Source organism: Lactuca serriola, chromosome 3 (assembly GCF_051521515.1).
Source record: "Lactuca serriola cultivar US96UC23 chromosome 3, Lser_US96UC23_V15, whole genome shotgun sequence".
In the NCBI taxonomy this organism is placed as follows: Eukaryota; Viridiplantae; Streptophyta; class Magnoliopsida; order Asterales; family Asteraceae; genus Lactuca; species Lactuca serriola.
In genome coordinates, this window is record NC_136410.1 from 45,483,731 (window position 1) to 45,555,819 (window position 72,089).

General features: G+C 36.2%; 5 protein-coding genes across 7 annotated transcripts; all 5 read right to left on the bottom strand.

Annotated features, from left to right (window-relative positions):
• Nucleotides 1–5,834: 5,834 nt before the first annotated feature.
• Nucleotides 5,835–8,977, bottom strand: LOC145092114 (ABC transporter F family member 4-like). Its single transcript, XM_079030013.1, has 3 exons — nt 8,617–8,977; nt 6,196–8,398; nt 5,835–6,105 (listed from the first exon to the last, which is right to left on the bottom strand). Exon 2 carries the CDS (start codon nt 8,373–8,375, stop codon nt 6,204–6,206), a length of 2,172 nt encoding a protein of 723 aa, XP_078886139.1. The 5' UTR covers nt 8,376–8,398; nt 8,617–8,977; the 3' UTR covers nt 5,835–6,105; nt 6,196–6,203.
• Nucleotides 8,978–13,330: 4,353 nt separating this feature from the next.
• On the bottom strand, nt 13,331–16,784 carry LOC145092115 (uncharacterized). Of its 3 annotated transcripts, none has more exons than XM_079030016.1 (13): nt 16,506–16,784; nt 16,016–16,221; nt 15,853–15,933; nt 15,677–15,759; nt 15,486–15,601; nt 15,289–15,399; nt 15,070–15,155; nt 14,830–14,989; nt 14,686–14,763; nt 14,532–14,582; nt 13,863–14,000; nt 13,614–13,689; nt 13,331–13,505 (listed from the first exon to the last, which is right to left on the bottom strand). In XM_079030016.1, the coding sequence occupies exons 2-13, from the start codon at nt 16,180–16,182 to the stop codon at nt 13,474–13,476; spliced, it is 1,179 nt and encodes a 392-aa protein (XP_078886142.1). In that variant the 5' UTR covers nt 16,183–16,221; nt 16,506–16,784; the 3' UTR covers nt 13,331–13,473. The 3 variants fall into 3 exon arrangements, with proteins under 3 accessions (XP_078886142.1, XP_078886143.1, XP_078886141.1); XM_079030017.1 differs by having other exon boundaries at nt 13,331–13,502; nt 16,573–16,783; XM_079030015.1 differs by having other exon boundaries at nt 16,573–16,783.
• Nucleotides 16,785–19,925: 3,141 nt separating this feature from the next.
• On the bottom strand, nt 19,926–21,053 carry LOC145095195 (uncharacterized). The gene has a single exon (XM_079033118.1). The coding sequence runs from the start codon at nt 21,051–21,053 to the stop codon at nt 19,926–19,928; it is 1,128 nt and encodes a 375-aa protein (XP_078889244.1).
• Nucleotides 21,054–21,833: 780 nt separating this feature from the next.
• On the bottom strand, nt 21,834–22,826 carry LOC145095196 (uncharacterized). The gene has a single exon (XM_079033119.1). The coding sequence runs from the start codon at nt 22,824–22,826 to the stop codon at nt 21,834–21,836; it is 993 nt and encodes a 330-aa protein (XP_078889245.1).
• A 20,155-nt stretch (nt 22,827–42,981) lies between these two features.
• Nucleotides 42,982–46,690, bottom strand: LOC145092116 (glutaredoxin-like protein). The gene is made up of 6 exons (XM_079030018.1): nt 45,353–46,690; nt 44,493–44,548; nt 44,162–44,392; nt 43,793–44,087; nt 43,465–43,661; nt 42,982–43,387 (listed from the first exon to the last, which is right to left on the bottom strand). The coding sequence occupies exons 1-6, from the start codon at nt 46,472–46,474 to the stop codon at nt 43,234–43,236; spliced, it is 2,055 nt and encodes a 684-aa protein (XP_078886144.1). The 5' UTR covers nt 46,475–46,690; the 3' UTR covers nt 42,982–43,233.
• Nucleotides 46,691–72,089: the final 25,399 nt, after the last annotated feature.

Consider the following 72,089-nt stretch of genomic DNA (forward strand, 5'->3'; position numbering starts at 1 on the left):
TGGAATGCATAAAAAATAAGAAATTTAAATGTTTTAAACAAGTTTAGTTTAAAACTTATTTAAATTCACAATTAAGAATTCATAAGTATCCACAACTACTTCGTATGTATTGTTTTTTTTTGGGTTTTATGATATCTGTCTAGGCTATAGAGCCCCAAAGTAGGTTTATTTAAGTTTGTTTTTTATATAGAGCATGGTGCAACAACACTTACAACAATAACAATTCAGATTCAACCAGAGGGGCAACAACATTTACATGTCGAGTTGTACATCATGTTTGTCCTGTGTTTCTGTTAGGTTGCTATCAGGTGGTGCAAAGTATATTAAGATGAGATTCACTGGAATATATTAAACACTTTTTCAAGGGTATAAATGTCAGTTCAACTGTTTCAAGGAGCTGGTTGTTTATCAATACAACAAACCTCATAGATGTAATGTGGATAGTTATTCACCTGATGCATTTTTCCATATAGTGGATTGTTGTTTAAGTGAAAAAAATTGTTGCTATCAAGGGTTTGATCCGATTTCCGAAAGTTCAATGCTATTTCATGAGAAAAAGTTTGGGGTTGTCAAGTGTTTGGTTTCACCATAAATCAAGTTAAATTAAAAAAAAAAGTGTTGATGGTTTGAGTATAAAGAAAATCTCAACTATTTTGTATGCTAACTTCAGTTGGCAAGTTTCACTATTTTCATTAAGTTTGCAAGTTCATGGAGTAAATCTTGCTAGTATGTACTGGATTGAAACTTATTACTTCATTCAATTATTTAATACTTATATTGTAACTCATTTGCTTGATTTTCCTTCATACAGATTTGAGAGCTATAGCATATCAGCACATAATGACAACCTCAATGACTGAAGTTTGTTTGAAGCGACTCTGGTGATGTTGCGTTGATGAAGTGACTGCATTCTCATCCACATTGAAAGAGGTTTGAAGATGCCAAACAAAAGCAGATGGTTGAAGTCTTCATTGTTGATTTTTTTTTTCATATGGATGATATCAGTGTTGATTTTTATTATCGATTAAAGGATTATATTCGTAGTGATTTTTATGTTTGATTTAAGATTTATATATCGGTTTTATTTTTACTTGAGCAAAGATTCAGTTTTGGAAAATACACAGGTTGACATTTATCTTAATTTAAATCACTGAGGTTTACATATATATTTTGGATTAAAAATAATTGTTATATTAAGTTAACTTTATAGTTTACATGGAAAAGTAAATTTGGAAATCTCCATGGGATGTTGATTTTATGGAAGGTATATTAATCCAAAAGTGCGATATTTGTGTATAAATACTATTAAAAAGATTCAAATTTGTAGAATATAAGTTAAAGAAAAGGATACGAAGTATTCTTATATTACTTTGAAAAGATTCAAATGTATGAGAAAGTTTTCAATTAAAATTTTTATGTATGAGGAAGTTTTCAAACGATTTATAATAGTAGAAACCAACTATGAAAGTGGGTATGCAGTTATCTTTTAAATTTACGAATGTACCATTTTAATGTAATGGAAATGTTTAATAATTAAAAAATATAAGAATGATGTGTAAAATTATACTTGGTTCTCGCATTTTCACAAAATATTTGCATTTTCGCATGAGCCCTCCCATATATATATATATATATATACACACACACACACATAAGGGACCTTACATTATACATATTTAAAAATAATGAATACATATTTATAAATAGACAATACACCAACACACCCCCTCAGTTTGAACATGGGGTTTACAAATGTTTAAACTATCCCGAAAGTCTACAAATAAGTGTGTAGGAAGGCCCTTATTAAATATTTCTGCAAATTGGTGCACATGTCCAATAGCAACATGTTCCCTAACAAAAAGTAAATCTATTTCTACATGTTTGGTACGTTGATGTTATACAAGATTAGAGGATAAATACATAGCACTCACATTATCGCAAAACACAACAGTTGCTTTAGATAATAGATAAGATAACTCAAGTAGAAGGTTGCGAAGCCATGCAACCTCAACAACGACATTGGCCACCCTGCGATACTCAGCCTCTGAGGAGCGCGAAACAATATGTTACCGTTTATATGTGTGTTTGGCCCTTACCTTGACAAAAATCAAGTTCTATTACTTGTGAATACGCTGTAATGTAATTGTACATAAAATCTTAGGCACCATGAATCCAAAAAAAAATAATAATAAATATAAAAAATAAAAGAATGAATCGGTAACAAAGATAGAAAAATATACATGAAAGTGATCTTTACTTCTTACATAAGGAACAAAAGATGAATAACAGCCTCATCATACCTGAAAGGTATCTTCACTTCTTAGAGGGTGTTTGGATAGGGAAAAAAAAGGTGTTTATTGCTTATTCCCACAATAATAAACTAAGTTTAAGTATTTGGATATGAATCCTTAAAAATCAGCTTATTGTAATAGGGATAAGCTAAATAAACTGATTTTAATAAGCATTCTCTTCCTTGCTTATTGCTTATTGTTTGTTGCTTATTTTAATAAGCTAATAAGCTATAAACTAATTTATCCAAACACCCCCTTACATAAGGAACAAAAGATTAATAACAACCTCATCACGTTCAGCTACATATATTTCTCTTCGTAATTGTTATTTCTCTGGTTGGGAGTTGAACATATCATGTAGAAGTTCATTTTCCTATTTTACAAATTAAAAAAATAATTTCAATAAATAAGATAAAAATTAATAATCAATAGATGGACATATATAGGGTAAACTGTAAAGAACACCCCACCCTCAGGTGTACCACGAAACGGGAACCAAGCAACCGCCTCACAAACTTAAGCTGCATGAGATGCAAAAGGGTAAACAATCAAATACTATTTTAAAATATTATTCAGATGAAAGAAAAACACCCATATTTCTTGAGGTAATGTGTTGACTTTCAATCTTTGTTTACCACTACTTACATAACTTTCCGGGATATATGGCCATCCTAAAAGTTATACAAATATCGTTTGGTAAATACGTTAAACAAATCATGTTATGATAGAGTTACTTTCTATGAATATCCAATTGTTTGATTTGTTTATGCATGTAATAATTTTGTATGCATTAATGCGTTGATTGTGGACGTTAGTTTGTCCCGTCGCTGACTTGGATATCTGTTTTTAAAATATTTTATAAAATTTTAGAAGATTTGCGTGAGATTAATCACTTAGGAGATGATAACACTGAGTACATAGTTTAAACGGTTCATGTTCTAACTTCTAAATCTATATCTATATATTCGGCTCAAATATATTAATATATATAAATAAATATAAACTTTTAAGTTTTTGATGAAATTTTGATTATTCAAATGCAGAAATCAGATAGAATTCATCTATCTCTGTTTTCTTTGACAAAACCTAATCTCTGATCAACTATGTGGACTAAACATTAGTTTTCTTTCTTTGAAACTATGGTAATGTTTTTTGTTGGCTTATTGAATGATATACTATACTTGCTCATTGTTTAACTTTAAGTCGTCTTCATATTTAGAGGGACATGTTACTATTTAAGCTCTTGTGTTTGTCATTTATGTAGTTGTGTATTTGAGCTCCACCTTTTAATGTTTGAATTCTATTATGCGATCTTCATAGCAAGAAACTAATAGCCATATCCAACAACTTTAACAATTGTTTTTCTTACTTTGGTAAAAAAATGTTTCTCCATAAGAAATTTTGTCTAAAGGTAGGCTTAACCTGTTGCAAATTGATTGTGTATCTTACAACAAAATATGGTTTATGCAGAAAAGTTAAATAGAGGCCTTTCTGTTGTGGACAGCTACAAGCTTCTAAAAGGAGAATAATAACTAACAGAAGATGAAGTTTTTCTTGCATGTGCCCTTGGTTGGTGCATTGAATGGGTAATTACATATAAACACCAAAAACTATTAATTTGTGCCTATGCATGGATTTTCTTTTCCAAATAACTATTAAGGGGTTGTTTTTTTTTTTTCCAGCTAAGTTATATATGGGTAAAGTGATTGAATGGGTAACGATGTCTCTTTCGATAAACGGATAAAGTGAAAAGGTATGAATGAGAATAAATGACCATTTTACCCATACATTCTATTTTTTCCGCAATTTTCATCAATTGCAAGGTGAGAACGGTTGGTAGAGATGTCAAGATTAAGTGGTTAATGCATTAAGCTCATTAAGTAAAAAAGAATCAACTTAGTCATGTTAGATGATAGCATTCGTTGTATCTTGTGATTGCAGCTTCAAGCATATTTTCTTGTACTTGATGACATTAAGGATGAATCCCGTACACAGTGTTCGTTTAGATTACCCAAAGTTGGTATGATTGCTGTAAATTTCTTGGCAACCATATTTTCCAGAATCTTAAAGAAACATTTCAGATCAAAGACTTGTTATGTGGATCTACTCGATCTGTTCAGTGTGGTTTGTTTATGTTACATACTCATTTTATTAAGAAGTTAATTTGATTTTTTTAGTTCATATAAGGTTTCTTACCCCTTGTTTTGAACAGGTGGAATTCCAAACAACATCTGGACAGATGATTGATTTGAATTTGATTACTACACCTGTTGGAGAGAAAGATCTGTCCAAATATTATTAATCAAATAAAATTAACCTTAAATTTTATAAAAGACTAAATTTTATAAAAGACTAATCAAATAAAACTAAAAACTCTTTAAATAAGGATAATGTAAAAAATATAGTTATGCTTTTTTAATGAAAAAACAACATTCACATTGTTTTCTGCGAAGTCTTTACTACTACTTACAATTAATAAAGAATGACATTACTAGATCTTATATAGTATTAGAAAAAAAAAAAGTTTTATATGTAACTGATACGAAATTTTATTTTTCTAGATTTATATTAACTAGTAAGAAATATTTTACATTTAAATGTTACTAAATTTCCAACATCTCATATATTTTTATATAAAAAAATAAAAATACACATAAAAAATCAAAAAATATAAATAATGTAAACAGGCGGTAAAATGATATTGCAGATAAAGATGAGTTGGCATTTCAAGCTTACTATAAAAGAAAAAACAATTTAAGGTTTCGTAGAGATGTTTGAAGTTTGAAGAAAAAATGGTAAAACCTCTTGTAAAAAAAAGTTTACAGGTAGCTTACCTTTACCATTAGGTAAGAAGAAAGCAGAAACTTGGTTACTATTTAGTGACATTAGAATATAGACCAAAAGTTTACCTTATCCACCAAGCCTGAAACTTTCTTATTGGATCTTAAACGCAACCGTTTGTTTTTTGTAAAGTTGAAAACAAAATCATCTACTTCATAAACAAGACAGAAACCAGAAAAGTTAATATTGTTAGATGAATGATTTTTCAAATACTTTTTAGTATCATATATATACATAAAACGCTTGCTAAAAAGAAAATATGAAAACACTACCTACCTTGATAAGCAATCATATAAAGTCAAACATCTGTGCATCATAGGTGTTGAGAAAACTCTGGTCGCCTAGAAAAACAACAAGAATACATATCATTAGAGAAAAGGGAAAGGGAAAGGTAACTTATGTATGATAATCTTCTATAAATAGATAAAAGGAATAACATAGCTCCAGTCTAAGAACACTTTGCTCACCATGTCTTTAAAAAGCTCTTCTCATGGTTCCACTACCATAACACCAAGGTTTAAGTAGGCACAAATTTTCCTCATTTGAATAAATCATCCATGTTTTTACCCACAATTGAACAACACTCAATAAACAAAATACATATTCCTCGTCAAAGGTGTCAATTTAATATCTAACAAACATCCTCAAACAAGAAATCACACAATCATAAAACCCAAAAGATTGGTATTTACTCGAAAGTCATTTTGCATAATCCAATGTTGACATTGCATGCTAAAAGTATTATAAATGCCTTAAAAAGGAATTAACATTGTGGGCATGTTGACCTTATTAAGCTATAAAGCATACACAAAAGCACAATAGAACAAATGTAATCATGTCCTACGTGTTCAACACAAGCAACACTTAGGTATCAGTATCATATAAAAACATTTCGCAAATACTTAAAAAAAAGTTTCAAAAAAATGCATATTTAATAGAGGCCTCAAAATCTCCATATGGAAGTGCAAATTCCCTGCAGATGAACATCAAAAACCATCAGAGACTCAAGTAAAAGCAATTACAATGATTAAAACATAAGGTAGAAAGAAGATTAGATACATACCACATCAATCATTCGTCAACCTCAGCTCTAATCTCCTTCTGAAGCTCCTCTTTATACTCCTCAAAACTCCCCTCAAACTTGTCCACAACCCCATTATCCACAACCCAAATCTCACTCTTCTCTTCATCATCACAAACCCTAGAAATCAACCTCGAGTCATGACTCACAAGAACAACCCCACCACTAAACTCATCAAGCGCATCCGCAAGTGCATCAATACTCTGCATATCCAAATGATTTGTAGGCTCATCAAGCAACAAAATATGCGGTTTTGACATTGAAATCGATGTAAAAACAACACGCGCTTTTTGTCCCCCTGACAATTTAGCAATTGGAGTCAAATGATTATGACTTGGCAACCCAAATTTACCAAGTTTAGCACGAACTGCTTCTTGCTTGCTAAACCCCTCTTGTTCTGGATGTAACCGAAGTAGATATTGAACCGGGGTTTCACCCATGGTCAACAAGTCAACAAAATGTTGCGAGTATCTCCCGATTCTTAGCTTCTGACTTCTCCTCACTTCACCTTCAGTCGGATTCAAATCACCTGCGAGTAAGTTTAGTAAAGTTGACTTTCCAGCACCATTGGGCCCCACGATCGCGACACGTGTCCCCATATCAATCCCAACATCCACATCAGATAATCGAAAATCATCTCTTTCCGGATAACTAAAACTAACATCAATTAGTTGTAACAATGGTGGAGTTAACTCGGTGGGTTCAGGAAAATGAAACTCGACTGTGTAATCTCTCCATTTTTGTGGGGCTTCTGGGATCTCTTCATCTTCATCCACTTTCCCTTTTGATTTCTTTTTCGCTTCTTTTACTGCAAATTTCGCCTTCTCTTTGACTTTCTCTTGTTGCTTTTGGTTCCCGGCTCTTTTAGCAGCTTTGACTTGTTTGTCATAAGTTTCAAATTTTTTATTCATTTCTTTGCGACGTTGTTCATACCCACTTTCAAAATCATCAAAGTTTCCACGATACATGTGGAGTTTTAAGTCATGGAGATGGATTATTTCATTACAGACAGTGTTTAAGAAGTCTCTATCGTGTGAAACAACAACTAAAGTTTTCTTCCATCTGCATAAGTATTCTTCCAGCCAAAGAACAGCTCTCAGGTCAAGATGATTTGTGGGTTCATCTAGTAGTAACAAAGTAGGTTGAACAAAAAGAGCACGAGCCAATGAGATTCGCATACGCCACCCACCACTGAAAGATCTTGTGGCACGAATTTGCATAGCTTTTGTGAACCCTAATCCAGCAAGAATCTTGGAAGCTTGTGCTTCAGCAGCATCTGAACCCATTATCTGTAACTTTTCGTATAATTCAGCAAGTTTTTCTCCCGCGTCATCATCGACTTCATTTCCATTTTCGCCCTCGGGTGATTCCAACAATGTATCGACTTCTTGTCTTAGCTTAACAAGCTCCTCATTTGCTGCAACTACAGCTTGAAGGGCAGTTTTGTCATCACCGACTATTTCTTGTTCGACTAAAAGAACATCTATGTTCTTGGGAACAGGAATCTTTCTCCAAGCTAGAAGCTTTAAGAGGGTTGACTTTCCCTTTCCGTTGGGTCCAACTAACCCGTATCTCTTTCCATGAGAGATTTTCACAGATGCATTTTTCATCAACTCTTTCCCTCGTGCAGAAACTGAGAAATTATCCACTGTTATGTCTTTTACATTTGCATCTGCATCATCTTGACCATCAAGAACTGAAGCCCTACTACCTATCACCACTGTGAATGCATCATGGTCATCTTTTAAAGCTTCTTGTTTGGCTTGTTCAATTACTTGGGCATGAATCATATCCTTCTTTTCTCGTTTCTTTAAATCTTTCTCGGTTATTGATACTTCAAGATTCCTGTCATTAGCCCTTTCTTTCCTGCTGGGCTTTTTGGGTCCTCCTTTTTGAACTTCTTCTCCAGATTCATACTCTGCATCATCATCTTCTTCATCATCTGAAGGAGGTAGATCAATGTCTGCATAGGACTGTAATTTTGGAGGTGCTTTGGTTTTAGGATTACGGGTGGTAGAGCTTGAGGAGGTTACTTTCTTTGCTTTATCAGGTTTCTGGTCCATGCTGGCAAGCATGGCTGACACTGATAGCTTCTCTTTCTTTCCTTCTTTGGTGCTTTGCTTACCCTTCTCTCCACCCTCATCGGTTTTTTTCTTTCCCATTGGATTAATAAACTTTCACGAATCTGTATGCAAGGTGGAAAAACTCAAATTAGAACAACCTCGAGACTACTAACTCATTTCTAATTTCTTATTCGATTCAATAACAAGCCGCCAAAAATCAGATACGGCCAAACAAAATTTTCATATACTCAAGTATAAATTCTGAAGCAGGCAAATTTTCATATGATTCTGAAGTGGACACTATTTCAAAAATTCTGAAGAAGAATCAGTTACAACTAACCTAAAAAAAACTGAGGGAACGGAATCAGTGGAGGGATGGATGCGTTGATTCGGGGACTGGAAAGCTGGAGGCGTCGAATCAGTGGATGGCTGATTGTCGGACGGTCGGAGAAAGAGGCGTCGAATCAGTGGAGGGCTGGAGGCGTCGTTGCGTCGTGCCGTCGGACCGTCGGATAGATATGGCGAGATGTATGATTGCCGGCTGAGTAAACAAGAGAAATGGAAGTATGGAATGGAACCCTAAGTGTCTAGACAAGAATTTAGATACGGCAAGAAGATCGGAAACCCTAACCAGAGAGGGGAAAGAGGGTATCCATTCCTTAATAAATACGCAAACTACACCTCGGATGTTAAATTGATATTTTTTTTTAACTCGCTTCAATTTGTAGTTCACATAATTTCTAAGTAAGAATATCTCAGAGGTCGGTTTATACCATAAAAAAAATATTATGACGTTTATTTTCTTACAGACTATTTTTTATTTATTTTTCTTTATGTATGATAATAGACGATTACATCGACCGTAATCGCAAAAAAATATATATCAGAATAAGTTTTTTAAACAAAAGAAAAGGATTTTTTTTATCTTTTTTGCCAAGTATTTCTAAATACAAATCTTTCTAAATACAAATCTTTTTTATTCTCTTACATATAAGAAACCCATTTATTGTTTTTAAGCGAGCACAAATTACCAATATTTGATTTTATAATCAGAATCGTCTCGGAACCGTCAGTTATGTAACCGGAACCGGAACCGGAACCGTTCTTGTTCCTAAAAGCAGAAACCACCAAGGATCGGTTTCGGATTTGGTTTCTATTTTTTACGAACCGTTATTTGGAACTGGTTTCAAAATATTAAAATTTAAAAATACTGAATACTTAAACGAACTGATCGTAACAACGTTGATAACTAATACATTTGTTGAGACTATCTAAGAGGATCTTAAAGGTAAAATGTTAATAAGTCATATTTGTAACTTTTTTTCAAAACTAATTGTATTATGTGAATGTGAACGCGAACACATAACCATAAAACAATTTGAACATACATCATGATAATATCCTTTGAAAATATCTAATGTTAAATAATACTAACGAAATGTTGATGGTAAAGTACATGAACTTTTGTTTATGACTTATATTTAGCAATTTGGATTATCATTTAAAACAATTATTTTTTGTCGTTTGTAACTTGTATCGTAATGAATTAGTTATATTATTTACTTTTTGTTTCAATGGCTAAAATTATTTTGTATAAACGAAATTAAAAAAAATGACGTAATTGGGTTACCTGGTCCTGGAACAGAAAGCGCCAGTTTCGGAACTGGTTCCAAAAATTTAAGAACTGCCTAGACCAGCTCCAATTCCGATTCTAACTTCACAAGAACCGCAGATTCCGGTTCCGTCTTCAGTTCCAACGAAATGAGGCGAGTACCCGCCTATACTCATCCTAAATTTATACTATCACTTAAACCGATGGGTATATGGTTTAAACGTTGTGTAAGAGGTTGAATTGGCCTCCTTCCACACCGTTGAGCTGCTTGGAACATACCCCCATCTACGTTGTGTGGCAAGATATGGAGTACTTGACACAAAGCAATGCAATTCCATTGATTCAAACGACCGTTCAACGATCAATTATTCAATATATATATATATATATATATATATATATATATATATATATATATATATATATATATATATATATATATATATATATACCACATAATTTTTTTACACACCACTACCATTTTACAATCTTTTTATATAAATTTTCAACATATTTTTATTATGGATCTGTTTGACTTGTCATCCGGTTATGATGATATATTCATCACCATGATGGACGAGTATTATACTAATGAACTACAAGAAGAAAATGAAGTCATGCATTATACAAACAAGAAGTGTGATGTTAAACAGAAATCGTACGGAAGCACGCGAATGCCTATCCAACAATCCTATCCATAACAATAATAAAGAAAATAACATAACAAAATAATATACGTGGAAAACTCCAAAACCAGAGAAAACCACAGACTTCTATAAAGACGGTTCACTATATGATAAATTGCACAAGCTTTTATAAAGACAATTCACTATATGATAAATTGTTATAATCACATAGAGTAATATCTCAAGCTCTCATAAATTACATGCACACCTTCCAAAATGTTAACTAACACTTTCAACAATCTAAAACAAGAAAAAAAAAAATAGAAAGAACTAAAACTTTAAATGTATCGGGTTGGGATGCTTTGAAACCAAGGTTTTATTCTCTTTTTATAAAGTTGGAGACATACATACTTCCATCCTTATACCAATGTGGGATGAGAAAACTTATACCTTCATTTTATTTACTTTTTTTCCTAGTTTATTTAGCTCTTTTCATCTCATTTTAGCTAGTCTTCATGTGGATTTTACTTTTTTTGTTATTTGTTCATCTTTATCGGGTACTTTCTAGTCTTTTGAGCTTATTTGCAGGATTTATCAAAGACTATTCAACACAAAAGATGGAGGGAATACGGGACCTTTGGATGCTTATGGTGTACTTGTGGGCTTGAAGTGGTGCAATTGGGCTTATTGTCAGATTTGGACGTTCTTTATATGCACACTCTCGGTTTAACATATACTACGACTTTTATTTAGATTGCTAAGGCTAAAAAGTATTTCGTCGAAAATTCACTTTTTATGATATGCGGAACCGTGTCGGTTTTGTCGCAAAACTTCAACGGGTCATAACTTCTTCATTATAAGTCAGATTTCAACGTTCTTTATATGTATATAATCCTTGTGACATATATTATACTTTGGTAAAGATTATGTATGCTAAATAATCTTCTACCAAAAAGTCATTTTTAATGCTTATTATCTCCAAATGACCAGTCCGAATTTGCGAGCGTTACATCAAGGAACAATGGATCATCTTGAAAGAGTTTAGAAGGCATATTTGGGCTGTCAAGAACCTTGCAATTAGCTTGGATCAAGATTTGAAGCATTGGAGAAAGAGACACATTTAAAGATGGACTAAATTGGCCCATTCAACACTTACACGCGTTCCACGTTTACTCTCAACCATCCGCGTGGGTAGTGTGCTTTTTGGGGCATCTTTTTCATCTGGGTTTGAAACCCATTGACTGAACTTTTGAAGAGGAAATGAGGAAGCACTCTTGCAAGAACACATATTTTTTGCTCTCTAGAAGATTTGAAGATTTGTGGTCTTTTCCATCTTTCATCTTGAACAATATTTGGTAGTTCTAGACTATCTTGTTTTTCCTTAATCTTAGCCATGCTAGGCTAGATTTATCATTGGTTGACTTGGATGTACTTGCTTTAATGATTTGGTTATTTTGAATAACTCAATGAACTCGTGTTGAATATCTATGATTATATTATTTATGAAAACTTCCTTCATATTTATATATCTTTAGTCATGAATATTGATATGTAAATGTTATTTTTGTAATTATTGGCTAAGTAATGAGTCTTCAATTTAACAAGCAACATTTAGTTTAAATGTTTGTTTTCATTTCATTTAGAATAAGAAAATATTTTCTCCATAGTAGTAATGAAAGCAACAGATTACTCTTTGGATTTGGTAACTCTTAAAACCTAATGCAATATGATTTTCACAAAATTAAATGCTTTTATTAGTGTTGTGACTTTGATTTAGGAAATGTGTTATGAGTTTCTCTAGTCATTTTAATACAAAAGAAGAGTTAAGGCAAGTTATGCTTATAAATTGTTATAGCCAAGTTAGATTTTGAACACAAATATTGCACCTTGGTATTCTCATGATTATTTAACCAAATGTTCAAGTAATGAAAGTTCAAAGCCAACAATCATTTTCTTATTGATTTTACATCAAACTTTGCTTTTGTTGTATTGTGTTTTTAAATCTTAGTGTAATTCTAGTTTTCTTTTAAACATCTCAAAAGATCAAAATCCCCAAATTTTATTGTATTCTAGTTTTACAAGTGTTTGTACAACAATATTATCAGAGTTAACCAATCTCATTACATTAATCCATTTACAACTATACAATATTTTAGTGTGTAATATTAAGAGTATTTATTTTGTTGACCTCGACAACCACCAAAAACACTGTTCATTCACTAGGCAAAACTCAATGTGTGATGTTGTCGGTGAAACTATATGTACTTCAAAGAAGAAAGAGAATGTTATAGAAATTTAAAAGGATCTTATATACTGAGATTAGTTTGACAATGTTTTGAGTAAAGAATTGAATTGATTCGTAGGGATTTTTTGCATAATCTATTAGTTTGATGATCTAAAATGTAATTGTCATATCCAATCTTTTTATATTAATAAAATAGTTCTTTTGTCCATATGACATCTTATTAAGCCTCCTAATTAATGTCATGTCTCTTGTCAACCTATTGATTATTTATTTCAAATTTCAAATTTTAGAATTTTCACTCTAATTATATTAAATTAATAATATTACAATAAAAAAATAAAATTAATACAAGTTATAAGGTGCTATAATTTCACATACGTATTTATTTGAATCAACGATTATAATTTTATATAACTAAAAAAATCTCTTAATTAATAATTTATTTAAAATAATTGATTAATAATTCCGAGTTTTTATTATAAAAGTTTAATTAATTTCGTAACCGTGGTTCCCACGGTTATAAACTAGTAATATATAATTAAATGAAAAATTATGGTATACAAACAAATACTTTAAAAAATATAATATTTGAATTAATTAAATAAATTAACTAAGACATTCAATAACAATGATGATAAAAAAAATACATTTATATCAACAGTAAAATAGAAGACTCCATACATTCATAAAAGGAGTGTCTTTCACATTCTAACATCAATCTTGAAAACACCCTTGTTCCTCCCCTGCTGCACAAAGGTAGTACGCTATTAAGAATTAATTTCCCCGAAATTAAAAAATAAGAGAAAAAAAAAAAGTTCGGTTTCATAAATTTTTTTTTCATGATAACAAGGAACCTTTAATATCACGATGCTTGTTTCGTATTTGAGTCCTTGCCTTGACAAAAATTGAGTTATGCGACTTGTGAATTCGCTGGTGAAATGTATACAAAATGTTAGCACAACCATTCAAGTGATGAGATATATATATATATATATATATATATATATATATATATATATATATATATATATATATATATATATATATATATATATATATATATATATATAATAAGAATAAACTGATAACAAAGAAAAATGGACCTGAAAGCTGTCTTCACTTCTTACATGGGGAACAAAAAGATTAACAGAAACCTCATCACGTTCAGCAACATATAAATTTCTGCCTAATTGTTTTTTCTCTGGTTTGAACTTGAACACATCATGTAGAAGTTCATTTTCCTATTTTGCAAATTAAAAAAATATATATATTTTAATAAATAAGATAGAAATGATTAATAAAGAGAAATCTCTAGGAAAGTCCTTATATTTTGACCTCACAATCGATTTAATATATATATATATATATATATTATCAAGTCCCAAAAAAATTGGCAATTGTTTGCATTTTGATTATTTTACTCGGTAAACCGGGTACCAACAGAATATAAGGATTTTTTCACAGTGACAGAAAAATAATTAATGTGTATATATATATATATATATATATATATATATATATATATATATATATATATATATATATATATAATCCTTATATTTTGATCATATCTGCGAAAAAGTCTCTTTATATTCGGTTGGTGGCTGGTTTACCGAGTAAAAGGATCAAAATGCCAACAATTGCCTTTTTTGGGACTTATAGAATAAAAAAAATATAAGGACTAATATCGATTATGAGGCCAAAATATAAGGATTTTTCTAGAAATTTCCCATTAATAAAGTATAAAGCAAAAAGGGTAAAGAAAATTCCACCCTCATGTGTACAATGAAACCAGAACCAAGCAACCGCTTCACAAAATTAAGCTGCATAAGATGATAAGATACAAAAGGGAAAAAAATTATACACTGAAGAAAATAGGAAAAAAAAAACATTTTTAGGAATATTATTTAGCTAAAACAAATATACCTGGATTTGATGAGGTAACGTGTTGACTTTTAATCTTTGTTTACCAATCTTTACAGAAATTTCCGGGATATGACCATCCTATCATTTATTAAAAAACAGATCATATTATAATTATAGAGTAACTTAAAAAGATGGAAACTTTACCTCCACAATTTTCTCAACATTTATCTCCTCCATTGCTGACGTGTCACCTTCAAACTTCTCAAGGCACCCTTGTTCAAATATTAGGGCTAATGCTTGCGTAGCTCCTTTGACAGTGGATTCATTGTCTGATTCTAGTAACTTCTTGAAGAAAGGAATCGCCCTATATACAAAACACTTTCTTAATACTAATACTGATATTGATCTGATAAAAAAATATATATATATTATTGAATTAATTACCCTCGCCAATGTTTATAACTGAGAGTCCAACTATCCATGCTACTAAGAAGGAGGGACCAACACAAAATTGCTTCACTTTGAGCTTCCTGTTTCCAACTCCAAATTTTACAATTATCCAATTTCCAAACAATGAAAGAAAGATATGACTTGTAATGAACATTTTGCCTAAGTTTCCATTAAGAGTATACAAGATCTAGTAATTTTTTATCATGAAAAAACCTTGAAATCTGGTCTTGAATGCATGAAATCCCAAATACTTTGCATAGATCTTTCTGTCTCCTCCAATTCATTTCCCCCAACAAATGTGATAATAGCCAAACTATCCAATATCTACCACAAAGTCTTGAATTAGTAACAATAAGTAAAATAGTAAATCAAAGGATTTGAAATAAATAATAAGAATACAAGGGGCATACTAGTTTTAACTTCTGTGGTTGAGATTCGGTGTTAAGAGCTTCTGAAAGAACTGGGGCTGCTTCTTTATATAGTTCACGACTCTTTTCTCCACATCCAATGGTGATAGCTAGTAATCCTGATGGTTTAAAAATATTCCAAAGTGGATAAAGGAAAATAAAAAAAAATATTTCAGTCATATAGATCAAATTACCTAGAACCTCAAGAGCCAAACAACTCTCTTTAATCGAATCCCTTTTGAAAGATTTCAAGCATTGGTAAAGTAATTCAGTGAAGCTGCAAAAACAGAAGAAACTTTTGTCTCAATTTCCTTTTAAACTAACTACAAATTATTATATAGCTTTATATATAGATAGAAGAAGTACCAACTTTTTTTCAGAAAATTGGTATTGATAGCCAAGGCTATAACTCAGGATTATTGAAGAAAGTGCAGCCTCCCTTACAGACCCCCTAAACAGTCAGATAAGTCATCAGCAATTAAGTTCATAGAACATAAACTTTTTACACTCTAATAGTTATCTTAAAAAGTAACCTTTTCTCATATAACTGTTCTAAGAAGTGGTTCAAACGCTTTGACCCTAGTTGAGCACTTGCAGTTGTGCATTCGTTGATATCTCTGTCACTGTCAAAATCTGTAGCAAAATTTCCACCTTTTCGAATCTCTGTATCTTGATAGGAATTCTGTCTTCTTCTTCCCATCTTGAATTAGAGAATTAAGCTTCGCACAACTCTCAAATCCTGTACACCATTAAAGATATGCATATGTTAACACTAGTAAGTTGTTTTAATACAGAACTTGATATTAGTTTGGTAATGTGGCAATACGTTACAACACAAAAACTAACAGAAATTGTTCTGATTACGAAGTGAAGCCCCATATATATGTATAACGAAGTCTAACTTCCAAAACATTTGCAAATCAAGAGATACTGCTACAATTACGAATACCCTAATTGAGTTGCAGCCGTAAGAGGAGAAATCTAAGATATTAACTATGAGATATTGATAAGAACGAGTTTAACCTGTTGGAAATCGACCCAATTAGGAACAATAACGATAAAAGAATGGGTGATCTTTCAATCGATGTACCTTTGAAATCAAATGCAACGGCAGCCGAGATATGGGTCTGAATTTGAGGGTTATGTTCATTATTAATTTATTATAGCAAAGATTTTTCACGAATAAGGCAATTAAAATTTTAAAATCCCTTCCGGATTCGATTTCTCAAAACAATCCGAGAGATAGGTTTAAGTTTGAGAAAGATTTTCACTTGGATTATGACCCCCAATAACATGGTAACAACTTTAGGGGTGTTTGGGAGAAAAATAACCTGCATTTTCACAAGGACTCTGCGGGTTGGGCCACTTCATTTCCCTGCAAAATGGTTGGGGTCTGCTATGTGATGGGCCGTGATCTAAGTAATTAACCCACCAAAAGAACTACTATTTATTTCTAAAATTCTTTCCAAAAAAATTCCCAAAATTTTTGTGTATTATTTAGATTTAAGATTTTCACAATAAAAACAAAAACAGTATATTTTATAGAATTTTCGCCTGTTTTTTTAGTAGGAACCCAAGATTTTTGCATGAACTCCTCCCAAAATATCATATTTCATTAGGAGTTCTTGCAAAATTGTTTATTTTCATAGGTTTTCGTCATACAACGTATGGTCTATGGATATAAAATCAATATGTTTTAAATATAAACTTTGAATCCATATCGATGTTATATAAATCTAAGTATTTGATCATATCTTGAAAGAATTATGTTTGAAGTTTTCTAAAAAGATAAAGTGAAAATATGAAATTTAGGTTTATTATATAGGGAAAAACTATTGGACCAATATTTTCGCAGGGGTCCCTAAGAAAATACAACAAAACGAGTCATTCTGTGATTTTTTTTTTGTCTAATTTCTAAAACAAGATTAACAAATTTGTCTATTTTTTTCTCCGTTAAGGCCTAGGCAATAAAGAGTTCTAAAGTTTTGGAAAGGAAGATTTTATAAAATTTATTGACTTAAATAATAAATTTTAGATTAGTTATTTTCTCCTTAATTATTTATGAAGTTTTTGATAAGTTACTTTTTATTATATACTAGGGAAGATCCCCGCTTTGCGGGGTTGGACACACTAAAGACATGAAAAAGATCTCATGTAGTTGCTATATGAAATACATTAGTCTAATACATAAATCTAACATAGTTGTTTAAGCTTTAATACAACTGATCCTGCTATGATCAATATGTTAATAACCTAAAAGATGGATAAGTGTGAGACAAATTTCATTTTTCAACGTTCTGGCCATTAAGGCAAGCTGAGTGAAGCGGTGTCTCCCACAGTTTACCCCCACCTACAGTTCTCCGAAACATAATATTGAATAAATTAGTTTAAACATAAAGAAGTCATATAATAGCAATGTAATTAGGTTTTGAGTTTGTAAGGAACATGGAAAGAACGAAATGATCCATTCAATTCCATCTAGCAATGGAATGAAAAATTCTATCCTTCCTTTATTCCATCATACCAAAAAGCAAGCTGCTATGCACTTAATAACATGGATAAAACATTATGTAATTCGTTCTAGTTATAGTTCTGCTTTCCAATCCAAATCAGTGGTTCCATCAACTGGCAATGCTCTGGAGATTATTGTTGTCCTTCATAGCTTCCATTTATCGATTTAATTTGCCATCTTACACTACATTAAAACAAATTCGTTAAAACGATTACATTACTATAAAACAAAAGACCAAGAAAGTAACAGATCTAATAACATGTTACCTAATGCCCTTTTCAAGAGAGATCGAATGGAAAAAAAAAATCTAGGGCTTTGTATCTGGATAAAAATAAAACCAATATTCCTTCAGAAAAAAGTTCCATTTAGCAATATTGTAAACTTTAACTAGATATAAGGGAAAATTATGAATTTGGTCCATGTGATATAAAATGGTAATTATCAAGTTTTGACAACTACACTATTTTGCTTCAAGAGTTTACCAGCCTTCATAATGCACAATAAGGTCAATGATTTCTGATGTTATGACAGGAGTTAATGGGTAACAGAGTAAAAAATAATGATTACAAGTTAGAAAAAAAAAAAGATAATAACTGAGAGTATGAGTATTCGTTGAATCCAAGTAAAAAAATTACCCTAAACATCATCTTCTCCCATTAAAAAAAATTCAACCATACCTCAAGAATGGTATCAATCTGATTGGTAAGATTGCTCCAAAAGTGCAGAGATCTCTCTGATCATTGACCTTAAGCAGATATCTAGTATTTTGCCTGATGAGTTTCCATGAAAATCCAATATAATTCACTTTATCGTTTGTTTTCTTGAGCCCCATTAACATTCACAACTTGCTAAACCTAGCAACTTCTAATTGGGTACTGCAAACGAAAATTTAAAATGCTATCTGAATAGTAAAAAGGGTTAAGAATTATAAAAATTAAGAATTTTTTCCAAATTTTAGATAGTAACCTGATGGTTATACTATGAAACAGAAAACCAACATGGATGCATGAATTCAAAAATGTATTCATGTGGAGTACTCTGAATGAAAACTCCATACAACAGAAAATCAGGTAAAAGGGTAAAATTGGAAGAAAAGAAAAACCAAAGTCTGATATTTGGAAAATACATCATGGATTACCTGCACACTTTTGGTTTACTTGGCCATTGTAAATTGGATGATCAAATCTACAATTACCACCAGAGATACACACTCCAGCTCTTAAATATTGTAAGCAATTAAATACACCGGGTCATCCTAATATGTCATTGAATCGGAGTATGTAGCTTCTAAAATCCCATAATTCAATTTATATATAAAGAGGTTTCACATAATTTAAGCTAATAAAGCCTCTCTGTCATACAAATCAATGAATTTATGGAGATTTGCTTGCTTTAAAAACAGTTAATTAATTTAAGATCAATTTCTAGATTCAGAGCACATAAAAAGGGAAAATTTGGGGATGATAAGCTCTAGTTGTGGACGCAAATTTATAAAATGGTTATGGTAAAATTGAGTTCAAGAGATTAACCTAGAATGTAATGAGCTGCAAATCTGACAGATTGATTTGAGCGATTTGAAAATTAGGGCTTCTTATTTTTTGTAGTTGCATTCTATGGTTTTGAATCATTCCTTACACCTACCGCATATGCAAAAGAAAAGAGAAATAGATGAAGAACGGAAGCACAATCTTAGAAGTCATCACCTGGACCAAGATGAACAGTGGATATAAGCATTTATGTTAACAATAAATCGATTAAACAATTCTCGAAGCAATCTTCTACGTCCCAAAATTTATGTGACCTGGGAAATGTGGTGACATTAGTTGAGTCTGTTTTTTTTTTTTTTGAACCGGCAAATATTATTTAGAAAAACCACCACCCTAGCAAGACGTTAGGAGGGGCAAAGAGTACAAGAAGAAGAAAAATTACATTCAAATAAAAGGATTGATACACCAATCAATCCATTGAAAAGTGCAATGTTTTCTCCTATATTTCATCCAAAGAAACACCGTGGACTTTATCGAGTCAACCACTTTGGCAGGGGATGTTCTTAATTTTTTGAACACCCAATCACACCTTGCCTTCCAAAGAAACCATGTAGTCCCATAGCAAATACTAATTAAAACTCTCCTTTTCATTTCACATGAACCCCACTGCGTTGTGAATGCCAACATCTCCTCAACGGATTCAAAGTGAATATTTGGGAGGTTACACCAGCTAAGCACCCATTCCCATACCCTTACAGCCATTGAGCATCGAAAAAGCACATGGGTTGTATCCTCTTCTGCATTCTCGCAATAAGAACAAATTGGGGAAGTGATCTGGATACCGCGTTTGAGGAGAGCACAAGCAGTTGGGATTCTTTCCAATTTTGCCCTCCACATGAAACAGGTGACCTTCAATGGAATTTCATGAATCCATTTTAGTGTAGTCTCCACCGTAGGTAAGTTCCATTGATCAATTTTTTTTCTAAGTCTACCAACGTGGAATACCCCATCACTAGCTAGGGTGCACACCCACTTATCATTTCCCTGCACAGTTTGGAAATCACTAATTCTGGAGACAAGTAGGGCAGTCTCACTAACCGACTCCAAAGTTCTTGGTGCTGATTTCCAATCCCAGATCAAGTCACCATTTTGTAAACGATCACTGATTTTGCAGTGTTTGTAGCGTTCTAATTTGTATGCTTCAGGGAAGGATGTCTTTAGAGTCGAATCCCCAATCCATCTATTCGCCCCTACAGGCACACCGAGATATGTGAATGGTAAGTCGGACGGCTTACACCCAAGCGGTTCCACTAAACTTGTTATTTCCTGTTTTTCCACCCCAATTCCAAATACTCGTGACTTATTGAAATTAACTTTTAACCCCGACGATACATGGAAGCAACGGAGAATTCTAGCGAGGTTATTTATGTTTTCCTCGATCCACTCACCGACAAAGAGAGCATCATCTGCATAGAACAGGTGAGAGAGGGTAAGGTTACTATTGGGGATTCTTGTTCCTGTGAATATACCTTTTGCACAGGCCTCCTTCATTACAATATTCAGCCCCTCCATCGCAATTAGAAAGAGGAAGGGGGATAACGGGTCACCTTGCCTTATTCCACGCCCCATTTCAAATTCCCTAGTTGGCGATCTGTTAACTAGGACCGACAATGTTGCAGATTTCAGGCAACTATGTATCCATCCCCTCCATTTTTCGCCAAAGCCCATTTGTCTTTGGACATGGTCAAGATACTCCCAATTGACCGAATCGAAAGCTTTATTAAAATCTACCTTAAAAATTAGCATTTTTCTTTTGATTTTTTTGCCCACGAGTACATTTCGTTGATTATTAGTGGACCTTCAAGAATGTTACGCCCATCTATGAATGCCGATTGAACATTCCCAATGCACTCGCCAATGATCTTTTTCAGCCTAATAGATAAAACTTTTGAAATTATCTTATACATGCTACCAATTAGACTTATTGGTCTATAGTCTCCGATTGTGAGCGGGTCCTTTATTTTTGGAACAAGGGTGATAAATGAGGCATTACAGCCCCTATTAATGACTCCGTATTTTTCAAAGTATCTAACTGTGTTCACTATATCATACTTCATTAATTCCCAGTTTCTCTTAAGGAATTTAAAGGAAAATCCATCCGGACCGGGACTTTTGTCACTTCCACATGACCAAATTGCCTCTTTTATCTCCTCAACTGTGAATGGGGCTTCAAGGTTTGAGCTTGTCAATGGATCCAAGACGCAAAATCTGGAGCTATTGAACTTTGGCCTGGAGGGCCACCTTTCTCGGAATTTCTCTTGATAGAAGTTAAAGATCTCTGCTTTTATTCTTTCAGGGTTGGTAGTCCATTGATCGTCGATAAGCAGCCCGGCAATCCCGTTCTTTCTTTTTTTTTTTGTTAATAAAGCCATGGAAGAAAGAAGAGTTCTCATCCCTGTCGATAACCCATTTAATTTCCGCCCGCTGTTTGATGTCACTTGTCATGAATCTATCCATTTCCACCAATTTTTGGAATCCTACCTTTCTTTCATTAGTCTTTTCTTCTGAAAGTAGTCGATCATCATCTAGGAGATCGAGCTCATGTATTCTTTTTTTAGTTTCCAGTATTTCATTCACCTCCTTGGGGTGGTCTGTGGCCCGCCAACCCCTTATCCTATTTTTTAGAAATTTCATTTCTGCCATCAAATACATATTCGGAGCTCCATAACCCTCAAATTCCTTCCAAGTGCTTTTAACTACTTCTTCAAAACCTTCTCGGTCAAGCCATGAATTAAACAGGCGGAACGGGGGTTTTCCAAAATCCGCGGAGGATGTTTGAAGGATTATCAGGCTATGGTCTGACAGCTCCCTAGGCAGGGCAATGGTTGAAGTAAATGGAAAGGTATTGACAAAGTTGTTACATACCAGGAATCTATCGAGTTTGCTGAGTTTGTTGAGTGAGTTACAACAGTAGGTGTATTTACTCCCCCCCAATCTGATATCGTGAAGGCCTGCATCTGAGATGAATTTGTTGAAATAAAACGCAGAGGAAGCACAAAAATGAGAATTAAGATGCTCCTCTCTTCTTCTAACTGTGTTGAAATCTCCAAACAAAATCCATGTTCCTTGCCTCTCCCTTTTAATCTGTAGCAACTCATCCCATAATCCTTTCTTCTCATCCAGGTCATGAGGACCATATATATTTGCCAATATCGTGTTATCTGGGATTCCCTCCCAATCACCAATTGTTATCAAGAACCGGCTTGATTTTATAACTTCGTGCACCTCAAAGATGTTTACATCCCACATGCTCAACAATCCCCCCGATCTTCCTGACGATTGCATTGCCGAGAAGCCAAATTCCTCTGAGTCCCAACACCCACGAACATCAATTGCTTCAATGTTTGTAATTTGAGTTTCTTGCACTCCCAGGAATGAGATCCGATTTTGGACCTTAAGTCTTTTAATCCATCTGACTTTATGAGCCTCGCCGATCCCTTTTACATTCAGACTTAGGCAATTCATTACAACTCACGGTGCTCACCTTCCTCTCCCATGGCTTCCTGAAGAATAGGGTCATCAGGGTTTATGTCGAAACCCAGTTCTTTTCCTATCTCGGTTGTTTTTACAAGTTCGGCTCGCCGGGGGTTTTGGGGGTATTCATCTATGATCACAACCTGTTGTATAGGAGGGGTATTGAGGTCAATTTGATTTTCTACTGGAGAGTTACGAGGAGAATCCGACAATGGGACAGTATGTGGCATCGAATCTATATCACCCGAATCAAACACTGGACTAATACTAGGAGTTGTATCTAACATTCTTCTCCTTTTCCCATTGGACCTACCCACTATGAAAGTGTGGGCTTCGTTGCAAATAGTTGGAGATGGAAAAGGCCCAAAGCAGCCAAGTGGGGGGAGGCCGTTGCCAGGCCCGTCGAGTATTATCTTTGACTTTGGAGAGCCAGGGTCCAGCTGGCATGCGTCGTTTCCATGGCTAGCTTGCTCCATCATATCGATAGTCATTTGAAACTCCATATTTCGAGGTGTCGGTTCAGCTTCTTCTGTCGGAACTTTCGTTTGAACCGTTGCTTCACAATGAGCCTCTTCGACTTCCATCTCCGTCCTGGTAGGTTCACTCGCTGGAACCCTAGATTTCCCCGGTTCTTGATCATCCAATTCATTGATTTCCGACCTTATCTCCCCTTCTTCCCTTTCATCGTTTTGCTCAGCCATCTCATCTTCTGATACCGTCTTTTCGTTGTCGTCTTCAGAGGGAACGAATTTGAAAGGAAACCAATCTTCGTCAAATTCGATGATGCCAAGTTTGTATACTTTACCTTCAAACGATGCTTGTATTTCATTGTTAATTCGAGTCCTCCTGGAGGTTAGTAGCCCGATCTTAGCATGGGATAGATCCACTATGTGGGGAATGTCTTCAAATGGTGCAATCGTCTTCCCAAAACCATCAGTGATAGACTGAAAATTACGCTGCCCCCACAGGTGTAGTGGAAGCCCTGTAACTCGAATCCATGCAACACGTTCTTCATGTGAATCGACTTGATCTTCCCACCGCACCCACTTTAGATATTCCTTCCACTTAAGATCATCAAACATGAATTCCTTAGCAGCTATGGAGTGATCGAACAACATTAAGATTCTTAAGCCTCCAATGTATTTCACCTCAGCACATGTCCCCCCCCCCTTATCCAGTAGGAGTTTTGGGAGATTTCCCAAGTGATCTAGCGATGCTGCTTCTCCAACTAGTGATATTTTTCGCAGCCAACTACGTGTGGCCGGTTCAGGGTGGAGGATGACGGGTACCGGGATTAATGGTTCAGGGGGATCTGTTTGTGCTACATTTACCGATTTCAATATGTCGGCATATGACCGATGGTCCTTTAGAGTAGACCTTGTTTTAATTCCATGATTTTGGGGCATGGCTGTCCGTTCAACATTGCTCCTCCTATATTGCTCGCCTTGGGTTTGATTACTTACTGGTATCTTTCTCTCATGTAGGGCGATATTGACTGCAAGTATATGTTCTCCGACTTTCACACCGTCCAATCTTCTTTCTAGCTCTTTTACATTGCCAACCCCTCTGTATCTAATGAACGCATAGTACTTTTTATTCTTCCCCAGCTTTTGCCCCATGTATATGTCTGAAAGTTTCCCATATTTCCCGAATATTTTCCACAGTTCTCCTTTCTTTGCTTCCTTTGGCACGTTCGTAGCAAAATACGTGGTTTCTTGGTTGGTCGTCGGCCTCTGTTTCCGGCGAACTACTTTCCATCCGCTCATACTAGTGATTGAACTATTGGTTATCCGAGGGGAATCTGTTGTAATTGATGTCAATCAGCGTATCAAAGAACCTGAACACCACCATTACTCCCAAACTCTCTAATCTTCCTTCTTAACAGGCAATTTTTCCATCGTCTTCAACCCCAACTTTGGAAAGATTGAGGAAAGCAACAACGGGTACAACGATGATCAAAGGGGTTGGAGGCGGTGGGAAGACTAAAAGGTGGGAGACAAAGAGGGTTTTAGAAAGAACATATCACCTGATCAAATGGATTAACTAACCCCGGTGGAGGTGGATTGTAAACTGAGAGAGAACGGTGAAGCGGTGGAATGGGTGTGCATATGAGAGAAGATGAAGATTGAAGGCAAAATATGGGAAGGTGTAGATATTTGACGTGGTGGATTGTTACGTGGATTAATTACAGTAATCAAAGTGGCGGCGGTAAAGGAGAAGTCGACTTGTGTACGTGATGAACAACATGTTTGACCCGTAAAAAAATAGAAATAGTGCTGAAGAAAAAGAAAACAAAAGAGAAAAAAAATCAGTCAATCACAAGAAGGTATTGTTCAACTGGCACTTCAAAATTAATATATATATATATATATATATATATATATATATATATATATATATATATATATATATATATATATATATATATATATATATATAAATAAGCACAATTTACAATAAACTAAAAAATAACTTATCAACTTATATGTTTTGATACCAAATAAGCTAATCTATTTTTTTTAACTCCATCTTGACATCGGATAATACAATCATCATTTTTACTAAAAAAAGCCTAAATTGTTTTAAATTAGAGCATAAATTAAATATAATCGTAAGGTTATCTAATTAAATATATACATTTTGAAAAACATTTTTAAAAATGACTATTTAGGCCGTGTTTTATGCACCACCGCTAGCTGATAAATTATCTTATTTTTTATTTTTATTTATTTATTTATTTATTTTAAGTTATCATGTATGGAAAACCAGAAAGTAGCTTATAAGTTAGTTTTTTAAAAAGTTATTAGTTTTTCAGTAGTTTTTTAATTTTTTTTCAAATATACTAATTAATTATACAAAACATATTCTTTAAATGTTATTTTATATATTTCAATTAGTTTATCAGTTAATTTTACCAAACATTATTTTTTTATTAGCTAGTTTTTCAATATCAATTACTTTTTCATATAACAACTAGTTTTTCAACTATCAGTTAATACACAAAACATAGTCTTAGATACCGATTCCAAATTGGAACACACCAAGAACCGGTGTTAAAGAAAATCTATAACTGAAAATAGTATTTCAAAATAATAACCTTAATATTCATAATAGACTCTCACAAGTCACAACCTTATAATTGAAATTTTGACACCAAACATTTTTTCATGATTGTAAATTACAACGCAATAAAGAAATCCAATTAACTACAAGTCAAAGTATGGGTGGGACTTTAACCAATAACAGGCTTCTATCCTTTTCCTTATTTACCAGCGGGCTCCAGTCCATTTTCCACCACTAAAACAAATCATGAAATCAAAGAAGCTTCGTGTCTTATAAATATAAATTTGTGTAAAAGAATAACTATTTGAAATATTTATAAACTTAGAAAACTACAATAAAGTCCCTATATATGAGTTTCATAATCGATTTAGTCCCTATATTTTTTTTTATTCAATAAAATCTCAAATACCGATAATCGTATTAAATTTAACCCTTTGATCCAGTCAGCAGGTCATCCAACTTTCAAAAATTACATTTTTGACCCAAATTTCGAAATTTATTATAAATTTGGTTCAAAATTTACACTTTTGTTACAAATTTGGTCCAATATTTACCTTTTTTGCCCAAATTTTAGAATTTTATTATGAATTCATCCTAACTTTAATTTTTTTTACAACTTTTTTTTTTTCAAAAAATTGTTTCAAATATGTTTTTTCTTTATAAAATCATATTTATACAAAAAAAAAATATTTTCACATAAAATCTTATAATTTCTATATAAAAACTTTTTTTAAAAACTTTTTTATATGAAATATCTAGTTATAAAAATATATATAATTAAGTATAAAAATATATACAAATTTGTTTTTATAAAAAAATGTATACAAACACCTATCACCTTATATATATATATATATATATATATATATATATATATATATATATATATATATATATATTCACACAAATAGGTATGTATCTACATTTTTTTATAAAATCGTATTTGTTTATATCTTTTTATAAAAATGTCTTTGAATAATTTTTTTTATATAATATGTGTTTGTATACACTTTATAAAATTGTGTTTGTATACATCTTATAAAAACATGTTTGAATAATTTTTTATATATTACGTGTTTGTATATATTTTATAAAATCGTGTTTGTATACATTTTATAAAATGTACACAAACACATATTATATAAAAAATTATTCAAATATGTTTTTATAAAAAAAATATAAACAAACACGATTTTATAAAAAATATATATATAAAATAGGTGTTTTATACATTTTTTGTAAAATACGTTTTTGTATACAGTTTTATAAAAACCGATTTGTATATATTTATATACTTAATAAATATTTATTTTTATTACTAGATATTTCATATACAAAAAACTTTTTAAAAAAAGTTTTTATATAGAAAATATAAGATTTTTAAGTGAAAATACGGTTTTTTGTATAAATATGATTTTATAAAGAAAAAACAGATTAGAAACTATTCTTTGAAAAAAAAAGTTGTAACGAAAACTAAAGTTAGGATGAATTCATAATAAAATTCTAAAATTTGGGCAAAAAAGGGTAAAGTTTGGACCAAATTTGTAACAAAATTTAAAATATAGGTCAAAAATGTAAATTTTGGACCAGATTTGTAATAAATTTTGAAATCTGGGCCAAAAATATAATTTTTGAAAATTGGATGACCTGTTGACCGCGTCAAAGGGTTAAATTGAATACGATTACCGGTATTTGGAACTTAATTGAATAAAAAATATATATAAGGACTAAATCGATTATGAGACCAATATGTATGGACTTTATTTTAGTTTTCCCTTATAAATATAAGTTTTTTAAATATAAGAATGATGTTGTTAACTGTGACATCCCCATTTTCACGGCCATAAAAGACCGATTTGTTTATGCTTTGTTTTATAAAATCAGAGTAATCTTTTAAAGAAAACAGTTGTGGAATTTGTTCCCAAAACAAAATATGATAAAAATTATCAAAGCATTTCCTTAAAGAAATGTATTTTCATTATATAACAAAATCTCGGGATGTCATGTTAAATACAGACCAAAAGCATAAACAGAACAAAATAGACCTTACAACAGTTATTCATAACTACTGGCCTATAATCCAAAATCTCTCGTCAAGTCCACCAACTTATACTCTTGTGCCATTACCTGTAATGCAAAGAAAACTGAGTGGGTCAGGCTTGGGAGCCTGATGAGCATATAGGGTTTTCAACCCACAATAATATAATTATTATATTCAACCATTAAACAATCAAATCAATTACTCATCCCTATTATCTTTCTTAGGATTTTACCCTAGGAATTCAACTACCCGTCATTCATTCATTCCTAAGGATTGACCTAAGGAATTAGCACAAACTTCTAATGCTACATAAGGCGCATCTGCCAACATTATCCTTTAAGCGCCTCTGCCAGGATTACGTCATACACTATGAGGCGCGACTGCCAGGTTTATGACATTCTCTTTTAGGCGCAGCTGCCGACATTATCTTATAAGCGCATCTGCCAAGATTATCCTATAAGCACATCTGCCAAGATTATCCTATAAGTGCATCTACTATTGTTATGACAATCTCTATTTGGCGCATCTGCCAAGATCACGACATTCACTACTTGGTGCATCTACCGATATTATTCTCAAGCGCATCTGCTAGTTTATGACATTCTTTATTTGGTGCATCTACCAATATCATTCTTAATCATCTTTCATACCTCATCATTTTATCACATACCAACTATCTCATCTACCCATGTTCTACCCAACATATTTGTAGATATTAAATACATATACAGTTTAACTCATTTAAAAACTATATAAAACATTCATTCCATACTCATCTCAAATAAACAACAATATATAAACACATAACACGTATTTTATAACAAATACTTCATATTTATGTGTTAGAAGAAAGTAACCACACACTTTCCCAAACATATACTTAATACATTCAAACAATACTTGTATTAAACCCGTGTTTATGAAAGGGACTATACACCCACACATATAAACAATTTCATATTATACACATAGCACATATTTTATAGAAAATACTTAATATTTATGTGTTAGAAGAAAGTAACTACACACTCACACGTATAAACCACAATATACTTAATACACTCAAACCATACTTGTATTTTTATCGTGTTTATGAAAGGTAGTATACACTCACTTGATCAGAAGATGATCGGACAACACTACGACTTGCAGAAGTAGTAATCCTCAGCAGATCTGGAAGATCTTCAAAAAAATCGAACTTCTCTCGGGCAGAGCTTCGGCTCGGGAATCACACTTCTCGGGATCTTCGGGATCTCGAGACTTGCTTCGGGGCTCGAGAATATTACCGGGGCTTCGGGGTACTTCTGGCACGCAAATCGAGGTAAAACAGGAGAGAGAAGAGAGAAAGATAGCAAATGAGTCGGCTGCCTTCAGATCCTATTTATAGAGGCTGGAACCTCGGAGTACGCGGGGCGTACGCCTCGAATCGTCATGGCTTACGTATCCGAAATACTCGAGTGCGAATGTTGACATACCTCGGTGTATGCGGGGCGTACTTCGGATGAGTCCGATGACTCGTCTTCGGATAATACCGGGATTTAATAATTAAATTTAATTATTAATTATTTAATAAACTTCGAAAATTCATATCTTCTTCATACGAACTCCGTTTTCGACGTTCTTTATATCCACGCGTAGGTGAGACTACGCTCTACAACTTTCGTTTAGACTTCGTCGGCTAATTTTGACTTTATTTTTATTAATTATTTTTAGTAGGCCCGGACAGGAAAACTTCGTTATAAATTCATAACTTCTTCGTTTGACGTCCGTTCTCGCCTAACTTTTCATCGCTTCGATACCAACAACGAGATCTTCGATTCTCGTTTAGATTGTTTCGGCTAAAAACCGCTGGATCTCAAATCGAGTATTTCAGGCTGCATACCGCTAAGTCGAAACTTCAGAAAATCATAACTTCCTCATACGAAGTCAGATTTTGGCGTTCTATATATGTACGGAATCCTTGTAACATATATTACAACTTAGTTAAGATTATTCATTCTAAATAATCTTTCATCAAAAATTCATTTTTGACGTCTATCGTCTCTAAATTGACTAGACTGATCTACGAGCGTTACATTAACATTAGTATAATAATTCATGTTAATATAAAACTCTGATTATTTTGAATAATATGATAAAGTCGACATCTATCAAGACAATATAATCTCAATCGTCTCAATGTCATATACTCACAGGTTACTCATAAACAAAATTAAATATAATATATGATTTAATGTTATTTAGAATTTTTGTTGTGATTATTTATTTTTTTTAAAAAATATATTAAATTTCTATCATCGTAATTACATTAAACATCAAACTTTGTTTTTGTTTTTAAAAGTAATAATATATATATTTTTTATGTAATATTATTTGTAAGTTTGATGTTGTAAGTTATTTATTTGGAAACACTTAATGATTATAAAAATAATTTTAGAAATATTTTTAGTTAATTTGGGATAACAATTTAGGTTTTGCATTAACTTGACAATTTACAAAATAATCTATAGATTTTCTTTTAAGTTTAATTGACATTTCAATTTAAGTTAACCTTTTAACGTTATATTTAAATCAACAATTCAAATATTTTGTATAAGTTATTTAAAAGTTGTGAGTTTGAAATGATATTATTTACATACAAAAACATATCCAAACTAATAAGTTAAATGTCATATGTTAAAAATTAAATACATAATTTTATATGTAAAAGTAAAAGATGATATTTTAATATTAATGTTTAATTAATTTAGGATTACAATGTAGGTGTTGCACTTATTTAACAATATTAACCAATTTTATAATTATCATTAAAAATAAATTGCAAAGTCATGAGAGTTTCAAATGAATATGATAAAAATGTTTATTTTATAGTATATGATAGTATAGTGTGTGTGTGTGTGTGTATATATATATATATATATATATATATATATATATATATATATATATATATAGAGAGAGAGAGAGAGAAAATGTCTCATTTAATCTTGTAGTATTCATGTTGATAAAAATTAAATTTCAAAACAAACTCAACTTTTTCAACGAAACTTTACCGATTTATTAGCGAGTTGAGATTATCGGGATGTTTAGAACTACTTAACCTAACTGAAAACTAATAACATGTCAATGCAATGCATAAAGATGAATGAACTTAAGATTAAATTTCGATGTCACAATTATGTTTTGACTGACGGAATATTGCTCAAAGATCAAGAAGCGATTGGTTTTCGTAAAGTCTTGATCAATATCATAAAGCCTTAATTGACATTGACATATGATTAGTATTGCACACTTAAATTATAAGATGGTTGGGTGTGGGCCAAAAACATCGTGGAGGAGTCTATATGACACCTCCATAATGGCGTTAAAGCAAAAGGAACACCACCCCCAAACTTGTTAGTGTATAATTCGTTGGCGTTCTAACATTTTGAAACGGGAATAAATTTAATTTCATTGGTGGTTTACTTTCCGCACATTCTCGCTCGCTCTCTTTCTCTCTCTCTCTCTCTCTCTCTCTCAACATGTTATAACATGTGAACACCCAATTTCTATTTATTGTATAATAGTGTTGTGGTGGCATCTGAGGTGACAGGTTTTTGGTGTTATAGCATCCACCCATACCAATTAGTCTAAGCTAACTGGTTTTGAGTATTTTAGTTTGCCTTTTCAAACCAAGAATTATTTTATAGCTACCTTTTTAAAAATCTGAACATTTCAAACTGACGCCTCACTAAAAGAGGTTTTCATTCCAATTCCTTTGGGTTAATACCTTAAAAGCCATTATTATACATTTTTGTTTTGATTTAATCCCAATTTTATTTTTTGTTCTTGATTTACCATTATATTTTAGAAAAGGTTTCATTTTACCCATTAGCCAGTCACGAATAGGTATTTTAAAACGTAATAACTTAAAATGAAAAAAGAAAAAACGGAGGTAAGATGTAACACCCGGATTCCCAGGTATTATTTTTATTCTTTTAATTTTTGAATGATGTGAGGAGACTCGGCGAGTTGGAGTCTAAACTCGCCGAGTAGGATCGCGGTTTTGTGCGCTGGTTCGCGTCTGGACTCGGCGAGTCCATGCTGTTTAATGAAACCCTAATTTCCAGGGTTTGAGACCTATTTAAAGGGGCTTATGGCCGTCATTTGCGGCCACCAACCCCAGAGAGAAACCCTAAAGAGATTTTGAGCGTTTTGGGAGAAAGAGGAGGCCATTGTTAACCTTTGAAGCTTTGTTTGGCAAGGCAAAGGAGTTTCTAGCCAAGAGGAGGCAAGGGAGGTGGACATCCTTCAAATTTGGAGCTCAGAGCATCATTTTGGAGGTATATTTTGGCTCCCTTTTCTGTTATTATGATGAACATGGGGGTTTAGGGTTTCTTGACCCCTTTGTTGGTTAGATTTGATGTCCATTTCGTCCCTATTTGTGATGAGGCTTGAAATGGGATCCATAGAGGTCCAGAGAAGCTTTATTCCTTAAGCTTTATGAGGATTCATGGGAGTTTTGACCAAGGGTTATGAGATATGGGGCTAAAACATCATATAGGAGCAAATAGTTGTTGTTTGAGCACCAAGGTTTGGACTTTACGTGATTATCGTACTTGGGGAGGCCAAATCTATGATTGTATGGAACAGATCTGACCTCAGAAGTGAGTTTGAGTTTATGCATGGCATGAACTCGCCGAGTCTGAAGAACAGACTCGGCGAGTAGCATGAAGTTTGCCCGTAACCACTCAGCGAGTGGTCTTGTCGAGTTGAGGGGTTGACTCAGTGAGTCAGGGAAAGTCAGGGGGACTGAGTCAAGCCGGAACTCGCCGAGTTGAGTCGTGGTGGCCCTGCGATTCATGCCAGGTGGAACTCGTCGATTCAAAGAAGTACTCGGCGTGTCAAGAGAGGATCCAAGAGAGTCAGTGGACACGTATAGCCTCGCCGAGTCGCCCTAGTGCACTCGCCGAGTCCGGTCAAAGTTGATCGTTGACCTTGTTGACCTTTAGGGTTGAGTGCAGTTGTATTTATGAGTGTATTACTTTGTGTGATTAGGCGGAGGCTAGATCACATTTATTCCGAGACAGATATTTACCGAGACATCGAGGTGAGTCTTCTCACTATACTTACCTAGAGTGGTATATTGTGTAGACCAAAGGGTCTTATGTGTTATGTATGAGATTATGTGTTATGTGCTATGTGTATGTTGTATGTTGTTATAGACCGGACCGAAGGGTCCAACGATACAGACCGGGCCGGAGGGCCCAACGAGCTATGACCGGACCAGAGGGTCCAACGAGCTACGGGACTGGAGGGTTCCGCTGAGACACATCGACTGGAGGGTCGTATTATAGCCTTGAGTGGCGTATGTGTTGTATGTGGTATTTTGGGGGAACTCACTAAGCATTTATGCTTACAGTTGTTGTGTGATGTGTTTCAGGTACTAGTGATGAGCGCGGGAAGGCGCCGGCATGATCCGTACACACTTGTGGAGTTTATGTTTTGGATTCTGGGGAGATGTCTTGTGATAAATACGTTTAAAACAATATGTTGATGTTATTTTGTGAAAAATGATGGTTTTGGAAATGAAAATTTTATTTTGAAAATTTACGTTGTTACAAGTTGGTATCAGAGCCTTGGTTTGAGGGATTCGGATGCATCTTCGGGCGTATCTGAACTCAAACCGAGGAATTGAGGAGAATTTTTATAATAAAATAATTTTTTTAAAAAGAGTAACATAGTTTTGAGACGAACAGAGCAGAGCCGTGTGTACGATCAGCCAGCGCTCGAGCGACGAATTCCCCAAAAGTACCCTTACTTTATGTGTTATGAGATATGTTATATTATGCATGCTAGAGTACGCTAAGTATACATATTAGGACTAGAGTGGCCTGATTTGTGATGCCTTAGCCTAGGAGTTTTCTACTGCTGAGATGCTTTGAGAGCGAGTGATAGCAGTTAGGAGCTCATAAGAATAGAGTACTTGTAATCCAAGATCCAAGGAGGAGGACTTGAAGTGAATGCTGGTGCGGTGTGGTCAGTAGTATTGGGCCCATACTACTGAAGACACCAGATCAATGGGCATTTCAAGTAAGAATCTTTTAGACGACGGAGGAAAAGTAGGGTTGCGTCATCGAGTATGAGCATGTTCGATCAAATCTCTGATAATTTTTGTTGTATTTCAGAGACATCATGGTTGGGACTCGACACACACCTGAGACTAGTGGTGTCAGCGACGAGGGGATCCGTCAGATGATTCATGAGGAGGTGACTGCTGCCATCCGGGCTGAGATTCCTGAGATGTTTGGAGACATCAAGACCACGTTGATCGAGACTTTTGATGAGCAGTACGCCGCGTTGACTGAGGCTGCTGCAGCTGCAGGTACTGCTGCTGTTGCTACTGCCACACCTCAGGGAGGTGACTCGTTGTTGTTCCAGGAGTTCAGCAACACGAAGCCACCAGAGTTCGACGGGACGCAGGACCCGATTGCCTCTTTGAGGTGGATCTCTGACATCGAGGGATGTTTCTATACGTGCTCTTGTCTAGAGCACTTGAGGGTTCGGTTCGCCTTGAACCAGCTCCGCCTGGGAGCGAAGGATTGGTGGAAGTTCGTGACGGCGAACTTTACTTTGGCTGAGATTTCTGAGGTGACCTGGGAAAGGTTCACCGCTATGTTCCGAGAGGAGTATGTTCCCCCGGTAGAGAGGGAACAGTTGATCCAGGAGTTCTTGACCCTCAAGCAGGGTACTGATTCAGTGACTGTCATCACCAGGAAGTTCCATGAGAGGGCGATGTTTTGCCCTGATCAGGTGTCAACGAAGCAGGCTCGTATGAGCCGTTATCTTGGTGTTCTGAGGAGAGATATACGGGAGTTCGTGGCGAACTCGACATACCGGACATTTGCTGAGCTCCAGGCAAATGCCCGGAAGAGGGAGATCGAGCTGGAGACTCAGGCCAGGGAGGAGGCCGAGTCTCAGAGGATGGATCGGTGGCCGGCCCAGTCTCAGCCGGCAGCCAAGCGGGCTAGACCCGCTGATTCGAGATCTGGGGGCGCGAAGGGCCGCACTTGTGGGAAGTGCGGTAAGAGTCATGAGGGGTCTTGCAGGGCTGGAGTATGTTACAAGTGTGGGAAGGAGGAGCATATCGCAAGGGAATGCCCCAAGGGATTCTCGGTTTGCTTTAATTGCAACCAGACCAGCCATCAAAAGGCCGAGTGCCCACAGCTTCTACAGGGATCAGCGTAGGGATCTGTGCCTGCTGCTAGGGTTACCGAGACTCGGCCGGTGAAGGCCGAGGCCCCGAGGGCTCGAGGGAGAGCGTTTCAGTTGACCGCGGAGGAGGTCCGCGCAGCGCCTGATGTTGTGGCTGGTATGTACTTCTTTTCATCTTTTATTTGAGTTGAGATTTTATGCTTATATGATCATATGCGTAGGTACTTTTCTTGTGAATTTTGTGCCTGCATTGGTGTTATTTGACTCGGGTGCGAGTCGGTCGTTTGCTTCCATAGCATTTAGTCAGCATATTAGTACCCGTCGAGAGGCATTGGATCGGCCTTTGCGAGTTTCCATAGCTGATGAGCGAGCTGTGTATGCTTCGGATGTGATTAGAGGATGTGTCCTTGAGATCTTCGGTGTGGAGTTTCCGATAGATCTGGTCCCGGTCGCGATGGGGGGACGTGTGTGTGATAGTGGGTATGGATTGGCTGAGCCGTTATGGAGCTGTGATAGACTGCAAGTGTCAATTGGTGTCGATTCGAGACCCTAGTGGGGGAGTTTTTCGGTGTACGGCGAAGGTACACGTTCAGGGTCAGCATTTTGTTCGGCTGCTAGAGCGAGACAGAGTCTACAGCAGGGCTGTAGGGGTTTTGTGGCATATGTGATGGATGCGAGGGCTGATATTGAGAGACCGAGGTCAGTTGATGAGGTTCCGATAATACGTGAGTTTCCGGATGTGTTTCGAGAGGACTTGCCGGGTGTGCCTCCGGAGAGGCAGGTAGAGTTCGGTCTTGAGTTGGTTCCAGGAGTTGCGCCTATCGCTAAGGCGCCGTATCGCCTTGCGCCTCCGGAGATGCAGGAGTTGTCCTCGCAGCTTCAAGAACTGATGGGGAAGGGGTTTATTAGGCCAATCAGTTCGCCTTAGGGAGCGCCTATCCTTTTTGTCAAGAAGAAGGATGGCTTGCTCCGGATGTGCATCGATTATCATGAGCTGAATAAGCTAACGGTCAAGAACCGTTACCCGTTGCCAAGGATCGATGATTTGTTTGATCAGCTGCAGGGAGCATCTTGGTTCTCCAAGATCGATTTGAGGTCTGGGTATCATCAGGTGAGGGTGCGGGAGGAGGACATACAGAAGACAGCCTTCCGGACTCGTTATGGGCATTACGAATTCGTGGTGATGCCTTTCGGACTCACCAACGCACCAGTGGTGTTCATGGATCTCATGAACAGGGTGTACAGACCAATGTTGGATCGCTCGGTGATCGTGTTCATCGACGACATTCTGGTGTATCCGAGATCCAGAAAGCAGCATGAGGAGCATTTGAGGGAGATCCTCAGAGTTTTGAGATCGGAGAGGCTTTATGCCAAGTTCTCCAAATGTGAGTTCTGGTTACGAGAGGTCTAGTTTTTGGGGCATCTCGTTAACCAGAAGGGGATTTTAGTCGACCCGGCCAAGATTGAGGCGGTTATGAGGTGGGAGGTGCCGAGATCACCCACCGAGATCAGGAGTTTTCTGGGATTGGCCGGCTATTATCGGAGACTTATTAAGGATTTCTCCAAGATCGTTGTGCCCCTCACCAGGTTGACCCGGAAGGGTGTTGCGTTTTCTTGGGGTCCGGAGCAGTAGACCTCATTCGAGACACTTCGCAGGAAGTTATGCGAAGCCCTAATGTTAGCCCTTCCGGAAGGGATGGAGGATTTTGTGGTTTATTGTGACGCATCGATATCCGGATTGGGAGCGGTGCTTATGTAGAGAGGGCATGTGATAGCATATGCATCGAGGCAGCCTAAGCCTCACGAGTCGAGATATCCCACGCATGATTTGGAGTTGGGGACGGTAGTGTTCGCTCTCAAGATCTGGCGACACTACCTGTACGGGGTTCGATGTACGATATACACGGACCACAAGAGCTTGAAGTATTTGATGGATCAGCCCAGCCTGAATATGCGACAGAGGAGGTGGTTGGACGTGGTCAAGGATTATGATTGTGAGATCCTGTACCACCCGGGCAAGGCTAATGTTGTAGCCGATGCAATGAGCCGTAGGGCGGAGAGCGCCCCATTGCGAGATGTATGTTTGAGATTGATAGTGATGACCCCGGTTTTGGATGCTATTCGAGGGGCCAAGGCTGAGGCTGTGCAGCTTGAGAGCCAGAAGAGGGAACGAGTTGTCAGGCTGGTATCGGAGTTCGTTACCGATAGCCGGGGGCTTATGACATTTCAGGGTCGGATTTGGGTACCGTCCGTGGGCGGGATGCGTACCATTTTGATGGAGGAGGCTAATCGATTGAAATTCTCGATCCATCCCGGGACCACTAAGATGTTTTTGGACCTGAAAAAGGATTATTGGTGGCCCTGTATGAAGAGGGATGTCGCATGGTTTGTAGAGAGATGTTTGACATGTTGCAGGGTTAAGGCCGAGCATCAGCGTCCACATGGTAAGTTGCAGCCATTAGAGATTCCCGAGTGGAAATGGGAACAGATTACCATGGACTTCATCACCAAATTGCCAAGAACCGCGAGGGGTGTCGATGCAATTTGGGTGATTGTGGATAGGTTGACAAAGAGTGCTCATTTCCTGGCCATCAGTGAGAGCTCTTCCGCGGAGAAGTTGGCAGAGATGTACGTGAGAGAGGTGGTATCACGGCATGGAGTGCCGATTTCGATTGTCTCAGATTGAGATGTACATTTCACTTCCAGATTCTGGAAGAAGTTTCATGAGGAATTGGGAACGAAACTGCATTTTAGTACTACGTACCAGCCCCAGACCGACGGGCAGAGTGAGCGGACGATTCAGACGCTCGAGGACATGCTCCGAGCATGTGTGTTGGATTTCGGCGGAAGTTGGGACACGTTTTTGCCCTTGGCGAAGTTCTCTTACAACAACAGCCATCATTCGAGCATTGGCATGCCGCCCTTTGAGCTGTTGTATGGGAGGAGGTGTCAGACCCCTATCTGCTAGGGAGAAGTAGGGCAGCGCGTGATGCGTAGTACTGAGATCGTGCTTTAGACGACAGAGCAGATCCATCAGGTCAGACAAAGGTTGTTGACCGCTCAGAGTCGTCAGAAAAGTTATGCGGACAGACGCCGGTTCGAGCTTGAGTTTCAGGTCGGCGACTTTGTGCTCCTGAAGGTCTCTCCTTGGAAAGGAGTGATTCGATTCAGGAAGAGGGGCAAGTTAGGGCCCCGATATATTGGTCCTTTCAGGGTGGTCGCTAGGGTAGGCAGGGTAGCCTATCGTCTGGAGTTGCCAGCAGAGTTGGGTCAGATTCACGACACTTTCCATGTGTCGCAGTTGCGACAGTGCGTAGCCGACGAGTCGAAAGTAGTGTCACTAGAAGATATTCAGGTGGATGCGAGCCTGAATTACGCTGAGAGACCGGTGGCGATCAGAGATCGAAAGATCAAGGTCCTGAGGAATAAAGAGGTGGCACTGGTGCAGGTCCAGTGGCAGCATCGGAAAGGGTCAGAGTTAACTTGGGAGCCGGAGCGTGAGATGCGTGAGTAGCATCCAGAGTTATTTGCAGAGTGAGACTTCGAGGGCGAAGTCTGATTCTAGTGGGGGAGAATTGTAACACCCGGATTCCCAGGTATTATTTTTATTCTTTTAATTTTTGAATGATGTGAGGAGACTCGGCGAGTTGGAGTCTAAACTCGCCGAGTAGGATCGCGGTTTTGTGCGCGGGTTCGCGTCTGGACTCGGCGAGTCCAAAAGTGGACTCGGCGAGTCCACGCTGTTTAATGAAACCCTAATTTCCAGGGTTTGAGACCTATTTAAAGGGGCTTATGGCCGTCATTTGCGGCCACCAACCCCAGAGAGAAACCCTAAAGAGATTTTGAGCGTTTTGGGAGAAAGAAGAGGCCATTGTTAACCTTTGAAGCTTTGTTTGGCAAGGCAAAGGAGTTTCTATCCAAGAGGAGGCAAGGGAGGTGGACATCCTTCGAATTTGGAGCTCAGAGCATCATTTTGGAGGTATATTTTGGCTCCCTTTTTTGTTATTACGATGAACATGGGGGTTTAGGGTTTCTTGACCCCTTTGTTGGTTAGATTTGATGTCCATTTCGTCCCTATTTGTGATGAGGCTTGAAATGGGATCCATAGAGGTCCAGAGATTCCTTAAGCTTTATGAGGATTCATGGGAGTTTTGACCAAGGGTTATGAGATATGGGGCTAAAACATCATATAGGAGCAAATAGTTGTTGTTTGAGCACCAATGTTTGGACTTTACGTGATTATCATGCTTGGGGAGGCCAGATCTATGATTGTATGGAACAGATCTGACCTCAGAAGTGAGTTTGAGTTTATGCATGGCATGAACTCGCCGAGTCTGAAGAATAGACTCGGCGAGTAGCATGAAGTTTGCCCATAACCACTCAGCGAGTGGTCTTGTCGAGTTGAGGGGTCGACTTAGTGAGTCAGGGAGAGTCAGGGGGACTAAGTCAAGCCGGAACTCGCCGAGTTGTTCTTGAGACTCGGCGAGTTGAGTCGTGGTGGCCCCGCGATTCATTCCAGGTGGAACTCGTCGAGTCAAAGAAGTACTCGGCGTGTCAAGAGAGGATCCAAGAGAGTCAGTAGACACGTATAGACTCGCCGAGTCGCCCTAGTGCACTCGCCGAGTCCGGTCAAAGTTGACCGTTGACCTTGTTTACCTTTAGGGTTGAGTGCAGTTGTATTTATGAGTGTATTACTTTGTGTGATTAGGCGGAGGCTAGATCACATTTATTCCGAGACAGATATTTACCGAGACATCGAGGTGAGTCTTCTCACTATACTTACCTAGAGTGGTATATTGTGTAGACTAGAGGGTCTTATGTGTTATGTATGAGATTATGTGCTATGTGCTATGTGTATGTTGTATGTTGTTATAGACCGAACTGAAGGGTCCAACGATACAGACCGGGCCGGAGGGCCCAACGAGTTATGACCGGACCAGAGGGTCCAACGAGCTACGGGACTGGAGGGTCCCGCTGAGACACATCGAGTGGAGGGTCGTATTATAGCCTTGAGTGGCGTATGTGTTGTATGTGGTATTTTGGGGGAACTCACTAAGCATTTATGCTTACAGTTGTTGTGTGATGTGTTTCAGGTACCAGTGATGAGCGCGGGAAGGCGCCGGCATGATCCGTACACACTTGTGGAGTTTATGTTTTGGATTCTGGGGAGATGTCTTGTGATAAATACGTTTGAAACAATATGTTGATGTTATTTTGTGAAAAATGATGGTTTTGAAAATGAAAATTTTGTTTTGAAAATTTACGTTGTTACATAAGAGTTGAAACTGCGACTTCTCCTTGAGGGTGAGACGTGTTACCTAGTAAGCCAATGACTCTTTTTTTTGTATTATCAATGTTTGTTGTGTTTAATCTACACATGTATTTTAAAATGAAGGAAAAATACCTAGTATAAGTCTTGAGACCGTGACATCTAATAAACAATATGATATGCTAATATTTGAGCTAATCAAAATTGCCAATTCATTCGTAAATCATCTAAGAAACAATTGGTTATTTGTAATGATATATTTGTTGAGAAACCATATATTTCTAAAGAGTCGAAAGTGCACCTACTCTTTGAGGGGCGGAGCGTGTTAGCTAGTAGGTCAATGACTCTTATATATATATATAGTGTTTGTTGTATTTAATGTACACATACATTTTAAAATGAAAGAAAAAAGACCAAGTATAAGGCTTGAGTCTAAGACATCTAATAAACAATATGACATGCTAATCTTTGAACCAATCAAAACTGTTAATTCATTCACAACTCATCTAAGAAACAACTTTTTATTTCTAATAACATATTTGTTAAGAAACCAAATATTTCTAATGACATGTTTGTTGAGAAAACAAAGAAATAAAAATTTTGATTGACTCAAAGATTAGCATGTCACATCGTTTATTAGATGTCTCAGACTTGAAACTTACACTAGACTTTTTTCCCTTCATTTTAAAATATATGTATACATTAATTACAACAAATACTGATAATACAAAAAAGAGAACCACTGGCTTACTAGCTAACACGTCCTGTCCTCAAGGAGAAGTCGCAGTTTCGACTCTTGTCTCCGTTTTTTCCTTTTTCATTTTAAGTTATTACATTTTAAAATACTTATTAATGACTAGCGAAGGACTAAAATGAAACTTTTTTTCTAAAAAACAATGGCAAACGAGGAACAATAAAAATATTGGTGCTAAATACAAACTTATACGTAAATATGAGGGTTAAATTTAAATTGAGGAAAATGCAAAATCGACACGTAATCATGACCTGTTGGTGACCAGTCAATGGCCCGAAAATGGAACATTTTCTAAAATATAATGGCAAATAAAGAACAGAAATAAATTTGAGGTTAAATCGAAATCAAGATGTATAAATAATGGCTTTTAAGGTATTAACCCTTCTTTTACAGCACTAGATTCCATAAAATATGCACGCCCATGTTGTTTCCATGATGCTAGCTTATGATTACACCGGCCATAAAAACTTCATATGACAAACAAACCAAACAAACTCCCACAAAAAAGGATGACTCTTAAGCATTTGTTGGTGACATACCTAATTCTTGGTAAACTACAACTGCCTTTTAAAATTCAGTAAACATTGAATATCTTATCACAAGAAGAGCATGTTAGAACAATCAAACTAGCAATAAGTTTGAACAGTAAAAACAAAGATTATAACAAAATAGCATGTGTATTTCTTAGGATTTTTTAATGAGAAATAACTTTGTAAGCCAAATTGCCTATTTATATATAGGGGATCTCGATACCATTACATTATTTTAGTGTCATCAAATATTTTAGGTGTAGTAATTTATTTCAGGAGGTGTAAACACTCGTATAAGTTACTTCGACTCGATATCAAATATTTCATGGTACTCCATAAGTTTTTTTTAACAGCTTTACTACACCATTTCAAAGTGTTTTATCCGAGTGATTACCACTATGAAGGATTGATGGTGATAGTACACCATCATTGTTGAGTAGGGATGAGCGTGGGACGGAACCGGTTCCGACCCGTACCGTTCTCGATTTCCCGAAAACCGGATTTGGTCGAAAGTCAATCCCAAGTACCGAACCAAATTAACATCACCGGTACTGGTACCGGTTTTTGGTACTAGTACCGGTACCGGCGGTACCAATTCCCGAATTTCATGTATTTGGAGTACCAAGTACCGTCCCATATTTCTACATTCGGTATGGCTCAGTACCGGTTCCGGTATGGGATCAGGATTTGAGACAAACTGCTCATCCCTATCATTGAGTCTGAACAAACAAAAACACAGAATATGAGAAAGCAACAACCAAATGACCAAAACAGTAGGTAAGAGTTAGATGGAGAAAACAAAGTTAATTTATAATATTTTGCTTTCTTGTTCATGTCTTGAAAGTACCTAGACAACGACGACACACCAAGCCGGATGCCATGCAAGAAGAGACAATGCTAACCACCTACTAGACAAAGAGATGTCACCATCATGTGCCAATGGTCGCATGTCAACAACAAGAGAGACTCCTCGAGAGTAGTGAAGCCCATACATGGTTTGTCTTTGTCAGCAGTCGAGCACAAAGCCACGTGGCAATTCGATTAAGAAAATAACAAGTACTCGATCAAGTATTTTCAGTAAAGAATCAAAATTTATCCAACAATACATAAACAGATACAATCTTAAACAGGACCACTCCATTCCAATTCTTTTGAAATGGGTTCTTTCATAATAATAGGAAAAAGTACACTTTAACGCATGCCATAAAATCCAATAACAAATACGTATCTTCTTCACAAAGACATATCATTCGTCTAAATTCTATTATATAAACTGCCAAACCCAACTGTAGAAAAAAAAAATCTTGTTTAACGAAACTCAATTTTATGGTTTCTATTTACTGAATGTGGGAGGGAGTGGAGTCCAATTAGCAATTGATAGACCAATCGTAGTCTTGGTAAGCAACATGCACAGCACCACCGTCACCTGAAAGATGCGACAACAGCCCCGCCTTGGTTGCATCCAAGTACCCGTTTAGCCATTTCAACATCTCCTTTTCTTGCCCAAAATCAACACTAAACCTGAAAATTTTGATACAATAATATTATTAGTCCATGATCATTAATTATTGAAATTGAAGCAATGTGTTGTGGCTCACCACTTGAAGATACGAGTGAGGTGCACTGTTCTCTTGGCCAGATCCACGTGGATTCCATCCTTCTGTAGAAACTCACGTGCGGCAAATCTTAATTCCGATTCTACCCCTTGTGGGGTGAAGAATCTCACGGGCGGGCTTGATTTCGACCCGTTACAGATACCGAAATGAATCAACGGATTCACTTGTGGGAATGCCAACTGCAAAAGCAAAAAAACTCATAAGGTCACATGCATTAAAACTATACGATTGTACAAAAAGTATATCTCATTCTCATAATAAAAAATAGTGCTCTAGTCTGGTCAGCTTTAACAGTTTGTGGGACTTGTACCTCTAAACGCTTGTCGCCAGAACCAAAAGGTTTTGTAAACGTGTAAGGTGGTCTTCGGTTATTTCTAAGAACACCATTTATAATTGTTGTAAGCGAATATGGAGAGCCACCAATCACATAAACAAAATCCGAATTGAAGGATTTCCTATCGATTACAGAAGCCCCAGGATGCCCGATACTGATAACCGCATGGATCACCATCGCATTGTGTAGGTTAAGAAAGAAAGCAAGCCTCTCAGAAACCGAAAGTGTCGATATATCCACCCTTTGAAGTTCTTGCATCAAGTTTACAAATCTGTAAATTAAATATCATTTATCCGGTCAGCAATTTATCCACAGTTGATAATAATAATAATAATTAAAAAATACCTCCGGAATTCCTCGCTGTTGCTAATACCCAAATAATCAAGATGGTAACCATCTTCAGAGGCATAGGATTCAAGTATTGCTGACATTATCTTGGCAAGTTTTAGGCTAATTGTTGTAGCAGATTTTGGCTCCAGGTCATTTGTGGAACCCCTGAAATTATAGCATCGTGGAATGAATGGCTCGTGTTCAAGAAATCTATAAAAATGGTTTCCATCTTCAAATTCGTTTTCCCTGAAAGCAACATATCATAAAAAAAAAAAGGTCATGTAAATGCTAAGTGCCAACACTTTTTGTTTTTAATATGTAAGAAAAAGAACATTGAGATTTTTACCCGAACACGTGATGGAGAAAGTGTCTTCTTGCTAGTTGCTTCCCAATCTCCACGGCCTATATAAAGAATACAAACAACTCGAATATAATATATAGTTTTATTGGAAATGTCTTGTAATATAAATAAATGATTTGGTTTCAGACTTTCAGTTAAATTAATAAAATAAAATGTATGCAATATAATTGATGATGGTTTGTGCTATTTTATATAAAAAGCACAAGATCCAGCAGCATGCAATGAGATCATGATTCATGATTCATATTGAGTATAAAGAATCAATTTGGGCGGTGAAACCATGTGTCATTAATGATGATTTTAATGACTTTTAAATAAAACATAACCATTTTTTACCCTTTGGTGAAAAGGAAAAAACCAATTCTGTAATCCCAAAAATACCTTTTGATGTCATTTCGTAAAGTAATAGTTACCATATGAACAATATTATTGATCTTGAAATAGTCCTTTAAAAGACTTGTATTTCAATATAGAAATCACGTTCAAGATTTTGTAGGTGAGTACTCATGTTTTCTTTTTGTTTAAGTAATTCGGAATATGCAAAGTTTAACGACAATAGGGAGACAATCATCACCTACTTTGCAGTATATTAAAATAATATACTCCTCGATAATGTTATATTTTAAATATTTTTCTATAAAAATAGTTTAAAAAATAGATATTCAATTTCAAAAAATGGTGGGATTGTTTCAAATTATAGAATATTATTTCGAAAAAATTGTGATCACCAAGATCGGTAACGGTTGCCGACTTAACGATGATCAGGAAATGAACATACGAACGTATGATAGGCTGCGATGCAGGGAAGCAATATTAGGAGGCAAAAGTCAAAGAAATAACGATACCTTCTTCCTCCCGCAGTCAAACTGGTGAATTAAAGCCTCCACCATCTCCGACGAAGAGAAACAGTTCTTCACGATCTTCATCTTCATCAAACGATCTTGAATCGGCAACTTTTGACGCAATACTCTAACGGTTGCTACCATCTCGTCGGGATTTTCCTCCTCCGGGTCATCAAACCCGTACACCGGCGGCGCGGGCGCGTCGTCTGGGCACTTCCGGCAAAGCAATTCCTTCATCCTCTCATCCAGCAATCCGCAATTTCTTAGAGAATTCAACGCCACAAGTCCGCCGAAGAGCTTCTCGTTGAAAAAGATCTGAGGTACAGCGGTGCTTCTGGTTCGTTCGAATAACTCCTTCTCTCTGGTTGGATACACGTCTATGTTGATCTCCACGTAGCGTAATTTCCGATCCCTGAGAAATGATCGAACTGCCGTCGAGTCTCTGCAATTTGATCGCGAAAAGAAAGTGATGCGTCCTTTGAACTGTTCTTTTTCTTCTTTTTCATTTTTGAGCTTTACTGTCACTTTGAGTCCCGATAAATGAAACTCCGTAATGTTTGAAACCTTCTTCTTTTCCGAAGCGTCGTCGTTGTCATCTGTTAATAACGATAATCGTTTCGTGATCGCCGCCGATAAGCTATTGCTCTTCTCTCGGAAGAATTTACCAAACGCTGGTATCTGTACGGCAGCGGCGGCACTTTCCGGCGATGAGTTTGATCGTTTGATTAACGGAGACGATTGTATTTTTTCCGCCTCCTCTGTGTCAAGGGCAACGACGCCTGGTGGTGCTTCAGGTCTCGGAAGCTGTGGATTTGGATGAAATACCTCAGTCGGTTCGGCATCATCGTCATTTCTGTTTTTTCGTAGACCCTCGGCGTCACCTGACTTTTCTTCGTTATCTACATGGATCTCTCTCTGTTCAATCTCATCGGAACCACCATCACTGTTACTAGAATCATTCACAGAAGAATCATCCGAATCAACTTGTTCTGTTTCCTGTTCTCCGCAATCATCGCCGCTTGATACCTTCTTGTTTATTTCACAATCAAAAAACTCTGGCGATTTAGGATTGAGATTGATATCAACAGCGGTTGTTATTTGCACTCCTCCCTCAGGTAACCCCATGGCTAGTAATTTCTTGATGATGGAATGAAATGGGGGCGGAGAAGGGGTGAAAGAGTTGTTTGAGAGCGGCGGGGATATCGGGGGGGAGATATAAGAAGCGTGTGGGGGGAGAGAGTCAAGAAGGCTTGGTCAGCAGAAGGAGGTGAAAACTGACAAACGTGACCGGCGGGGTCCGGCGACGGTACTTCGATTAGATTAGATACTAGGTGACGGATGATGAGCAATTAGTTTAATAACCCAAATCTTTCATTTAAATAAATTATTCTTACAACCATATATCATAAAATAAATATCACATTTCAAATCCACTTCCTATAACAATTATAAGGCTAGTTATGTTAAAAACTTTTGTAAATCGCCTTTTCATGGGACTCCTATTCAATACGAGATTAATTTTTTTAAAATATTCGGGCAAGGGCAACACAGGAGTAGGATTAAACCCCGTTTTATTTTCATGACCAGAGCGGGAATGGGTATTTCCGTCCCGTACTACTGCATGTGCCCAATTTGTTTTATATATATATATATATATATATATATATATATATATATATATATATATATATATATATATATATATATATATATATAGAAAGAGAAAGAGAGTTAGGTTCAAATGTTTTTGATAAATATTGTATGCATTGATGTACCAATCACAATTTAGCAAATTATTAAATGATTAATTAAATATGTAAGGGTAATTATGTAATCTGTCATGTTAATTTTTTATTTAGTCTGATTGTTATCCCTTTATATTAGAAAATGATTATGACTGATTGTGATTATCATTAATTTAATCCTTTATATAGTCCTTTGAAACGTTCTCCACTTACAGATCACAAAAATCGATTCCATGTAATCATTTTTGCTCTTTTATTGTATTGCTCAATTTTTGCTCTTTGATTTTTTTAAATATACTATATTCTTTTTATTCTAACAAAATTAAAATATATTTCATTAACAACACTATAATATACCCAAAAGTTGCCATTCAAACAGAATGTCGACAAAATGACAGAATATGCAAAAATTTCATATAATTGTAATTCTAATAGATTACTACAAATTAGAATTCTATCAAAATATTATAAATGCCAGCTCAATATAAATAAGCCACTATACATGTCACACTCACAGTGGCGGATCCAGAACAAAACTTAACCTGGGTCCATTATACATAAAAAATGTATAAAAGTGGAAAATTCTGAAAATGCAAAGTATTTTTGAGGTTTTTTCAGTAAAAGCAAATATCAATGAGGGTATTTTCTGTATAAGTGGATGCCAAGGAAGGGGTTTTAGTAAAAAAGTGGAATTTTTGGAGGTTTGTTTAGTATAAAATATGGTGGGAGCCACTATCAAGTGGGGCCATACACCCCACTTGAAAGGCCTGTATCCGCCACTGCACACTCATATACTTCGTTCCATTCTACAACAAATTCTACAAGTATATCCATGTCTAAGAATTTGATTCTAACAGAATGTAAAATCATATACAAAAGCTCATTCTAATAGAATACAAAATCATTATACCCTGCTACTAAACCCCTTATCTACATAAAAAAAACATGAAACCCCTTATTGTATTGCTTGTTTCTTTTCCGGCGACATCCCCATAACAGCTGCAGTGATGTTATCACATTTCATTCTGGTTGGAAGGTATCTTAAACCAGATGGATATTCCTTATTTGTTTTTCTAACATTATCTTCTTGTTCCTCTTTGACAGATTCAACAATTCCCTTATTCTTTAAATTTTTTACAATTGGAACTTTATCATATTTCCTCTTCGACCTTATCTTTCTTTCCAAAAGTAGTGCATTTAAAGGTTTAGGACTTGTCTTTCGTTCATCTGATTTATCAAGTTTTTTCTTTGACCTTCTTTCTCGTTTCATATGTTCTTCATCCTGAATTTGTTCTGATATAACACACAATAGATAGTATAATGTTTAGTATTAGATATTTGATATTAATGTTTTAAAACATAACCATCATACACAGAAAATTCTCATTCAAACAGAATAAAAAATAAACATTACACAAATATATTAATCATCTACAAACTTTGATTCCATTTGAATTTAAAATCTTTATAAAATGCTAATTAAATACTTGTATAGAGAAATTTACTTTATAATTTTAACTAATAAAACAATTAGACTAATTCTAGCAGAATAACAACCATGTTCAGGTTCATATAAATAAAACATTCTGGTAGAATAAAAAATAAACATTACACAAATATATTATAATATAATCAATTCTAACAGAATATAGAAAATACACAATCAAACAGAATAAAAAATAAACATTACACAAATATATTATAATATAATCAATTCTAACAGAATATAAAAATACACTACAAAAACATCATAAATTTTATTAAGAATCATATAATCGATATTCACACTCATATACAACATTACGTTCTTTTAGAATATTACACATGTAAGCTTTTTCAATATATAAGATTTTTTATTGTTTCAGTTTAAGCCATTAATCATCTACACACTTTGATTCCATTAGAATTCAAATTCATTATACCATGCTAATTAACTACTTAGACGGAGAAATTTTCATTACAAATTTAACTAATAACACAAGTACACTAATTATACAAGAATCAAATACATTTAATTTAGAATTCTACCAGATTCATATGATCTGGTATTCACACTCATATACAATATTACATTCTATTAGAATATTACACATGTAAACTTATTCCATATACAAGAATTATGATTTTTTTCAGTTTAAGTCATTAATCATCTACAAACTTTGATTTCATTAGAATTCAAAATCATTATAACATGCTAATTAACTACTTGTATAGAGAAATTTAGTTTATAATTTTAACTAATAAAACAATTAGACTAATTCTAGCAGAATAACAACCATGTTCAGGTTCATATAAATAAAACATTCTGGCAGGATAACATACACCATAATTTCATTGTATCATAATATTCAAAATTCAACGCATACTTTACTTAACAATAATGATTCCTAAGAAAATACCAAAAAATGACACATTCTTCTTCCAGACCACAAATCATACATGCATAAATGATTTCAAATACACTTCCTAAACTATACTACATTTTTCGAACTAAAAAAACATTAAATACCACAAAAAAATTGTTACCTTCAGGTTCGGCAACGAAATCATCATTGTCATCTTCAAGATTCAAGGTCGTTTCTGCTGTGTTCTTGAACTTTGACTTGAATGAACTTGATTGTGTACTCCTCATTGTTGCAGAATACCGTTAATATAAGCCCTCAAATGCCGATTCCGTCTTCTAGGGTTAAATGTCGATATTTATACGAAAAACCTTCAAAGGATCTTCCTATTTTGAAGATTGATTACAAGAAATCAGAATGTTTTTTAACCTCCAAAGGAATTGGGTTTTTAATTTTGTGAGTATGCGAGATATTTAGGATTATTGGTTGATCACTTCCATAGTTATCCACCGTTTCCTAATTAGATGACGAGACAATGTACCATTCTAACCTTGATTGACCGGTCAATTGATTAAAGCCCATTTATTTGATTTTTTTCTATTTAATGTAAAAAGAAAATCATTTTCTTAATTTACCACAAATGATCGGCCTAGAATCATTTACATAGTCACACAATACTTAACAAAAACAAAATAACCTAACTATATATATATATATATATATATATATATATATATATATATATATATATATATATATTCGGAAAACCCATATTATTTAGACATGACTTATGTTTATTTGGAAAACTCATTATTAATTTTTAGTTTTATCCATTTCATCGTCGACGCCTTCATTTGAAACTTCAAACGTCAACATAAATTTATACTTAAATTTCAACCAAAATCAAAGTATGTAATCAAAATCTAACCTAAATTAAACCCAATTCTCAAATCAAACCAAACATAAATCCACATTTCTTTAGCAAACCAAAACTAAACCTAAATCAAACCAACTTCCCCACCTTCCTTGAATAATATGTTAGAGCGTTCCGAACCATTGATTACGGATGTCGAACAATACTTGATCCTGATCGGAAAAAATCGAACCCGAAAGTTTTAGGCCGGGTAAAATTTATGAGACCGGATATGTGAATCTTTCGTAAAAATTTCATGTGTTTGAGATGGTTATGATGTTAGGCTATACTCATTGTATTACTTGATATCATATTCGGTATCATTTAACTGTCCCCAAACCACTTATATATATTTAGTAAGCGAACACTCGTTCGTTGCGTATAATATAATTATAGGAAATAATTATAAATATATATATTTTTATATTTTAAAATGGCATTAAAGTTAACTTCGATAAAATAATTTTATTTGTTTAACATTTTAATTTCTATGGGTGTAATTATTTAAAACATTAAACATTATTTTTATTTTTAAAGTAAACAATATAATTTTATTATATAATGTTACTTTTAATTATTATTGTTGTAAATTAATTTTTAGCTATTTATGTGGAACTCTTAATGATTATAAAGATAGTTTTAGAAAATCTTCTGGTTAATTTGGAATTGCAATTTTGGTTTTGCATTTAACACTATAATTTATAACTTTCAGTTATTTACAAAATAATCTCTGAATTTTCTTTTAAATTTAATTGAAATTCAAATTAAATTAACTCTTTAACATTATATTTAAGCTAACAATTTAAATATTTTGTACAAATTATTTAAAATTTATGACTTTAAAATGACACTTGTTCATACACAACAATATATTCAAACTAAATTAAATATATAATATGTTAAAAGTTAAAAACATAATTTTATATAAGAGTAAAAGATGTTATTTTAATACTCCATCTGTCCCAAAATTATTGTCCAAGTTTGACTTTTGAAGTCTTTTCATGTCAATTTTGACCAAAAAGAACTTTATTTATGTTATATAACTTTTGATGAAACTTATAATAATGAAAATACATTTAAAAAACAATTTATTCATATATCTTGCATAAAAAATTATATAACAAAAAATAAATTATTTGAAGTCAAAGTTGAATAAAAGAGACATTTTTTTTTATAAAAATGTTTATTAGATTATGTGGTGACAATGCCATTAAAAAAAAGATTATGTGGTGACAATGCCGTTAAAAAAATGATTATGTGCTGACAAATATGAGTATCTAAACAAAGTGTTTGGATTCACCTATATGGTGATAGTAATCTATAAGTTGATAAGTCATTTTTAAAAGTGTTTGAATTATCTTAACTATTAAAATTACTAAAAAAAATGTATGCTTAGGTGAAGAAGGTAGGGTGGAAACGAGCATGTTAATTTAACGGGGTATTATAATTATTTTAAGTCAAGAAGTTATAAACTATTTTTCAAAATTTTTTAGGATAGTAAAAAGTTGTCTTTAAAGACACTATTGTATTTTTCAAACACTTCTTTTAAGCTTAATGAAGATTTAAAAAACTAATAAGTTAATAAATACTTTTAAAACTCAATTCCAAAATGTAACATCCCAAAAATCAAGGTAAATTTTTTCTATTTTTCAAAAACCAATCCAAAACTATAAATGTTTACAAAACATAATTTCTAAGTGTAAAATCACAAATCAGAGTATCCCAACATCGAAACTCATAAAAACTGAAGGATGTGTACAATTATGCCTTTTTGCTTTCCCTCGATCATCTGAAGTATCTGAAACATAAAACTTAAATTGTAAGTTGAAGCTTATTGAGTTCTCCTAAAGTATCACACACAACCAAACAGGTAACAACATGTAAAAATGAGCCTTTAGCCAGACTGGACCGCCTCGCAAGACCTGCAGCCTATCTGGACCGCACTCCGGGCCTTCGGCCTGGCTGGACCGCCTCTCGGACCTTCAGCCTATCCAGACCGCCCGAGTATCTTGGCCTTCAACACAAAGCAGGACCGCCTCAAACCAACACAACCATAACATGCAGACATATACAATAACATTATCAATAACCAGCAAGTACATGTAATCATATAGATCTACCAATCTAACGCATACTCAGTTAACACAGGTAACTATACAGATCTACCAGTCTAACACATACTCATTGAACAAAGATAATCATACCGATCTACCAGTCTATCATGTAACCAACATAAAATCAATCCAATAACTAGGATACATAATCCAGTGGACCGACCTTGGTGCCTTCGACCCACAAGTACAATGAGGAAAACTCACTTGACAATCTGAAAAGGATAGTGAACAGATCATAGCTCCAACTGCTAACTCTACAAATCACCTATACAACAAACAATAACCTAGCCTCAAACTACAACTCAAAATACCCAAGAAAAACCTAGGTAAAACTTGGTCAAAATCCTGGTTAAAAGTCCACTTAGTCAGTCGCCATGTCGTGGCTAGACTCTAGCCATGTCGTGGGGACTACCGGATAAAACAGTCGCAAGGCAACCATCCGCCACGTCGTGGTGACCCATTCGTCATGCAGTGGGGATGGTTCAGATCAGTTTAATCAAATAAGCTCTTAATCCATAAACCAACCATTTAATATTCCCAGATGGAATTCTCTCATCCAATTGACTATAAAAATCGTTGCTTTGTAGACATGCATGCCCAATGCATGTCTTGAGCTCAAGCTAGGTCAAACAGAGTAAAAAATGGGCCAAAATCTCATTCAAGAGTTCAAAACTCTATAAAACTCCAGAACCAACAATCTTAACCACAAAGGGACTATGGGGATCCATAAAATTGACAACTTTATGGGAATCCCAACACTCCAATGAGTCCCAACATGAAGAATAAGGCATATAATCATAGATCTATGCACAAAAACCCAAAAAAATAGAATTTGAGGACTTACTATAGTCCAGAAGATGCACAACAAGATGACGAGAAAAGTTGCTTGCTGAATCTAAGTCCAAATGACACCTTCTTCTTCTTCTAATCCCCAAAAATCAACACAAAAGGCTTAAATATCAAAATGGAGGTTAGGGTTTGCTTGGAGGTTGAGAGAGTGTGATGGAGGATGAGGGTGAGCAACCCCAACCATCACATTTCCTTAAATATGGGCGCAAACCCTGAATATTAGAGTTTCTCATTAAACAGTCGCAACGTCGTAGCCATAAGCTTCCACGTCATAACGGTCATTAAAAATCTGCAATACATCGACCATCACCACGTCATGGGATGCCTTCACCACAACGTGGTCCCTCCTAAAATCGAAAACACATTAAATTTAAATACCTCCAAGAATTTGGATGTTACAATTCTTCCCTACTTAAATTATATTTCATCCTCGAAATCACTCCCTATTACACCCCTGGCTATTTGGAGTCCGAGCCGAGCTTGGATAATTCTTTACGAGCTCGAGCCGAGCTCAGTACAAGAAAGCTCGAATCGAGCCGAGCTCAACCTCGAGCCTCATATAACTTAAACAAGCCCGAGCCGAGCCTGGCCAAGCTCGGGCTCGACTCGGCTCGTTTGCACCCCTAATTCGGACAATCCTCCCCAAAACCCGATCCGAACTAAAAATTCGACTCATACGGGAGACTGCCTTCTCATACTATAATCAACCCAATGTTAGTGAAACTCACGTACCCCGATTAACAATGAATCCTTGACCCACTAAATTTTACCAATGAAGAATAACCATCACAACTCTGATTGAAATCCAGAAATCTAATACCTTGTCTGACTCCCAAGCAGGCAAAACCATCTCGGAACACAGTCAATAAAACTTCACTTTACAACCTGAACCATATGGAACCCTTTCGACCTCGAATTACCTTGCTGATACCACTAGGAAACAAAACCCTTGACTAATCATTGTTGTTGAACCCTTCATTCGAAAACATGGCGAGTCCCAACACGAGTCTCATCTAAATAATCGTTGTAGAGAGACACGTACAACGCCAACATATTCTACAACTCCCTTTAACCACTTCGCATCAAGGCATCTTATGAATAAAACTCAAGAGACCACTCTGAATCCCACAACTGCCAACACACAACCCCATAACTTGAGAATACTCAATCGTAATGACTATCTTTCTCTCCCTAACTCTAAGACCTAACTTCCATTAAGAACCAAACAGCCGGGGGTCGCAAAACTGTAACCACAAACCAAATCCATCAATATGCTTCCCGGGACTGGGATCCCTTTAGTTCTAAACTTTAGAAACCATACTAAGACTGACATTCATCCATTTGTTGAACCTAACCGTTGTCCATGACTAAGAACTCCATCAAAACATGCAAAACAAATACTTAAAACACATTGATCACGAATTTCAACCAATCCCAAATCCATAAGTTGTACCAAAAACCTTAAATACACCCTTGACTCCCTAAAAAGTCATCTCCAACCCACTGCTCCTACGAGCAAAAAGATGGTCAATCCAAAAATTCTCACGTGGCATCCAAATCCCTTATCAGCTAAAGTATAGCTCCACTTGACAGTTCACTCGAGACACTCACAATGAACTTCATGATTTGAGGTTCCATAATCGATACCCATCATTGGTAACCAAACTCCTAATAAACAGTCTGCAAGCAATGATACTTATAATGCAACACTCTGTAAGAACTTCTAACACACAATTGTTACTCTTAGCAACCTTTAACTGCCCATATGATCCAAAACAACTGGTCACTGAGTCTCCTAACTCCCACAATTCACTAACATCAAAACATTCCAAGAAAACTAACGATCCGAGACCTAAGAGCCTCAAAACTTGACTACCGAGTTTCTCTCGTATGAATCATTCCGCCACTGGTTCATGATACATCGTGACACCATCCAACCATCGAGATGACAAGCTCATGGTTCCTCACTGCATTTCCACAACTGCCATGGGCCCTACCCATGGTTTTGCCAACCATCCACAATAATACCTAATCGAAGATCAATATGTGTCGGATCCCGACTGATATAACCCAAATCCTTAATCTTTGATTCTCTGCTTATGATAAAAAAGAAAAACCAACTATTCTCTTGCCCTCATATACGAATTCCAAGAGGTTCTCCCCCACTTGGAATCGACCCCTCCCTAACTACTTCAAAACTTCTACTATACATTCACAATCCATAGCATCAAGACCCTAAGGTTTCCAGCTTGATTTCCATCCATATCGGTAAAAATCCTAAACATAAAACATTCTCAAGGAAATTTTCTAGATAAAAGAATCGAACCAATCCTACAATTTGCTCAACATGATTGAATCAAACTTTTGAATGCCATCATAACTGAGGTCAGACGAACTCTTTTCCAACCATACTAGCGCGACCCCGTCGAAAAGGGATTCCACGCAGATCCGAAGTCCTTCTAGAAAACTGATTAATGTTACTACGACACCTTGTTCGTGGGTCCAAAAATGCCCATTTCTCTACACTTGAAGAGATATTGATCCACAAATAGCATCGTCAACTGATATTACTTGATAATAACTTGAACAATCTCATCCACTGAATCCACACCCGTGCAAAAGTGCATCCATTACACCCTGAAGTCGATTGATAACTCAACAATATCTCTACCTCTACTAATGATAACGATCGATTCGATAAGCCAACCCTACCTTCAATTAATATTCAACCCAAGCAATACACACTCTTCTTAACTCTATTTTGTTGTCCTAGAAAGGAAAACTGGCTACAACGAGATCTTGCACTTACTTCACAAACCTGAGCAGAAAACTAACAACAACTCACCCTGCACCCACTTTGGATCAATCTCTTAGTCCTCTCCAGCATAACAAATCTCAACGGTCTCGAACATCAGAAATCCAACGAACTTACACTGCAACTTCCTTCGGCCCATCTCGTGGAAATCATCAAAATCAACTTGGTTGCTGATCCTTCAAGCAGAACGTTCAGTTATCCCCCGCTCAGGGCTTGCTCCCTCATTGGCCGACATCTTCCACATCGAAGTCTAAAACTGGTTCATCCAGATACTCTTTAAACACAGCTCTTGGTATGCAAAATGGAATATGAAAATTTTGAATAATAACCAGAAATCACAAGGAAATCCTACACTTTAAATGGTGATTCCAGAAGCTTTCCAAACAACACAACTCCGAACCCTTTTGAGAACGAACCTCTTACTTTATGATTTATGGAGCACCCTGAAAGCCACACCTCTGATCCTTTAAAACCCACTAATGCTAACATAATAACCATAGAAAGCTAACTATACGAATGCCTTTCTAATTGGCATTAAACTAAACATTTACATTTATTCAAGATAAAACTAAGGGTCAAAATTCATACCTGTGATTTCTTGCGATTCAATGTTGACCTCCTGTAGGATGATAGGTGTGTGGGCTTGCACCTCTTCCACAAACCATTCATGGCATTCAGGTTTGAGATGACCCGGCTGGTGACAATAGAAACACATCTGATCCTTCTTGCAGTCACGGACGACATCTCTTTTCTCTCCATACTTGTAGCATTTGAACTTGTGACAAGCAAACCCATGGGTTCCATCCCACTTCCCGCATATATCAAACCACCTTGACTTCCAGTACCCAAGTTAGCAGCCTCGAACTATTTGTCCATCGTTGAGTGAGCCCACTTTCTCTTTCTAAGTTGTGTGCCCACATGAAGATCTCCCCCAGTAGTCACCTCAACAGTCCTCACAGCTACAAGGTTGTAGTTCGCTCATCGAACTTAGTAATTAGCTTGCCAATGATCTGATCCATAATGCCAATCAACTCTTCCTGTAATATTTGTGCCTCAGTAGCAATTATCTGCAATATCTGTTCATCAGTCAACCCCGACCTATCCTGGCCACCAGCTCCAGATCCTGAACCAAATCCACTCGTGAACACCATATTGAAGATGAACCAAAATATATCGGAAAAGCCACTATTCAAACTATTTCAACAATCACAGAGAGACTAAACCACAGGGTTTATGACTCCCTTGCTACACGTATGGGTCTTGTAATTTCAGTAGTATGGGCCCATACTATTTTCTACACCTACCTGTATTTGTCTTAATGGATCATCACAAACTACCCAAAAATAATCCCATCAACTAGGATACGCATACATCTTATCCTCACTCTCTCTCGAGAATAACTGAAGATTCCTTAATTGTCCTGCTACACACTCACCCATAATGATACTCCCAACACCCTCTAAATAGAGCACCATGAGTACTACACACTCCTTAGGCTATCCTAGGATCCTCACTTCACCCTGCCATCAACTGTTAAAAGATCCCCATTAGTACTAGTTAACTACTTCATGAATACAATCACATGCAACATAACTTAGATAATCTTAGATTAAAAGATTCAACCATATAACGGTTGGACTCACACAAGAGCTGCGCAATAGAACCAAATTCTTCACTCTAAGATTATTTAACCCATGCAACATGTGACTTAACGTATTTAATTACTTGTTAATTCACACCCGAAAGAGCCCTATAAGTAACAAGCAAGAAGCATTCGAGCAGAAAAACTCTATAGGAATAAGGCATCATAATTCATACAATTCTATCATGCAATTCCTAAAGATCCCTACCCTAAACTAGCATGCAGTTCTATCATATACAAATAACATTGTAGGTTTCTTGGGGTATACTTTCTTGCTCCCGTTGATCGTACACATCTCATCCTTCCTTGATTACCTTTGAAAACAATTTTGAAAAAAAAACTTTGAAAATAATTTTAAAAACAATTTTGAAAAGTCTAACAGATCCTTAGTTTGAGTTTTCATTCACACGAATGTTCATCCAATTCTCTCAAACCAGGGCTCTTATACCAACTTGTAATATCCCAAAAATCAAGATAAAAATTTTCATTTTTCAAAAGACAATCCAAACCCATAAATGCTTACAAAACATAATTTCCAAGTGTAAAATCACAAGTCAGAGTTTCCTAACACCGAAGCTCATAAAAACTAAAGGATGTGTACGATCACGTCTTTGATTTCCCCCGATCATTTGAAGTACCTAAAACATAAAACTTCAAATATAAGCCAAAGCTTAGTGAGATTCCCCAAAGTACCACTAATGCGTGCAAATAGCTACATCTAATTTTACCTACTCTCCTACTAGATATTCGACTCAGGGCAGTGTACCCCTTGCAAATAGTATAAAACAAAAGTCGGGTATCGAACACATGGAACATAATCAATTATTTAACGTACTTACTATTAAATTGATCTAAAATTCTAACAAAAATAAAATGGGTTTTTATCTAATTTTGCAAGTTTAGATGAACTTAATTTATCAACAACTATTCAATCAAATTATAAAAACACTTCTATTAGTTTGAATCCACTTTCCCTCAATGGTTTAAATATTAATTATGACAATTCCCGTTGGTTACCAATTAAAATATTATTAACAATTCAATTCCAAATTTACTAATATTCAATTAATTCATGTAGAACTATGCATGGTCACACATAATTTAACACATAATCAATTATTAGATAGGATTGGAGCTATGTAAAATTGGGTTAACAAACACAATTGTGGTCACAATATGAGTTCTCCAACATAACCAAATTCAATACTTCAATTACTTATCTAAGATTGGTTTGATCTTAGATCTAATAATATAATGTTCATTATATTACTAGGTAGTCAAATTCATGCAAATTAATGGTCACCGAACTACACATAATATGAATTAAAGCAATCAAGTATCAAGTTAAGCATGCTAGGTATAAATAATCACACACAAGACATTAACCAACTAGAAAGTCTAAATTAATATAAAAAAACCATGAGTTCCAGCTAGGGATGAAAGTGGGTCCAAACCCGGACCGAAATGGACCCGAACCCGGGAAACCCGGAACCGGTTAACGAGATTTTGTAGAATCGGAAACCGGACAGGTATATAGGAACCGATTCCGGGTAAAGTGGGTCTAGAATCGGAAAACCCGGAAACATCAAAGTGGGTAGGTTGGAACCGGATAAAGTGGGTTTAGAACCGGAAAAACCGGAATTTTTTTGTAATTACTTATTACTTAGTGGGTTGAACTTTGAAAATTTTCATATTTATATCCCAACTTTGGGTGACTGTAACTCATTAAATATGAAACCAAAATTAACAAAATTATAGTCTAAAATCATGTACAAAGTCTAAAATACACTCTGGAAATAACCGCATGTCAATCCGAATTTAAACGAATGAGATTTTTATGTGTTAACATTTTCACATAATACAAAGTACAAAAACAAATAGCTGAAAAGTTGAAAATTTTCATTTTTGATATCCCAACTTCGGAGGGCTGTAACTCATTGAATGTTAAACCAAAAATGACAAAATTGTAGTCTAAATTCATGTACAAACTGTAAACTACAAGTTGGAAAAAAACACATGTCAATCCGACTTCAAACGAATTAGATATGCATTTTTAAATCTTTCACCGAATACAAAAAAACTGAAAAACTAAAAACTTCCAGCTTTGATATCTAGAATTTGGAGGACTGTAAGTCAATGAATATACTACTAAAAATGGCAAATTTATAGTCTAAAATCATGTATAAACTCTAAAATACATGTTGGAAAAAACCGCATGTCAATCGGAGTTGAAACGGATGAGATATGCATCTTTTAAATGTTTCACAAAAACCGGTTCCGGTCCTAAAAGTGGTTCCGGTTTTTAGACCCGGTTTACCCGGACCCGATGGACCCAAACCCGGATTACTCGAAACTCGGATAAAGCCAATTTTTAAACCCGGAATCGTTAGAACCGGGTCCAGTTCCGGTTCCGGTCCGGTTTTCCAGTTCAAAATCTCATCCCTAGTTCCAATTCCATCTAGCTAACAGAAGTAGCTAGATTTAGCTACTCATCAAAATAATCATACTAGTAAACTTCATATTCAGAGACACGGTTATGTACCAAACTATAAACGAAGTATGATCTCCTTCTTCTTCCTTGGTTGAAGCTATGGGGTTTCAGACTTGTATTTTTCTGAAAAACGACTTTTGGAACTCTATTCTTCCAAAAACCAACCCTCAAACCCATAAGTGTTAAAGATATATATTTATCATGAAATTACATTCCACGATGTGGAATAGGGCTCCACGTCGTGGACTTGGATGAATCCTTATCGGGCAAGGATTTCTACTTTGCGCGTACTCATCTTCCAGAATTTTCCTTTCCACGTCGTGTAAGTGATATCCACGACGTGGATATAGCTGTTTTCATGGGTTTTCTTCTCTTTAGTCTTCCAAGCCTCCAAAGTTCCTTCTTTTGTCACTTTTAGTCCTTATTCTTCAAAATGACTTCTTTTGGCTGCAAAATACAATTTAATCGTATAAGTACCATTATTCCATGCAAATAACCAAAATATGTATAAAAATGTATTCAAATATTTCCTAAAAGTATGCATAATTATGGAAATATAAACCACACATAACCAAGTAGATAACATCATGCATATACGAGCCTTCAGCCTGACTGAACCACCTCGCAAGGCCTACAGCCTATCTGGACCGCTTTCCGGGCCTTCGGCCTGGCTGGACCGCCTCTAGGCCTTCAGCCTATCCGGACGGCCCCAAGTATCTTGGCCTTCAGCACAAAGCAGGATTGCCTCAAACCAACACAACCATAACATGTTGACATATACAATAACAATCAATAACCAGCAAGTACATGTAATTGTACATATCTACCAATCTAACGTATACATAGTGAACACAGTTAATCATACAGATCTACCAGTTTAATGCATACTCATTAAAAAAAGATAATCATACATACCAGTCTATCATGTAACCAACATAAAATCAATCCAATATACCAGGATACATAATCCTGTGGGCCGGCCTTGGTGCCTTCGACCCACAAGTACAGTGAGGAAAACTCACGTCATAATCTGAAAATGATAGTTGAACAGATCATAACTATAATTGCTAACTATATAAATCACCTATACAACAAACAATGGCCCAGTCTCAAAATACCAAAATACCCCTAGGTAAAACTGGTGGGTTATGAGCATATCTACATTCCTATGTGATCATGCAACCCTAATTGCTTTGGATCTAAGTTTTTCTCTATTGAACATGCAAATATGAACACCAAAGAAATAAACCTAGATCTAGCATATACAATTCGAAATTCATATATAAAATTAGGGTTTGATCATTGCCTCACTTGTTATGTAGTAATAATAAGAACTATCTTGACTCTTGAAAGCTTAGTGCCCCAAGTGTTGCACCTCTAATGGAGTAAAAAACGCCCAACACAACAAGGATGAGAAGGAGAGATAAGAAATCAGTGTGGGTTCTCTTAGAATAGCATAGGAACGAAATCCTTATAGTTAAGGGGGTTTATATAGTTATGGATTCCAGGGTGTTTCAGGCAGAAACCCTAATTCCTTGCTTAGGCCTTAAGCAGTCCATGGACCTCCACAACAGAAGCCTTGGACAAAATCTATAGGGCTTCCTATAGATTTCGTCCAGTCCTCCCATAGGAGTCCATCGGCCCAACTTTGCAACTATCAATGATTTGCAAAACCAGTTCCTCAATTATTAATCAGTTCCTTTTATCCCAAGATTAATATCAAATTAATTTATGATTAATTACTAATTAATAATATGATTTCCAAATAATATATTAATCTTATAGTATATTAATAAAATCATTCTGAGTACCAATTTATTATTCATATAATAAATCCTACTCTCTTTCTCTCCATTAGTCATCTTGTCAAGTTGCATGAGTGAACGCAACCCTAAAGGACCATGCTACATATCAAATCAAGTACATACCAATTATAGTTATGGGCTTAGACACCTAATCCAACAAAAACTTGGTCAAAATCCTGGTCAAAAGTCAACTTAGTCAGCCACGTCATGGCTAGCCTCTAGTCACGCCATGGGGACTACCGAACAAAACAGTTGCAAGGCAACCATTACCCACGTCGTGGTGACCCATTTACCGGGTTATAGGGATGGTTAGAGCAACTTAATCCAATAATCTCTTAATCCATAAAACCAACCATTCAATCTTCCCAGATGGCTTTCTCTCATTTAATTGACCATAAAAATCATTGATTTATAGACATGTATGCCCAATGCATGTCTTGCGCTCAAGCTAGGTCAAATAGAGTAAAAAGGGGGCCAAGATCTCATGCAAGAGTTCAAAACTCTATAAAACTCCAGATCCAACACTCAGAACCACAGAGGGAATCTGGGGATCCATAATGTTGGCAACTTTATGGGAATCCCAACACTCCAATGAGTCCCAACATGAAGAACACTAGATCTATGAACGAAAACCCAAAACATTAGAACTTGAGGACTTACAAGAGTCCATAAGATGCACAACAAGATGAAGAAAATAGTTGTTTGTTGAGTCCAAGTCCAGATTACACCTTATTCTTCTTCCAATTCCCAAAAACCAACACAAAACGCTTAGTGAGCAAAATGGAGGTTTGGGTTTGCTTTAAGGTTGAGGATGAGCAACCCTATCCATCACATTTCCTTAAATATAGTTGCAAACCCCAGATATTAGAGTTTCTCATTAACCAGCCGCCACGCCGTAGCCATAGGTTGTCACGTCGTGGCTGTCATTTAAATTCTGTGATACATTGACCATCACCACGTCGTGGGATGCCTTCACCACGACGTGGCCCCTCCTAAAATCCAAAATACATTAAAGTTAAATACCTCAAGGAATCTGGATGTTACACAAACACCCTTTCTCATAAAAATGAAGATTGTTGATATTGTTTTTAATATTTATGTTATAATCTTGATTAATTTATTCATGAAATTTATCTATTATAAAATTTGTATGGTGATGGTTACATTATGTAACATTTCTTAAATGTTAAACTTCTTGTTGTTGTGACAACTGAGGAAAATACGTTGTGACAACCCGAAATTTCTATCTTGTAAAAGTCAAACTTGGTCAACTAAAGTCCAACATATCAATCAAAGGTCAAACTTATTTCTTTTTATTATCATATTATAGATAGGGTAATGAATTAATGTGTTTAAAAGTAGCATCCTAAAGTGTGGTATATTAAGTGATAAAACCATTTCGACCGAGGGCCGTGAACGAGGCTTTGGGTTGTGAACAAGCTTCGGGCCGTGATCAGCCTTCGGCCGTGAACCCTCGATAGTGAATGGTCTTCGGCCGTGAACATCTTCGGGCCGTGAACTCCTCCCTATATGTATATGTTTGATCGAATTTATCCTCATTTCTTCATTCCTAGTCGTGAACTCAACCTTTCTCTCTCAAGTATCATATACCAATGACACCATTTTCACTCTTTTCATCTGTGACATCCCTATTTTTACGGCCAGAAAAGACCGATTTTGTTTATGCTTTATAAAAATCAGAGTACTTCTTTTAATAAAAATGCTGCGGAATTTGTTCCGAGAAATACATGATAAATACATTATCAAAGCATTTCCGGAGAAATGTATTTTTATTCATTTTAAAACATTTGGGGTGTCATCGTCAATAAAGAAACATAAGCATAAACAGAACTTACATTCATTTACACTAGTGATCTACATCTCTTTTAAATCTCTCAGTGTAAAGTAGCTTCATATCGACACCTGTGATACAAATATGCTTGAGTGGGCCAGGTTGGGAAACCTGGTGAGTACACAGGGTTTTCAACCCATAATAATATAATCACTATGTTTAATCATTAGACAATCAATCAACCCAATTACCCATCCCCATTATCTTATTTATTCTTAAGGACATGCCCTAAGAATCAGCTATTCCTCGTTCATTCATTCCTAAGGAATAGGCACGAAATCCATCGTTGCTAATGACACATCTGTCAAGCACAGCTACTAATATTATCACTTAGGCGCAGCTACCAGAATTGTGACATTCCTTATGAGGCGCATCTACTGGTATTGTCCTTTAGGCGCATCTGCCGAGGTTATGATGTTCTATATTAGACGCTTCTGCCGGTAGATTCCTTTAGGCGCATTTGCCAGGGTTATCTCGTTTATTGACAATATCATTTTCGAAGTCCACTCGTAATACAGGTCAATGGGTTTTTAGATTAAACCAATGAACACATTGTTCACAACACCTACAGGTTGCGAGCCTACTAGTGTTCCACTGGACTGTCTATAATAGTCTGTGGTTGCCATCTATACTCTGCTAGATGACGGGGCCAACATTTGGGAAAAAGGCTTCTCACATCGTCCACCTCTCACCCTTACCTCATGGTCTATATTACCTCTCAACTTATCGTCCAACTCATATTTCATCTACTCATGTTTTACCCAACATATTATGTGGATATAAATACGTATACAGTTTAAATCATATCAAACTTGTATAAAATCGTTCATCCAACATAGATAGCAATTATACAGATAATATGCACACATAGCATGTAGTCTATATAAAATACTTCATATATATGTGTAAGATGAAAGTAACTATGCACTCACATGGTATGGTGGTGACTCTGTACTTGGACAACACTTCGTTACTCTTAAAACAATTTCCTTCGACAAAACCTAGTATCATTACCACTAGGGTTTAGTCTAATATTCACCGAGACTAACTAATAGTCTAGCTATTATTACTATTATATAAGCGTTAAACAATACTCTTCACCCACTATGTACAGACAGGGGCCAGACACGGAACATCGGAGGGCGGGATCATTTTGGTATATAGCACTTCTGAATCCAAAAACCCAAGCGGCCCTCTAAACCAGATTCCCCGTACCATGAGTGGTTAAAAAGACATTATAATGACACTTATATAACTCATAGTAATAGTCCAAATACTTATTATAAGGTCCTAATAACATTACTATATTAAAACATAAGCTATACTAAAGATAGGTTAGGCGTAACTCACTTACAACGGGTTTTTTTCAAAACCGGACTCCGCTGAGCCGTCGGGCACTCCGGGGCTTCTGCCTCGTGCTAGAGAGGTTCACTAGGCTTTTCGGGGGGTTTCGGGGTTAAAGAGAGGTTCTAGAGAGAAGGGGAAGTGATGGGAGGTGTGAGGAAGAATGGAGGCATCACCTCTTATTTATAGGGGGCTGGATCTCACTTCGTGAGTTTCTTGATGCTCATGTCGTGAGCTGGCTTGGACACCGAGGCAAAGCCTGGTGCTGACACGTGACATCGCATACAGGGGGTAAAACAACCGATTTTCAAAAATTCGTAACTTTCGCATATGAGCTCTGTTTTCAATGTTCTTTATATCCATGCGTAGGTAAAAATAAGATCTACACCTTTCATTTTGACTCCGTTGGCTAATTCTTGACCGATTTTAAATTTAACAGTACGAGGTGATTATACTGTTAAATGTCCATGTAAAATTCATAACTTCTACATACGAACTCCGTTTTCATCTGTATTTTTACCGTTGAGTTCCTATTAATGAGATCTTCAATTCTAATTTAGGTTGTGTAGGCCAAAAACCACTCGATCTAGAATTCGAGTTTCGGACTGTGCACTGCTAAGCCAAATCTTAGAAAATTCATAACTTCCTCATACGAAGTCAGATTTGGGCGTTCTTTTTTTGGACGCTCTCAGTTTAATATATTCTACGACTTTCGTTTAGATTACTAAGGCCAAAAAGTCCTCTATCGTAAATTAATTTTTTGCGTTTCCCGATGCCGTACCGGTTTTGCCGCGAAACTTCGACAGGCCATAACTTCTTCGTTATAACTCAGATTTCGGCGTTCTTTATATGTACGGAACCCTTGTAACATATGCTACAACTTGGTTAATATTAATACCTCTAAATAATATTTCATAAAAAACTCGTTTTTGATGCTCATTGTCTCTAAATTGACTAGTCCGGATCTACGGGCGTTACATCATCCCTTTTCCTTTTGCATGTCCTTAGTATACCACCTTCAAAAACACGCCAAGCATCAACATCTTCAAGGGTTCTTCCCTGATCTTGGGCCGTGAACCATCCATGGGTCGTGAACACTTCATGGGGCCATGAACCCATCAAGCCTGGCCATGATCAACTTTCAGCCTTCCATTCTTTTCGACTCTAACAATTCTTTGTAAGTGTTCCTTACTTCATAGGCTGTTTCCTTTGTACCTTAGATGTTAAATGCAGTAACCGTATACATATATATGTTACAATATGCTATTTAGGACTTGTTTGTGCTCCAGGACTTCGTTCATGAGTATAACATCCTTTTACAGTCTTCAAACGAATCACTCACACAAGGTGAGTTCATACCCATACAAATTACAGTTTTAAAGGCTTTTAAATGCTTTTTAGATGCTTTTAGGGTGAAAATGCAAGTAGAACACAATATAATCGTGTTAATGATTTACATGTGAAAACATCCAACAAAAGGATTTCTTATATTAAAAAACTTGTTAAAAACACTTTAAAACTCTTTTGAAACCAATTTAGATTGCTGTTTATTATCAAAATCATATTTGTATATCTACTTATGTTTAAGTATGCTTTAACGGACTTAGGACTATTACTAAATACTGTAACTCCTGTTTGTTGTTTAGTTGTGGGCTTTGGGTAGGATCACTAGTTCGACTGTCGGCTAAATCATAGTTATACTTATTAAATACATATATGAATACTAAACCCAATTTTTAAGGAACATAATTAACTTAGTTGCTTAAGGTGAACAATTGAGTCTCTTCTACAAATTAGTAACAGTTCAACAAATACACTAGTAAACTATAATAGGTATAGTTTAGAGGATCATACATACTACTTATAGAAACAGAGAAACATACATGAGTCAGTATATGCATAGTATTAGCATACATTACAAAACATACTATAACAAGAACAAGAACGAACGTACACACTATAACAAGAACAAGATAACAACTATGTGAGATACTATTTCATGGCGTAGCAATATCCTTGCTACGTCACGTTTTATAACCAGAGTCTCCTGGAGGGAGAGCATGAGTTTCTGTATAGATCTAGATGGGATTGATCATCCTACACCTTGCTGCTAGCTATAGTGGGACCTACAGGTCTACGGGTGACAAACGTCATACCATTTTCGACGACTGAAGAACGTCGTGTTTATACTAGTCTATCAAGTATGGTTATAACGTTATCACATTTTAACCTAATTTAACTAGTTTGGATTTTAAGGTAGTTAATGCTTTTAGTAGTGTATTTTATACAACACTACTGTAAATCTTCATTTTTCCATTACATTCATATAGTGACATTCTCACACGAGAATTGATACTATTTTTTGAATAAAGATAGTTTTACAAATATGGAAAACATTACATTTATACTATTTCAAGTACAAACACACATTTTACATTTTATTCTAGAGAACAGAACATACAGAACAGTTGAGTCTTGGTAGAAGACTACTTTTCATTTAAGTAGATAATATAGGATTTTCTAGGAAGTATGCAAACAGTTACATCAAAACACTTACAAACATTTTCATGAAACAAATGCAAACTTTTGACACTAAAATAATTATGAACTCACCAACTTAAATGTTGATATTCTCTTTCAAAATAACTTGTATTCTCAAGTCACCATTAGATAGGTACACTGGACCAAGTTTTGAGACGATGGAGCATGTTCAAGACTCGTCTTTTATTTTGATATATTATTTTTGGTGTCTTACAACTATACACATAACACACTTGTATAAACTTTATTATTAATGCAATGAATGTTGTTGCTTGTTTTACTATTGTGCAGGGGAGGATCCAAAGGGATCCCGGGGTAACCCGGGATACCCATCAAAAAAAATTTCGGTAGTGTAATTTTTGTTTACGTATCCCTTAAAAAAAATCGGTATAATATATATATATATATATATATATATATATATATATATATATATATATGCATCCCTGCACTTATAAACAAAAACAAACAGTTGGTCTGCTAGTTAAGGCTTTGGTTTATTGAAGCAAAGGTATCAAGATCAGTTCTCGCTTCTTACATATTCTTTGTTTACTTTTGTTTTATTTTCCCGGCTATTCTATCCCATATCGCTAAACACATGTTAACTCAACCATTTTTTTCTATTATATAAACCTGTTATCCTCATGCTTTATTTGATATTTACTTTGAGTCCCACATCAATTCAAGTATCAAAATATACTTCAACTTCATGTTTATATAACAAGACTTGAGGTTAGATAAGGATTCAATTAAGATTTGGGTTTAAAATCAAAACTGAACCGGGGAAACCCAAGTACCCCGGGATAAAAATTGGGTTACCCTAAAAAAAATTGGGATACCCCTTTACTTTGATCCTGGCTGCGCCACTGCTATTGTGCATTGTTATGATACTGTACATGTAACACCCAGATTTCCAAAAAATAAAATTTTCATTTAATAAATCAATTTAATATTAAAAACACTTGTTCAAAACCTTATTCACATTCAAATTACAAAACGTAGTTTCATTTTCGTTATAAAAGAAGACCAGGATCCTCCAAAACACAACTCTTTCTTCGGTGTGTACAATCGAACCGTTGCCATCCCGCGTTACTGTGAGAACCTGAAACAACGTAACGTAAACAACGTAAGCACGAAGCTTAGTGAGTTCCCCAATATACCTTACGCACATACGCCCTCCGGCCCGGACCTTTCGGTCCACGTAACATTGCCTTCCAGCCCGGATCTTTCGATCCACATAACATTGCCTTCCGGCCCGGATCCTTCGACCCACATACATTGCCTTCCGGCCCGGATCCTTAGATCCACATACATTGCCTTCCGGCCCGGATCCTTAGATCCACATACATTGCCTTCCGGCCCGGACCTTTCGGTCCACAATATATTTGCCTTTCGGCCCATACACATATATAACACATAATACAAATACTCTAACACATAAAGCACATATATCATATATCATACCTGACCATCCTGTCACATAATACATTGCCTTCCGGCCCATATATAAGCATGTATATCACGCGTAGCAACTAACTTTCCATTGCCTTCCGGCCCATACACATATATAACACATGATACAAATACTCTAACACATAAAGCACATATATCATATTTCATACCTGACCTTTCTGTCACATAATACATTGCCTTCCGGCCCATATATAAGCATGTATATCACGCGTAGCAACTAACTTTCCATTCATAGCATATAAACATAACACACAACATACTTGACCTTCCGGTCACACAATCAAACCCTTCCGGGTGAGGTATAGTGAGAAGACTCACCTCGCGGCCACTAGAAGATAGCAACTTCTAAAATCCCTTGCACTTGATCCTCCGAGCTACAAGCTCCCTGTAACATCATATATCCCTTATTTAATACTTCTATCTTCCACGTTAACTGACCCTAAGAATCACACCAGTCAACTCTGGTCAACAGTCCATTGTCAGCTCGACTGGACTCGGCGAGTCCCCTGGCGACTCGGCGAGTCTGGTCGTCCTTCAATCCTCTGAGATTTCCCTTCTACTCGTCGAGTATCCTCTTTGACTCGACGAGTCACTCCTGGAAGAATCGCGGGGCCACCCCGACTCCACTCGCCGAGTCTGAAGAACAACTCGGCGAGTCCCAGTGAATCTTCAAGCTACTCGCCGAGTCTGATCATCCGACTCGGCGAGTCCATGCCATGCAGTCGATCCAACTGCTTCCTGTGATACGTTTTTCCCGAGATACACACTCATGGGACTTCTGGACCTCTAATCATCCTATTACTAGGGTATAAACTCTTGTATAACAACATAATAATCCATCAAATCACCAAATGGGTTTCATAAACCCTAATTCCATAACACATCAACATAGCAGAGGATAATTCGAAATATTACCTGAATAACACCCTCTCTGTGTCTCCAAACCTCAGAACTCGATCCTCTTGATATTCCTTTGGCCAAAACTCTTCTTCTTCTTGCCTACAACTTCTTCAAGGTCAATAATGGTCTTCAAGCTTGTTCTAGATGCCACAGACGTCTAGGGATCTCCACAATCGGCCAAAAGACGTGAAATGACGACATAACAACCCTTAAATACGACCCAATACGAAACGGCTAGGGTTTCTGCTGAACAGCGTCGACTCGCCGAGTCCATACCTGGACTCGTCGAGTCCAGTCGCGAACCCGCGACCAACTCTGCGCCCCTACTCGGCGAGTCTGGCTCCAACTCGCCGAGTCCCCCTTTTAAAACACCCCAAAATGCAATTTAACAATACTTAAGATTTTGGGCTGTTACAATTCTCCCCCACTAGAATTAGACTTCGCCCTCGAAGTCTCACTCTGAAAGTAGTTCTGGATGCTGCTCCCGCATCACACGTTTCGGCTTCCCTAAACACTTCCGATATCTTCCGAGGTCGCTACTGAACCAATACCAGAGGTACCTCCTTGTTCCTCAGAACCTTGATCTTCCGATCTCCGACGGCCACTGGTCTCCCGACGTAACACAGGCTCGCATCCACCTAATCGTTCTCTAGTAGAACCACTGCTGACTCATCCGCTATACACCTATTCAACTGCGACACATACCAGTGTCATGGATTCGTCCCATTTCCGTTGACAGCTCCAAACGATAGGCCACCCTTCCTACCTTCGCACCTTCACGAAAAGACCCGACATACCGGGCCCCCCCATTTACCCCTCTTCCTAAGATCGAAGCACCCGACAGAAATACGAAGTCGCTGACCTGAATCACATACTCGTAACGGCGTCTGCCTGCATAACTTTCCTGTTAACTCTAAACGATCACTAACTCTCCTTAACCTGCTGAGTCTGCTCTGTCGACTGAAGCCCAAACTCTGTACTGTCCATCTCTCTCTGTAACCGAGAACCACCCAAGATGCAACTCTGCTCTTAAACCCCAACAATCACTCGACCAATAAGGGTTAGGAAACCCTGAACCACCGGATCCCCGATCCAAAGCCTATTTTGTCCATCCCAGACCAACTGAGAGATCCATTCTCACTCCCAGAGTAACTCTCACAAATTCTCCTCTTGCCATCATATACACATGCTGAACTAGCCCCAACACTCGTAGGTTGGAAGACCCGATACACTGATGATATCCTCGAACATCTCCCAAGATGAACCATTACATCCACCCTACACTCTGATCAGATTCACACTGAAAATTTAAAATTTTCTCTCTCCATGCGTCCCTTCTGAGCCTCAACAGACATCCCAACCGGGTGGGTTCCTACTCCACTGCCGCGAACACGTTGCTCAGAACCATACTCGAAGTACTCTAACCATAACTCTGCTCTGCAGCTTTCACTTTCGTGAACTTGCACCCCCTTCGGAGTTACATACCCTCCTCTTTTCCTTTTCCACGGAACTCTCTTGAACATAATGCCACTCCAACCGGTGCCACGGTGCTCGCACCAAGCGACACCACCCTTTTTGCGTAACTGCCATTCACATACTCTGGTTCTCATTACAGGGGCTCTCAATCTCATGCACTCTCTCCACTCATCAAAATCACTGCCTCCGCTAAACAAGATCAACAACCCAGGGCCAGACCTTCCAATGCAATCACACTGCAACATACGTGATCCGCAAATCTCAAACTAATCCAGCAATACCAACAGAGTCTCCAGTATGCCTGGACCGACCCTCATAACACATACTAGCCACTCGAGGCTATATCTCTGTGGGTCCGTACACCCAACTCTGCGAACCCTCAGGTTCTGACTCTGGGAACCTTCCGGTTCCAGCTCTAGAAACATGCACAACATAATC

What these genes read in the sequence shown, in the direction of transcription:
- LOC145095196 (XM_079033119.1), bottom strand. Translation starts at nt 22,826, where the DNA reads ATGCAATCGTCAGGAAGATCGGGGGGATTGTTGAGCATGTGGGATGTA.
- LOC145092115 (XM_079030016.1), bottom strand. Translation starts at nt 16,182, where the DNA reads ATGGGAAGAAGAAGACAGAATTCCTATCAAGATACAGAGATTCGAAAA. An exon ending in TTTGGCTCTTGAGGTTCTAG is followed by an intron (nt 15,602 to 15,676) that starts GTAATTTGATCT and finishes TTAAACCATCAG; the next exon opens with GATTACTAGCTATCACCATT. An exon ending in ATGTTGAGAAAATTGTGGAG is followed by an intron (nt 14,764 to 14,829) that starts GTAAAGTTTCCA and finishes AATAAATGATAG; the next exon opens with GATGGTCATATCCCGGAAAT.
- LOC145095195 (XM_079033118.1), bottom strand. Translation starts at nt 21,053, where the DNA reads ATGGAGGGGCTGAATATTGTAATGAAGGAGGCCTGTGCAAAAGGTATA.
- LOC145092114 (XM_079030013.1), bottom strand. Translation starts at nt 8,375, where the DNA reads ATGGGAAAGAAAAAAACCGATGAGGGTGGAGAGAAGGGTAAGCAAAGC.
- LOC145092116 (XM_079030018.1), bottom strand. Translation starts at nt 46,474, where the DNA reads ATGGGGTTACCTGAGGGAGGAGTGCAAATAACAACCGCTGTTGATATC. An exon ending in TTGACTGCGGGAGGAAGAAG is followed by an intron (nt 44,549 to 45,352) that starts GTATCGTTATTT and finishes TTCTTTATATAG; the next exon opens with GCCGTGGAGATTGGGAAGCA. An exon ending in CTGGCGACAAGCGTTTAGAG is followed by an intron (nt 43,662 to 43,792) that starts GTACAAGTCCCA and finishes TTGCTTTTGCAG; the next exon opens with TTGGCATTCCCACAAGTGAA.